Genomic DNA, 60,948 nt, shown 5'->3' on the forward strand with positions numbered 1-60,948 from the left:
CCACGGGAAAAAAGATTGTGAGGAGTCAATAGCATGCTTAGCAGAGGGCCTGGCGCACATGAAATTGGAGAAATGCTGGCCATTGGTGCTGTTGTTATGGCTTTATGCTCGTTTCTTCCCGTCTGCCCCCCCCTCCCCTCCCCCCGTTACCCCCACACCTGGCGTGGCGAGGAGCGTGGCTGTGCCCATGGCTCCTGTCTTGTTCCAGTTGCTTGAGGGAAGAGCAGAAAGGCCACATGGCCGCACACAGACATTGTATTTAATTTTACATTTTCATTCGTATATATGTAAACGTAACTTTAAAAAATTTTTGGAAGCACAAAGGAAAAATCCACCATAATCCCATGAACGCAACACAGTAACGATTCTCTTTCAGCTTTTTTTCTCCTTATGTAATGTTGATGTAGTTGTGTTTATCATATTTATACCAGATCTATGCCCAGGTTTTTTCTTGCCTTAAAATTATAGTCACGAATGATTTCTAGATTGATACTTAAACTTCATAATGGTCACTTTAATGACTGAATAATATTCTATTGTGTGCCTGTACTGTAATTTATTAAGATTTATGGTGAAAATGTTGGAATTTTTAAATTATTATTATTATTGACTTCAGAGAGAGAGGGAGGGAGAGAAGGAGGGGGAAAGAGAGAGAGAGAGAAATACCGATTTGTTGTTCCACTTATTTATGCATTCATCGGTTGCTTCCTGTTTGTGCCCTGACCGGGAATCAAACCCACAACCTTGGCGTATCAGGACAACACTCCAGCCAACTGAGCTACCCATTTAGGGTGGTTAGAGTTGCTTTATTTTTACAAATGTCTGTGGAATTTCTCAGGCACTGTTTAAATGCTCATTCCCTAAGACCTTTATGAAATATCTGAACAAGCTAAGAAGAATCACTATATAGTGCTAGGGAGTGTATGTACGGAGCGGGGTTTTGATTGGGAAGGGTGTGTGTGTAAATAGTGACAGAAGAGTCCTTGATTACTTACATGGAAAATTTGGAGGGAACCACAAGGACCTGCCAGTCTTCAAATATCTCCTCATCTGTCCCTTCCTTTGGTCCTTGAGAGGTTACCCAATAGATCACACCTTTATCTTTCCAGGGCCTATTAGAGGCTGGCATTACTAGATAGCATTTTGTCACCCAACAACACTGCAGGAAAAATGAGTTTCTCAGGTTAGCTGTGAATCACTGCTCAGAGTTACCATTTCCTGCACCATATTCTTAGGTAACTCTTCCTGTGGCTTGTTGCATAGCTTCCAATTCAAGAAGACCAGGAATCACATCCAAAGCATTTATTTATTCATTGGACAAATATTTACTGAGCTTCCACTGTGCACCTAGTGTTGTTGTAGGAGTGGGAGACAGAGCGCAGAGCAGGTCAGACAAGATCCATCTCTCCTGAAATTTACATTGTAATGGAGGAGACCTTCAACAAATAAATACAGAGACATTCAACAAGTAAATATATGGTCATTTCTGTGTCAAAGATATCAAAACAAAATAGGTGATAGAGAGTGACTGGCAACAGGGAGGAGACGTCAGGTAGGATGGCACAAGGTTGGTGTGTTCTAGAAACAGAGAAAAAAACAGCGTGACTGGGGAGCAAAGAGCAGGGGAAGAGAGGAAGAAGTCAGCGGTAGAAAATGAGGTTAGACCTTACACTGGCAGGTCCTGCAGGCAGCAGCTCTGGTGTTGCTCTGAAGCAGTGGGGAGCGATCAGAGGGCTTTAATCCCTTTGGCTGGTCTGGGGAGAATGGATTGCCTGGGGGGCGAGAGCATAACCGGGAGAGGCGGAGGCTTCTGCTGTAGTCTGGGAGTAAATGGCAGAGGCTTGGTGAGGATGGTAGGAATGGACAGTAGAAGTGGACAATAGATTCTGGAGTTTTCTGGAGGCAGCATTTACAGGACTTGCTGATAGACTGGATATGGAATGAGAAATCAAAGATCCTCCTAGGTTTTCGCCTTGATAACTGGGAGGTACCCCTTCCTCAGCTGGGTAACACCAACGTAAAAATGGGTTGGGGTGGAGGGGGTTGGGAGTTTCTGTCTTGGACATTTTAAATTTGAGGTGCCTCTTATATATCCAAGTGGAAATGTCCGGTGGGCAGTTGAAAATACAAGGCTGGAACTCAGAAGACGGGTTGGGAGGACAATCAGTTTGAGTGTATGAAGCAGAATGTAGATGGTTTTTAAAGCCCCAGAGCTGGATGAGCTCTCTGAAGGACGGGGTGCGGAGGCAGGAGAGAGACGAACAGTCCTCACCCTCCTGCTCGCCACCTGCTAGATGCCTGGTGGAGGCAGAAGAGCCGTGAAAAGGAATGAGACGGGCAGCCAGTGAGGTTGGAAGAAACCAGGGGAGAAGGTGGTGTCTTGAGGGCCTAGGGGCTTTTGCTATAAACGTCCACACTAGTATCAGAGTGGGTTGTCAGCAAATGTTTCCAGGAAGCACAAGCTTTGTGGCTGTTTATTCGTGTCTTTGCAGCCCCGGGCACAGACCTGGCACGTCGAGTGATGGATGGCTGCCTGGCTGCTGGCCTAAGAGCCCATGCAGCTTCCCATTATCTCTGACATCAAGGCTGATACCTCTGCGTGGCTTCAGAGGTCTGGAGTAATCAGGCCCCACCCCAGCTCCTTCCCCACTCCTGTCGCACACCCTGTGGCCCAGTGTCCACCCTTTCCTCATGGCAGGACTCACCCCACTCAGAGCCACCCACATGTGTGAGGCAAGCACATTCCCACCTTGTCACCTGGATTCGGCTGCTTCCCTCCTGGAATGGTCTCCCTTGCTTTCCTAACCTGGCCCACACTTCAGGCCCCACGAGTACTTGGGTACTTGATAGGTTTCCCTTCAGGACCACCCTATGGATTACATCTTTCCCCACCAGGTTACTGAAGCCCCCCATGCATCCCCTGTCCTCACATCTAATCCACCCTGCGGTGTAGGTTCTATCTCGAAATGCTTCTTGAATCCCATTACTTCTCTCCATCTCTGCCCCTCACCCTGTCCTGAGTCCCCGTGTGTTTCGCATCTGAACCACTACAACTCCAGTCTTGTCCCATCCGTGCCCTTCACAGCACCAAGAGTGATCTTATTCACGTCACTTCTCTGCTTAACCCTCGCCAGTGGCATCCGATCCCTTAAGATAAAATATCAAATCCTTACCCCGGTTTTCAAGGCCTCAGGTGATCCAGCCAACTGCCCACCTTCCCAGACATTTCTCACCTCATCCCTGCTTACTCACGAGGCCCCAGACACACAGGTTCAGTTGCTAAACCCACCAACTTTTGCCGCTTCTCAGTGCCTTGCACATCGGCCTGTCCCTGTAGCCATGTAGAGCTAACTCTAATCTTCTTTAATGTTTAGCGTAAAGGCTGCTTCCTCCAAGAAGTCATCTCTCACTCCTCCCCAAACTAAATCAGGTACCCTCCGTTAGTGTCTTTTATAGCACCTTGATAAGACATAATTCATGATTATACATTGCTTTTTATTGGCTCATTGCCTATCATCGCTTCTTCACTGGGAGGGCCACAAGCACGGGTGTGACATCCTTTCTGATACCCCGAGCCCACAGCAGTGCCCGCACTTAGTGGTGGTCATCAGTGAACAAAGCCTTCCCTGACGGGCTCACACTACTTTTAGGTTCTCTGCCTCCCAGGTTCACTTATAGTTAGTTCTTCCCAATTTATTGGGGTCCTGTAGCAAAAATAATAAAAATAATAAAAATAGCAACAGTGGCCTGACTGGAATGTCTCAGTGGTTGAGTGTCGACCTATGAACCAGGAGGTCACGGGTTCGATTCCAGTCCAGGGCACATGCCCAGGTTGTGGGCTCGATACCCAGTGTGGAGCATGCAGGAGGCAGCCGATCAATGATTCTCTCTCATTATTGATGTTTCTATCGCTCTCTCCCTCTCCCTTCCTCTCTGAAATCAATAAAAAAAGTTTTCCTTTAACTAAAAACAGCAATAGCTACAATTCATTAAGGTTTATTATGTGCCAGACTCTATGTGCCAACCACATAGGTATATAATCTCTAATCTTTACAACAATCCTGCAAAATAAGTACAGTTAATCCTATTTTACAGATTAGGTAACTGAGTCTCAGAGAGATGAACTAATTGCCTAATGCTACCACGCTAGTCAGTCCCACGGTGAAGATGTGAATTCAGGTCTCTGACTCCAAAACTCTCTTCTGTCCTCCGTGTTTTCTGTGTGGGTGTTGTCTCCAACGAGCCTGAGAACACGTGTTGTTGCAGTAAGCGTGTTGTTGGTGGCCTCTTTGGTTTACAGTCTGGTTGGTCTTTGTTTTGGTTGTTTTTCTGTGTGTGTGTGTTGGTTTGTTTCGGTGTCCTCCACCTCTTCGCTGAAGGTGTTTCCTAACTACCTGCCATGTGTCACTGGGCAGATAAGAACCAGGACCAAAGGTTCCCTGTTCCTGTCAGAGCTGCCCTGAGAGGTGAGCTCCAGGGCTGGGCCTAAGAAAGCTGGAGTGGATGGCGATCCACAACACCTTTCCCCAAATATCTACCTGGCCAGGCCAGGCAGGCCCTGCCCTCCCCCTCCTCGCTGCCTAGTGAAAATCCCACCCTTGGAGTCACTTATATACGCGGCAACAAAGGTCAGCCTGACCTTCAGAAGGCCTCCCCCACAGGTGCTTCAAGCTCAGGGTCAGCAACCTGTTCCTGGGAGGGGCATGGCTGCATAGAATAACAGAACCTCAAAGCTGAAGCAGGTCACCTGGATTCTAGAGCATTCTCCTGCCCAGAAGACTCTCCTCTATGCCTCGCAGGCAGGTACCCCTTGCATAATTCCAGCACTGGACACTTATTACCTCCCAAGTGCCCAAGTTCTTTCTTACACTAAGGTCACCCATTAATGATGTTTCTTCTCATCAATGTTTCTATCTCTTTCCCTTCCTCTCTCTCTAAAAAAATCAATAGAAAACATATTTTAAAAACACATTCTCAATAATCCCATCATCTAGACATAAATTATTGAACCCTTAATATTTTTCTTTTTCTTCTTTTTCAAGGCACATATATACATAGAAATAAGTTTTGTTTCTATATACATACTAGAGGCCTGGTGCACGAGATCGGTGCACTTGGGGGCAGGGAGGTTCCCTCAGCCCAGCCTGCGCCCTCTCACAGTCCAGGAGCCCTCATGGGGAGCAGACCTAAGCTGTCAGTTAGGAGGGAGAGGCTCCCACCACCACTGTGCTTGCCAGCCATGAACCCGGTTTCTGGCTGAGCAGCATGCCCCCTGTGGGAGCTGGGAGTACACTGACCACCAGGGGGCAGCTCCTGCATTGAACATCTGCCCCCTGGTGGTGAGTGTGCATCATAGCAACCGGTCATTCCGCAGTTTGGTTGATTTGCATATTAGCCTTTTATTATATAGGACTAGTGGCCCGGTGCACGAAATTTGTGCACATTAGAAAGGAATTAATTAAAGGAAATATTTTAATATTGCTATTTGCCCTTTCTCTATAAGAGAAGTGTCAGAGATGAAAGAAAATTAGTAAAATGTATATGAAAATCTCCCTCCTGTCAGAGTCTGGGGCACGCCACAGGACCCAGAGTCAAGTCCCCGCCTACCCACACACGCCTCAAAATCGCGCAAGACCCACACCCAGCTGGCCCCACCTCCGTCAAGCCCCACCGGGCAGAGGGCGCAGCCTCAGGTCCTGAGTCAAGCCCCACCAGGTCGGGGGGTGCAACCTCAGGTCCACTAGCCCGGTGCCCAGTGGGGGGCATGGCTTCAGGTCCCCCGGCCCAGCCTCAGTCCCCTGGCCCCTGCTAAAGGATGCAATGACCATTTGCATATTAGTTCTTTATTATATAGGATATTTAAACATGCAAAATTGAGTTCATATTGCAAAACTCATCCTTTCCACCTAACAGTAATTAGTGATCATTTTCTTCTGCCATTAAAAAAGACACACCTGAAAATTGCTACAGTATAACATTATATCACCTAGGTTGTTTCTAATGCTATGAATACTACCCCAAAGCCTAGAAAACATGTCACGGTTATTAACATCCAAATTGCAGTGATTTCCTCTCTCCTGCTTGCCAAGTTGGCAGAGAATTCAATATTTCCCAATGATTTTCCTTCAAGTAGGCCAGAGAACTCCCAGGGTTGGTGCCCTTGACCCTGAGGCAGTTCCCCCATCACTTGTCTGCTGACTCTAGACTTATCTCCAAAACATCTCTTCTGATGTGCTCAGCTAAGGAATGCACCTGCTCTATAAGGATCAATGAAGAGAGTCCCCCAGAAAAGTTACCTAGTTACCAGTAATGACACCACCCCCTCAATTCTCACACACAGGGAGCCAGTTCACCCAAAATAGACCCAGGGTAGCAAGATAAATAAGTGCAAAGGAGTTTCAGCATATCCTTGTGCCTTAGCTTCCAGTAAGCTAAGCCCTAGTACTGAGTCCAAGACACTGGTCCAACCTTCTCTCATCCTTATGGTGCATTTCCTCTCGGGGACTCCCATTGTCCTTCCTGGCCATCTGACCTCAGGGGTTCTCTTGAGGATCTCTTCATTCATCATCTACATTTCAGAGAGTTGAATTCCCAATGGAAAGATGTCAAGGTCCCAACCTCTTTTTTCCCTCAAGAGGCTGTTCTGCTCCTATATAAATTTATGGATGCAACTAGATTGTTTTCCTAAGAGAGAGTGTTATCCAGCTCCCCTCAGCAAGGTCCAGATGCCATTGTACTGAAATATATTAGGGAGAGGGATGACTGCTACCTCCACCCATCAACAACTTCAAAGCCATAGCCCTTGTTCCGGCAAATAAACAAACAACACCAACAAAAATAAAAAGCAGTTATAGGAATAATGCTAAATTGAACATCTTTGAGGATTTGTGCAAGAGTTTATGTAGAATAAATTTCTATAAATATTTTTATGTATTAGTAGAGATTATTAAATTGTCCTTCAAAAATTTTGTGCCAATTTGTATTTGATCAACAAAGTCTTGCTGACTCTTCCCCACACCCTGACCAGCACTGAGTCTTACCAACTTTCCATCCTTGCCAATCTGATAAATGAAAGATGACATCTCTTTGTTGTTTTAATTTACATTCTTATTGTTAGTGATAATCTTTTATAGGCCTACTAGAGGCCTGGTGCACAAAATTCATGCACGAAGAGGGGAGGAGTCCCTCAGACCAGCCTGCACCCTCTCCAATCCGGGACCCCTCGGGGGATGTCCAACTACTGGTTTAGTCGGACATCCCTCTCACAATCCAGGACCACTGGCTCCTAACCACTCACCTGCCTGCCTGCCTAATGCCCCCAACTGCCCTCCCCTGCCAGCCTGATCGCCCGTAACTGCCTCTGCCTTGGCCCCCACCACCATGGTTTTGTCTGGAAGGAAGTCAGACACCCAGAAGATGGCTGGTCGACCCGGTCTAATTAGCATATTGCCCTTTTATTAGTACAGATTGTATATGCCAGTGATTCAAACCTTCTAATGTTCTAGTTGAACATTAGAATCAGCAGGGGAGTTTTTAAAATTCTCAGTGCCCAAGTCACACATCACATCAATTATATCAGAATATCTGGAAGCCAGGCATCAATATTTGTTTTAGGATCAACAGATGATTATGATGATCTATATTTATCAATACAATTAAATTCTATAAATATAATGCAGCTGAAATGGTAGAAATATGCACTACTATCATGAATTGCCTATTTGTATCTTCGGTCAATTTTTCTATTGAGTTGTTGATTTTTTAGTATTTATTTGAAAGAGCTTTTTGTTTTTTTGGGAAAATTAGCCATTCATTATAAATTTGGCAAATATTTTTACAAATTAGTCTTTTATTATTATTTATAGTTGTTTTGATGTAGAGAAATTTTATATGTATATAGTCAGAATTATCCATTTGTTTTCCTTCATGCCTCTCAGTTTTGTATCTTACTTCTTCACTAATGATGATAAAAATAACCTGGTAGGTTATATTTACATCTGGAATTTATTTTAATATAAGGAGTGAGTTATGGATTATTCTGTCTCCAAATGTTAAAATGGTTCTTGCTTTTTTTCCAGAAAATGTTTAATTTTTCAACTTAATGTCAAATAATCCATCTTTCCCCTATTAATTTGTAATGCCATCATTTTCACATGTAAATTTCTTATTTATTACCCCCTTCCAAGGTTTATTTCTTTTATTTTTTTATTGCCTTTATGTTTGGGATCTTGTTTTTTATGGTGGTTATGATTCTAATAGGGCCCTTGACTGGAATCAAACCCAGGATCCTTCAGTCTGCAAGCCAATGCTCTATCCACTGAGCCAAACCAGCGAGGGCCAATAGGAAAATGTATAATTTTTCTTACTTAATTTTATAATCAGCCATCATTATTATATCCTAAATTTAGGTAGATTAATATTTACATTCTCTTTATAGTTCTTTTTAAAATGACTGCATAGAATTTAATCACAGGAATATGCCATAATTTATTAATGTATTTATTATAATAATAAGAGCATTTGGGTGATTTTCAATTATTAACTATCAAAATTTACATTCATTTAACACTTTCCAGCATGTAGCATTTTTTTCTCTCAGTGCAAGATTCCTAGAGTAAAATTACTTGGGCATCAGTAATTTTGTAACTTTTGATAACTACTGCTATAGAACTGTATATTGGTAAGTATTGATGGAAATTGGATTTGACTGTAGTAAAAGAGTCTAGAGAGGCCTAAGGGGAATTGATAAAGAGTCCCAAGAATATGTGTTAGAGAAAGTAAAAGATCTTGAAAAGATGCCCCAGATTATTAATAATTAGGGAAATATACATTAAAACCACAAGGAGATTCCATTTTATACTTACCAGATTAGCAAAAGTCAAAAGTCAGATGGTACCCCTTGGCATACCCCAACAGAAACTATTTTAGATAGTAGTGGGAGTATAAAGCAATAAAAATTACTTTGAGGAACAATTTGGCAATATCTAGTAAAATTAATGATAAAATATTCTATGACCCAGCAATTTATACACCCAGGGTATATACACTAAAGAAACATGACATGTACAAGAAAGCTCACAGTAGCATTGTTTGTATTATTCTTCATTGAATCTACTAAAGGAAAACACTGCCAATTAAAGTATTGCACATCATCACTTTTTAAAAAATATATATTTTATTGGTTTCAGAGAGGAAGGGAGAGGGAGAGAAAGATAGAAACATTAATGATGAGAGAGAATCATTGATCGGTTGCCTCCTGCACAGCTCCCACTGGGGATTGAGCCCACAACCTAGGCATGTGCCCTTGACTGGAATCGAACCCAGGACTTTCAGTCCACAGGCCAACGCTCTATCCACTGAGCCAAACCGGGTAGGGCGCACATCATCACTTTTAATAAGTATCCCTTAGTTCAGAGATTTTAAAATAGGAAGCGGGGAGAGAATGTGCCTTAAAATTGATGAAATATAGTAATAGCCAAAATTTGGAAGCTTAAATGTCCATCACGTGAAGGCGGATAAATAAATTGTGGTATAGTTCACAGCTAAGAAAATGAATGAGCCAGATCCATACTTATCAATACAGATGAATTCTATAAACATAATACCTAGTGGGGAGAAAAAGCTTACTGCAGAATACATATCCTTTATATGATGTCACTTATCCAAAGTTCAAACCATGCAAAATAAAATAAAACAAGCTTGGAAATACATACTTACGTAAAAAAATATAGAAAGAACGAAATGTATGGGAGCGATAGCTATGAATTCTGGTTCAGGATTATTCCTAGGAAGGGCGAGGGGAAGTGACTGGGTGAGGGGCACACAAGGGGACTTCAACTCTGTTACCAATGCTTTACTTTTTAAGCTGGGTAGTGGGTTCACGGATGTTCATTTTATTATCTTTTTATATTTTGCATATTATAAATATTGCGTAACACTTTTTAAAAAGGAGAATTTTAAATTAGGAGCTAAGCGGGGAAGGTGTGCTTTTCTGGGAGGATGTTTTATTTGGGCAGGAAAGCAATCTCTTGCCCCCACTCCTCTTCCCTCCTCCTGTCCTCTCCCTGCTGGATATCTTCCGGTTAGGAGATCATCCTGAAGGTTAGGTGTTGAGTTCATTTGTGAATTCTTATCCCGATTGCATAGGATATGGTTTACATTTCCTGGTGGTCTTTCTATTACCTGCTTTTTCTGCCGGGCGGCCCCATCCTAGCTGCCTTTTCCTTTCCTCCACTCAGCCTTCCTCGGTGGGGAGGATGGCTGCCTCTCTCCACCCCCAGCCTGGGAGCTGCCTCCCCTCTCCCGGCTCTAGACAGGGACAATAACCAGTGCTCTTTCTCCATCCCAGTTTACCAGGTGTTGAAATGGAATGACTGAGGCAATGGTTGGTCCTCCCATGTCTTTAACAGGCTTTACTATACTGGGACGTCACAAAAGCAGGAAGGTATGTGGGTGGGAGGTGGCTGCATTACAAGATTGACTTCCCGAGTTAGGGACCCCAGCACATCCAAAAGAGGTGTTGGGGCAGAGGAGAGAGAGGACCTGGAAGAGCTTTTGCCCCCTTATTCCCAAAAGAGGCTCCTGACACTTGCCTCCCACTCTAGATGTATCCTGGGAGAGATCCTGTTTCCCTAATCTCAAAGCGGAGAGGACACACCCAGGATGATCCTCCCCTCCCCTCTTCCTGCTGGAGGGCCACAAGTGGAGACCTGCCACAGATGTGGCCGGGTGTATTAGTCAGAGCTCCTTCCGCCACAAGTGAGAGAGTAACTAAAGCTGGATTCAAATAAATGTACGGGAGGGAAACGTGCCTTTAATGTCTCATAACTTGAAAGTCCAAGTGATATGTGGGCTTCGGACACAGCTGGATCTAGTGGTCCAGACCGTGTCTTCACAACGCTCTCTTTTTCTTCCCATCAACTTTGCTCTTCTCCATGTCAACTTTGTTTTTTAGGCCGTCCTTCCACCTGGCGACAAAGATGACCACCAGTATCCTTAGAGTTTATAATCCAAAGAAAAGAATAATTCCCCCCTCTCTTTCCACCCTTCTAAAAAGAGGAAGGAAGCAGAGATTGAATTGTTCCTGAATAAATCGGAGTCTAAAAGGATGGGAATGCTGATTGGCCAGACTGGTCAGGGGCTCTCTTTTGTCCGGAGCAGGGAGGAAGGAGGATTCCCCATGATTGACAGCTCTATAAGATCCCTGAGGGAAAGGGTGTTATCTTATCAGAGGAAAAGGAAAGGGATGCTGGGGGGTCATATGTCCACTGCATCAGGATCCCACACACAGACTCATTCACTCCTTAACCTCAGAATTGGCCTGAATACTTGAAGTTGTCCCATGTAGAGTTTGTTCATATACTCCAAAATAAGATCAGAAAACAACCAAATTATTTTTCCTCAAATCATTATAAAGCCTAGAAGTAATTACAAATGCATATAAATAATTATAAATCTCAGCCTGGCATACCAAGTATTTATGTCTCTGCTTCAAAAAACATTTTCAAGGAAAGTTAGAAATAGGGTAGCCAATCATTCTAGTTTGCCCAGGACTCTGGCTTTAGCTTTGAAAGTCCCTTGTTCTATGCAAACCCGGTTGGTTGGTCACCCTCAGATGAGTCTTCATTGTTTGCAGCAAATGGGAGCTGAGGGCTCCAGGCCAGATGCAAGGGAGGTGGGGTGGGGGGGGGGGGGGGGGGCCAGGTCTGCACTCTTGGAGCCTGGAAGATCTGCATCACCAGAGGAGGACCAAACCCCCTGTCCCCACTCACCATACCCTACAAACGCATGTTTATAGAAGGAGAAGGTGTCACTTGAACTTGGTAGGAGATGGCTGCCATCCCCTCTAGGGCCTACTCTGGACCGAGCTGGAGCTGGAGGACCCAGCAGGAGGCAGCTTTCCCAGACTGCTGGAGGCAGGCAGGGAGGGGGCTGCAGGCAGTGGCCCCTGCCCCTTCTGCCTGCTGTGCTTAGATAACCTGGCCTCACCTAGATTACAGCAACCTGACTCCAGTCAGCCCCACCCACCAACACCCCAGGTGCCCTTTGTCCCCTGTGTCCTCCTGGCATCTCTGCTTTCCAGGCCGTGGCCCTGATTCTCACCTGCCACCAACCGCACAGAACCTGTAAGGAGGCTGGGCAGGCAGCCGGGTGGGAGTGGGCCTCCCAGAAGTCACTGCTGTGTCTGAGCCAGCTCATCCACTCTCCACTTCCTCGGTGCGAAATTCCTCAACTCAAACCTGGGTCATCACCTAAGATCAACCAAATATGACTAAAAACCCTCAGGGCACTTTGCCTGAACCTGCTTCAAGGCTTACATGAATCCAGAGTCCAGCAGGGTCAGCAGGGCTGAGGCTTGTGGAGACAGTTGGAAATGCATCTTAAGGGTCATGGTCCAAGCCGCCAGGGGCTAACAACACTAACTGACTTTGGTGCAACAGGAGTTTAATCTACATTTGGGGCTCAGGGTCCTTCTTCCTCCCAAAGGTCTGTACCATAAGGTAGAGCACATGGGCCTCCCCTACACACACACACACACACACACACACACACACACACACACACACACACACTGTGGGGGTAGGGACTTAAGGGGAGTCCCAGGCCCTGGATCCTGCTGAGAAGAGGTCTTTAGCTCTGTTGACATCACCTTCCCAATATGTCCCTTATAAAATCTCCCATCCCCCTCACCAACTATCAGCCTACCTTAGTCACTTTTAGCTCTTTCCTGACCATATTCTTAGTCATTCTCCTTCCTGGCATCAAGCATCCTGTTTTTACACTTTGGTGTCAGTCATATATTATACAGGGGGGTCCTGAGAATCCTCTATTTATTCTCATTCTGAGCTGATGCCCAAGCATTGGGGCAGCCCCTGTGGGCAGCAGGGCAGGCCAGACCCCAGAAGTCAGCAGCAAGAAGGGACTCTGAGGTCACCTGGGTCAGTGGCCTCTCTGTGGTCGTGTCAGACTCACCTGACATGATAGAAAGATGCAGATGCCAGACCTGATGTACTGACCTGGTCCAACCTCCCGTTTTATAGAAGGGGAAAGGGAGGCCCAGACAGGGGAGCCACTCGTTTTCTATCATATGGCAGAGTTAGAACTGGAGCCCACGGCTCCTGGCTTCCAGTCCCGTGCTCGGCCCTCCACACCACAGTGCTTTTCTGAACACAAATGGTTGCTGACCTTGAAGCCAACACGGAGTCAGGGCATTCCTCAACTCTGCTGGGCCAACTCAAACCCGGGACTTGGTATGAAGGCATCCCAGGCCAACACTGCCTGGTCCCCATCTCCCCTGCCCTGCAGGATGGTGGGGAGGGGCTCTCAGGAAGGGACAGCAGAACCCTGGCTCAGCGGCTTGAACTAGATGGAACCAGTGGAGAGTTAGGTTCCTCTGTTAGAACTTGGCTAGAACCAAATTAAAAGACGGAGCACCAGTAAATGGGGGAAACTAGAACCATCAGCTACAGTTCTTGAAACAATGGCACTGGGAGCTGAGCTTGCTAGAAGACCTCCCCAGCCCGCTCCCTGTGGAGTCTGAGTGTCCCCCCCAGGCACCCCAGCTGAGGAGCTGTCAGGAGACCTGGCAGAGTTTGGTGGGGGTGCTTAGTAAGCCAGTCTTGGACCAAGAAAAGTGAGGGCTTCATTACCACTAGCCCACTGTGGGAGAAACCAGGAGCCCAGTCCCCCACCCACATCTGTCCTGTGGATTCCCTCAAGCTCATCCGGAGAGGCCTGTGGGATGGGAAGGCAAAAGGGAAGCCAGGAGAAAGAATCGAATGAATGGAGGGAAGAAAAAAAAGTGAGAGGAAGGAGGAAGAGTAGAGACGGGTCAAGAACAGAGCCTCTGTCCAGGGGACTGGGCTTGCCAGATGACTCCTGGTTTGACATCACTCTCAGCTCTGAGTGACTTTGTAAAAATCAATCGGACCTAGCAAGCCATTCTACTCACAGTATTTACCCAAGAGAAATGAAAACTTATATTTACACGAAAACCTATGTTTGAATGTTTATAGCAGCTTTATTGCTAAAACTTAGAAACAGCTTTATCCTTCAACTGATAATGGATAAACTGTAATATTTTTACAATGGACTATTACACAGCAGTGAGAAAGAACAAACTTAAACCAACATGGATAAATCTCAAAAACCCTACGTTAAACAAAAGAAGTCGGCCACCAAAGACTGAACACTATGATTTCATGTAAGAGAAACCCTAGAAAAGACACTTAATCCACAGCAACAGAAAACAGATCAGTGGTCCCCTGGGGCCCAGGAGAAAGGGGAAGGGTCCACTGCCAAGGGCTAAGAAGCAACTTTTGGGGTGATGGAAATGACCTGTGTCTTTATTGTGGTGATTACAGTTTTATGTATTTGTCACAACTCATCAACTAAGTGCATTTTATTATATTAAATTATACCTCAATAAAGTTGATTTTTAAAGTAAAAAAAAGTAGAAGTCAGTTCACCAAATGATCAGTTTACCAAAAATGCAAACATCCTAGCACAGTGGTTGGCAAACTCATTAGTCAACAGAGCCAAATATCAACAGTACAACGATGGAAATTTCTTTTGAGAGCCAAATTTTTTAAACTTAAACTTCTTCTAACGCCACTTCTTCAAAATAGACTCGCCCGGGCCATGGTATTTTGTGGAGGAGCCACACTCAAGGGGCCAAAGAGCCGCATGTGGCTCTCGAGCCGCAGTTTGCCGACCACGGAGCTAGGGGGCTGTCGGCCAACATCCCTTCATGTGGGGTTCACTGAGCCTCCAGTAACACCAGCTGAACGATTCTCACGGTTGGCTCAAACAGCCCTACCCCCTTTTGCATGCCCACTGCTGTCACCTGCCAGGACCCCTCAAGCAGCCTTGGAGAGTTTCCTAGTCATGAGTCTGCCCAGGCCTCTCCCTCTGCTCTCTGGGGGGCAAAGGGCACCTCTGAGGCCGCATCTCCCTGAGGCCAGCGGGCAGCAGAACACACGGACTCTCCAATAAGTGGTCCCAAGAGTCTCTATTAAACCGTTACCGTTGGATAGTGGAGGTGGGGGCACATAATAGGACAAATGACTAAGTAGTTTTTCATATCTATTACTTATAGGAAAACTGAGGCCTTGAGAAATTCAGAAGCTAAGATTTAAGTTCCGTTTCTCTTTGTATTTTAAAGATGGCCTCCTTCCTTGGGGCAGAGGCCAGGGGCCAGTTTGAGGGAAGAAAAGACTGTAGGGATTTCAGGGACCAAAACATAAGACAAAATTGCACAAGTTAAAATGTTTACATTTCATTGTTTTCTTTTTTAACTCCTTGGTAAATCTTTGATTCTCAGGGGAAGATACTTTCTAATCAAAGAATCCCTTACGTGGAAGAAATCTCTGTTCAGAACCAGTTTCTCCAGAATCAGAGCCCAGTGCTGGGACCTCATGAACACGCAGTGAATGTGCTCTGATGTAAAGTCAGCTGCTGCCACTTAGCAATGTTATCCGGGGCTGGCACTTGGCACCATGTGGACTCCATGGCCAGGTGACTCCTGTCCAACTTGGCCTCTGCCAACATCCAGTCTGCCCCTGTGAAGTAGCTGGAGGGAAAGGCAGTGTCTGCCTGTGTAGACTTAGCCTGACCCAAACAAACACAGGTGGACAGGACTCTGCTCCGGCCTGGCCCAGCCAACTGGAAGCAAAGTGAAGAAATGAATGGAGCCTGCAACCCTGCCTCTCACAATCTCCCTCTGATGCCACATTTCCCTCTAACACAGGCTTTGCTCTGAATTCCTTCTCCTCAGTTCTCCTCCTCTTACCCCTCTTCCTCCTTCTCCTCCGCCTCCACAAATATGCAGATTTATCTTTCTGAGCCTCTCCCCTGGGGCCCAGAGAGACAGCTAGTGAATCTGAGGCAGAGTCTGCATAGCACTGGGGGCCCGGGAAACTTGGAGAGGACAAGACCCAGGGGCCATTCTTCACAGGTGAAGAGGGAGAGACCTGTGTCAGGGGCCGCTTGCAGGCCACCGTTTGCCCCAAGGAGCCACAGGGGGCTAAGGGAAGTGCACCTCCATTCCAGCTAACCGAAACCACACGGTGCTGATTACCTGCAGGAGTGGCATTACCCGGCTTGATACTGGGTATTTCCTTAATCTCCTTCCTGAGTCTTCACACCTTTTCTCATGCTGTCTCACCTGACAAAAGTGCCCTTTCCTGCTTTTTCATTCATCAGGTCCCTAGCCCTCTTTCAAGGCCAAGTTCTTCCTCTCCAGGCAGCTTCAGCTGCCCTCCCCAGCCTGGGTGGCCATGCTCTCTGCGCAGCATGTTTTCACACCTCTCCTCGTATGGGACATGATCATCAAAAGACCATTTGAATGCCTTCCGGTCTCACCCAACTTAGGTGGTGAGCTCCTCGGGGCACGGATGACATTTTTGTGTCTCTGACGTTACTGTAGTGTGTATCACACCGCTTATGTGAGCCCATCACTAATTAAGGGTTGGCCATGTGCTAAGATCTTTTCTCTCATTTAGTCTTCACAACCAGCCTAGGAGGTAGGAACAATTATGCTGCACACAGGTGGGGGAAAAACTCAGGCTTAGAGAGATAAATTTACCCAAGTTTATGCAGCTAATAGGTAGCAGAACCAGTGTTCAAATCCAGGGCTGTGGAACTTCAAAGTCCAGACCCTTCATCAACTCTACCATACTCAGGTTTGAGACGACAACACCTTCATGCTCACAGAGGTGACAAGTGACAGAGTAAACTCAGTGTACAAAAGACCCCGGGCAGTCTTGCTATGTGAGAGAGACAGAGAGCGGACAGTAAAACCTACTATCAGATTGAAACCAGAGGCCACAAGTTTGAGCTAAGCACTGAGCCAGACCTTAACAACCTGTTGTAAAGATAAAGAAGAAAGACAGAAAATATTTGTGAGCCAGAACATTAATAACACTAAGAATATATATTTTTTTATATTTGTATTGATTTCAGAGAGGAAGGGAGAGGGAGAGAGAGAGAGAAACATCAATGATGAGAAAGAACCATTGACTGGCTGCCTCCTGCACACCCTACACTGGGAATTGAGCCTGCAGCCCAAGCATGTACCCTGACCAGGAATTGAACCATGACTCCTGATTCATAGGTCAATGCTCAACCACCGAGCCACACCAGCTGGGCAACACTAAGAATATTAATATGACCTATATTGAGATAAAAGTCCTTTCTTGTCACCTCTCTCTTTTCCGTATCTTGTCATCATAAAGTAGAGTCATGTCTAGCTTATTGGTCAGAGGTTCTGAGACATCTTGACATATTCAGTTCAATAGTTCATTTTTATTTCCCATTATCTGGAGAGTGATGTTTGTTTTACTTTATGTTGTGAAGTTTTATTTACTTATTGTATGTTTGTTTTAGGAAATTTAACTTTATTTGTCAAGGAACATAGGAGCATAAAAAAGCTTTTAAAAAACAATGGGGAACCTGATTTTCCAGGACAATGAAGAATACTGAGAGGCTGAGTGCATGGTGGTGTTAACGTAAAAAAACCATTGAAACCTGTAAAGAATTTTTGTGAGTTTATTTGAGCCAAACTGTCGACATATGCCGGGAAGCAGAACCTCAATGAATTGAGATAATGCTCCGGAGAATGGCGGGTTACATTTGTATTTATACATTACAATCAAAGGAGGGACATAGGTGGGTTACATGAAATTCATTGGTGGTAGATTAAGGAGGTGGGATAAAGCAAAGGGGGGGGGGAACCCCTGGGATTGGATAAAAAGTAAAATGATGGACACATACGTAGGTGGGTGCAGGAACAATTAACATGAAACTGAAAGAATTTGTGGTATCTGTCCTGGCGCCCAGCACAGTCGGTTGTGCCCCAGGGGCTCCAGAAAAAGGGAAGTTACAAGTTACCCAGACATTTCAAGGGTATGTTATCATAGATGCAAAAAGACAGATAGGCTCAGTTCAGGTCAAGGTTGACCTTGTCAGTGAAGATACCGGCCTAGGACATAACTGCCCACCATCACTGCTTTTAGTTAAAGTTTAATTTCAGACCATCCTTTGTGGTTCCTTTAGGTCTCTGAGTTTGCAAGACTGCCATGCAGGCCTCCCCTGAGCTTGTCAGGTCAGCATGTGGCCCCTTTCGTCCACAGTGGTTAAGCCAGAAGTTCTGGGGCCAGACTGGCTTTCGCCCCAGCCCTGTCACTTACCAGGGTGACTCTGAGCAAGTTACTTATCCTCTCCATGTCTCAATTCTTCTTTAAAAGGAGAATATTGGTATCTACTTCACAGGTGATAGAAAATATGTAGAACAGTCCCTGTCCCTTTGTAAACTTTTAATCTGTGAAGTAATCCAGGTGCGAATGTGTCATAACAAATCAACCACCCCCTGACTGATGGGCGTTAGGTGTTTCCAGTTAATGAATAAGACTAGCAATGTCCCTGCCCTGAAAAGGGTTACGGTCTGGTGGAAAGAGGCAAAAACGAATAAATGAGCAAGATAATTCAAGATATGATACATTAAATCACATTAATAGCAAGAGCGATACGGAAGCACACAGGTGAGGGAGAGGCACACCCGTTGCGGAAGGAGGCCAGGGAAGGGCTGCAGGAGAACATGGCATCTGAGCAGAGCCATGATGGAGCAGAAAGAGCCAGCTATGCATCGTGGGAGGTCAAGGACTTCAGAACCCCTGACGTGGCAACGGATTTGGCATGTTCAGGACATGGAGGGCCAGTGTAGCTGGAACTTGTGCATGAGGGAAGGATAGAACAGATGTGAGGGGCCAGACCACACAGGACCTTTCAGAGCCATGGCAAAAACAAGGCAGCAGAAGCTCTGGGAGAATTTTAATAAGGGCAGTCACACAGCCTAGCTGATGTTTCTAGAAGCCTTGTGCTCTTCTGTAGAGAAGGGCTTACAGGAAGGCAAAGGTGGAAGCAGTGTTTCCATCAACGAGTTAGGCCTGTGGTCGGCAAACTGCGGCTCGCGAGCCACATGCGGCTGTTTGGTCCCTTGAGTGTGGCTCTTCCACAAAATACCACCGCCTGGGCGAGTCTGTTTTGAAGAAGTGGTGTTAGAAGTTTAAGTTTAAAAAATTTGGCTCTCAAAAGAAATTCCAATCGTTGTACTGTTGATATTCGGCTCTGTTGACTAATGAGTTTGCCGACCACTGAGTTAGGCTAATGCAGTAGCTGAGGTGAGTGAAGATAATGGTCTGGACTGTAGCAGTGGCCACGAAGCTGGGGAAAGCTGGAGGGGAAATTTTCACCTGAGGACACGGCCCGTATCCCCCTTGGTCACAGTGAGGTCCCACACTTGCCTTCTTGATTGCTATGTCCCTGTACCCACACGTCCTTTCCTATTCTCTCCCCATAGAAAGGCAACTTTCCAACTTTCCACTATCCAACTTTCTCGAGTGTTTTCCAATGTAATAGCTGTAATAAAATCTCATTGTCATTGTCATTTCTCTGAGCATCAGTAATTTTGAGCATTTCCTCAAGAGCTTATTAGCCTTTTGGGGTTTCCCCTCCTATACATAGCAGGTTCAAATCTTTGGCCCATTTGTATGTTGGCATGACCATCGTTTTCTTGTGGCGTCTGTAAGAATTCTTTGTATTACTAGATATTACTCCTTTGGTGATTTGCAAATGCATTGTGAGTATCTTCTGTCATTCTGTCAACTATCAACATATTAACTTTTTCTGTGTGTTCTCAGCTGCTACAAATCATTAATTCTTATGTAATCAAATTTACAAGTATTTTTTTCCTTATGGTTCATGGTTTCAAAATGTTCTTTGAGAAATCCTCCTTGTATTCAGGTCGCAAATACATTATCTGACGTTGTCTTCTATTAACCTTATCGTTTTTCATGTCATGTGTTGATTTGTTTATAGCCCATCTTTTTATCTGAGGTTAAGTGGAGATGTTTTATTTTCCTCTATATAGGGAGTCCCTGGAGATCATATCATCTATTAAACAGTTTTCTCTTTTCCTGTTGAACTGCAGTGCCGATTTGATCATATAGTAAGTTCCCTTAAATATCAGGGCCTGTCTCTAACCCCTCTATTTTGTTCCATTGGTCCTATTCTTGCGTCAATAACCTATGGTTGGTGTTAGTGTGGCTTTGTAGTTGATCTTAGGATCTGGTAGGGCAAGACTCTCCTCTTCACTGTTACCTTTTCAGGTTGATTTTGTTACCCAGGGATATTTATTAAGAGGAGGAAATTTGGGATATATTTTGGAGCTGGAACTGTGTTTACCGCATCTCTGGCTTTACTGCAGTTTTACATTCCTGTATATTCACACCTGGCCATACTTTCCCCTCTTAGCTTCTAGGTTTTGTACTTTGTTTAGGGAGTTCTGCCTCATCCAATATTATATAAATATCCTCTAATAATTTATTTTAAATCTTCTATAGCGTTATTTTAATAGTTAGATATTTAATCTGTAGAATTTATTTTTGTATAGTTATGAAGTCAGGAGCTAACTTTATTTTATTCCAATGGTAAGCTAGTTTTTCTGATAATAACATCTGTTCTTTCTTCCCTGGCTTTAAATACTTCCTTCATCATAGACTAAAATTCGATATATACGTAGGGCTGTTTCTGGGCTCTCCTTGGTTTAAGGAAGTTTTGGAATCCAGAATGTGTTGGCGAGAACGGAAAAGCGTTGGATGCCTTGGAGCAGGGGAATAGCAGGTGGAAGGGAGTGGTCACACAGTTCACTGGCCACCAGCCAGGTGTGTGGGGATGAATCCGGGAGAGGCAGAGGTGCTGGGAGAAAGATGCTGCTGAAAGACAGGGTGGGAAGGAAGGGACAGGTACCGGAAGCATGTTGAAAAGGAAAGGAAAGAATTCATCCTTGCTCCGTTCATGGGGGAGTGATGTCAGCTGAGGCGCTGAGAGGAATGTACTTGTCAATGCTGGGTTACCTGAGGCCAGGAGGCTGTGGGCCAAAGGCAGGTCCTGGTCACCCCATCAATGGGAGCCAGTGAGCAAGTCCCCAGACACGCCCGAGGTAGAGGCCTCGACTCCCTGCTCCTCAGGGAGGAGGGGGTGCTGGGCGAAAGGAACTCGGTCCCTTCCACGTTGTGCAGAGACAGCTGCAGCTTCCACATGAAGGAACTCTGGGGCAGGGAGAGAGGGGCCTCGATTAGAGCACCAGGTGTGTACCAAGAACAGGGTTTTAGCTTAAATGTTATGTTCATTTGGAGACACATTGGGTTAGAGGAGATTAGGCACCCCTCATTTTGTCTGCGAACCTTGTCTCTGCCTGCAGCTCCTTACCTTCCCAGCCCAGTTCCCACTGACCCTGCACTGGAGTTCTCTCTCCCCTCCTGCCCCACACTGGAGTTCACACTGGACAATTTTGCACTCAATTTAGCCCTTTTCCCCCTCTCACTAGATCGTAAATTCTCTGTGTTTTCTTCCAGAACCTGCTCTGAGCCTTCAGCACCAGCTGGGCACACAGTAGGCACTCAGTAAGTGCCTGCTGGTAGAACGCCGACACTGTTGACTATTGTGCCTGGGTCAGAGGCTGTGTCAAAGGCGGGAAACCTCCACCCACCTCCTGTTCAATTTGATTTGATTTCACTAGAGAGAGACTCTGCTCTTGAGGAGTTGATGCACAATGAGCAAACACAGGGTGTGAGAGCGAGATCTCCCGTGCCCTGCCTAGGGCGGGGGGAGCAGAGTGGGCTCCTTCAGTGAGAAGAGTATCAAGTTCCAAGCTGTGAAGAATGCCCTGGAGTTCAGGGCTTGTCCTAGGCCTATTTCATGGGGAAAGGGTTGGGGAGTGGGGAGAATGCAGGGGATCCTCAGAGAGAAGGTCCCCTGGACCTCACCGTAGCCCTCACCCTGTCGCTTAGACACTGCTGTGCTGTGGGTTGGGTTGCCCACCCCACCCATCAGCATTGTCTTCTAGAAGTTCAGTTCTCCTGCTCAAACACTACTGATGGCTCCCCATTGCCTGGAGAACAAGTGTAAATGTAAAGTACGGCCTTTAAGGGTCACAGCTGTTGGGCCCTAATGTATAACTTTCCAGGTTTTTCCTTCACAAAGCCTCCTTGCTCTCTGCCCAATTCCCACCACCCGCTGTGTCGGACTCTCAATCCCCCCCCCCCACCCCTATCTCTTCCCATAAAACTCACTCCTGACACCAGACCACTTGTATACCTGAGCATACCCTGTTTCCTGGCCTCCCTATGCTTGCTCATGCTGTTCCTTGCTCTTGTCATGCCTTTCCCACCTCTCATTAGCTTCTGCAATCTTATCCATCCTCCAAGACCCAAGTCAGATGTCGCCTCCTCCATGAAGCCTTTTCAGACCCACCCTTTCCCTTCCCAGCTGACATCCACTTTCCATCTTCTGTGCTCTCTGGTCAATTGTTGGCTCTGTAAACCACAGGTGCCCACCCATGTGAAGGGTTATAGTGATCCTCTTAGGATATCCCTGTCAGCACCAGAGACTCGCACTCTGAGCCTCTGAGGGGTTGGGAGCATTTAGCTCCCTAGATGGACTGTCAACAATGTCAAGCCTGACATGTCCTCTCTTACAGTGTATGCAATAGCTGCTCACTGAGTGTGTAAACTAAGTTTAATTTAGTAGCATCCACTGAGGGGTGTGGGTGTGAAGTTTGTGGCCTTGGCAGTTGGACAGATGTCAGGGGCAGGGAAGGGCATGGGCTGGGTGGGGTCCAAGCCAAGGCCCATTTCCCCTCTGGAGGGCGTGGCGGGCAGCGGAGAACAGGGTGGGGACATCCTCTACCTGGCACGAGAAGAGGTCCCACAGATACCGCCAATCAGGTTCCATCCCATGCTTGGGCCCAGTCAGCTTTGTGTTCAGATCTCACCCTTGGTTTCATAAATGCACTTTAATCTGTGGGCCAGAAAAGCCGGTTGTGGGCCCCCAGGCGACAGCTCAGGCGGGAAACTCCCACTATGCCTCGCTGGGCAGCTGAGCAGGCGAAGCCAACTCACAGGCCCCCTAGTGAGCCAGCCACCACGCCAGAGATAGGATCAGCTGGGCGGGGCAGGAGCATCCTCTAAGCTGCCCTGAGACCAGGCAGGGCTGGGCACACCCTCTCTCTCCCCGGCCTCGCAGGGGGGACAGCTGGGGGCACCTGCCCTTGACCAACTCTCCTCACCAAGGATTTGGACAACGATTTTCTTTCTTTACCTTCTGACTTTAGGAGCCCTGGCCATGGTCCCTGCCTCCCATGAGGCCCCTTCCCGCAGCTCCTATGGTTCTGAGCCATGGGACTAAATAGAGTTAAAAAGGCAGGCATCATGCCCCCCAAGGGCAGGACTTCGATTAGCTGAAGAGAGCGGGCTTATCCTAAAGTTGTGAAGGTCAGCATCCTCTCCTTGCCACCCAATGTTCCCACAACTAGTTATTCTGAGCTTCTAGGGGCCGAAGATTGCTGACCCGAGGGCCAGACCCCCTGCTGGTCCCTGCAGTTCCAAGATCTGAAGACCAAGGATACCAAGAGGCCCAGGCCAGGGTTCCCTATTTGCTCACCCACCTTAACCCCTCCCCGGGCAATCCCAGCCAATGCTAAGAGGCATCCAGAGGGTGGAGCTCTGAGTCAGAGTATAAATTCCCAGTCTCACCACCCAGCTGGAGAGCCGCCACGATGCTCCAGAAGCAGATGCCCGCCTGGGTCTCCCACCACCTGCCAGACTCATGCCAAGCAGAAGATGGCAGACCCTCAGCCACCTGCGCCTTGGAGGTGAGGAAGCAGTGGTGGGCAGGTGGGGCCAGGAGCTGAAGGCCGGAGACAGGCTCAGGGAGGCTGGGGGCATTGTGGACTCCAGAGACAGGGGGCTCCTCTGCCGGGGCAGCCCCCACCTAGCACCCAGGGACATGGTCTGGCCCAGTTGGGGCTGGGGCTCTGGGGTGGTTGGCCCAGCTGTGGGTACCCACCGGCTTGACAAAATGCCATTGAGTGGCTCAGGGCCGTCCTGGGGCCAGGCCAGCAGCCAGGTAGACAGTGCTCAGCACGGGCAGGAGTGGGTCCACGTTTGGCCTATCCTAGCAGCGAGCAGGCATTAACCCTGTGGACATCCTAACCTGCCGTGCTGTGTGAGTGCGCGGTGTGACGTCTTGTGAGGATCGGTGACGTCGGCCAAGAGGCCTCCCACCTGGGTCTGTAGTCAAGACTCCTGGGTCTCTCCCACTCCTCTCAGCCTGGCAGGGAGACCCCAGGTTCATGGTCAGATCGCCAGGGCTCTGGAGCAGCTCTGCCTGGGCTTTCCTCTCTTATCTCACTCTGCTAATTTGCTTTAGACACGCCATGCCCAGGACTGTCCGCAGCAACTTATTTCTCATTACCTTCCCCCAGCCCACGCCAAATCACGGGATGAGATGAGTGATGCCCTGAAAGTGCCTTGTCCCTTGGGGGTGGGAGATGGGGACCCTGATCAGTCTCCAAGGAGCCCAGGAAGGGAGCTCAGGGCTGCATGATGTCCGTGCCCCGCTACCCTGGCCCGGTTAGACATGGCCTTCAGGAGTGTGCCCACATTTCTCCACAGCCCTCGGGGAAACTTTAGTTAGCAGCTAAATAGCCCTCACTGGCATCCTAGGAAGACCTGTATAAATCCTTCACATTGTAGCATCTGTGGTTTGCAGAGCTAATAACTGGCTAGAGAACTCCTCAGAAAATGAAAAGTGGATGTTAGCTGGGAAGGGAAAGAGTGAATCTGAGAAGGCTTCATGGAGGAGGAGGGCAGCACTTGCTCCTCCCTCTCCAGTCTTACTGAGCCTCCAAGAGCCTGGGCTGGGCTGTGGGGTCCCTCCACAGAAGGGACAGAGCTTACCCTGAAGCGGGGAGTGAAGCAACAGAGAACTGCGTCTGTCCTCGGGTCCTGGAGGGTCCATGACTCAGAGCTGGGACTCTTTGCCCTGACCCCTCGCTTAGCCTGGATGGTAAAAAAGAAAACAGGCTCCTTACGGGTGACCCCTGGTCTCAAACTAGCTGGGAAATGTCCTGAGGCCCCACAGAGTCCCCACCCCAATGGTCTCCTTTTAAGAAGGGCCTGTGCATCCTGGAAGCTATCTCCCGGCTGGTCAGAGCTCTGACATGGGTGTCGAAAGGGACTGCTGGATCCACCCAGCTCTCTGCAACAGAGGAGATGGCATCACCAGCCGGGCCTGCTCTGAGAAGCCCTGGGGAGAGGAGTTCCCACAGGCTCCATGGGAGCTGTCTTCCCTCTTTAGCACCCCAGACCTTGTGGGCTGGCTTGGTTAGGGTATGCCTGCCCCCAGGATGGGCATCGGACCTACCACTTCCTAATCCCACCTCACCTGGGAGAATGACCCTGAGTAACTATCTGTGACTACACATTCATCTAACTTGTAGTGGTAGCTATGTTCTTGGCATGTATCGACTGGGTTTTACTCCTGCCTCTGCTATGAACTCGTCTAGGGCAGTGGTCGGCAAACCGAAGCTCGCGAGCCACATGCGGCTCTTTGGCCCCTTGAGTGTGGCTCTTCCACAAAATACCACGTGCGGGCACGCACGTACAGTGCGATTGAAACTTCGTGGCCCATGCGCAGAAGTCGGTTTTCGGCTCTCAAAAGAAATTTCAATCGTTGTGCTGTTGATATTTGGCTCTGTTGACTAATGAGTTTGCTGACCACTGGTCTAGGGCCTGACGTGGAACAAGATTGGACTCACGGTGAGGGCCGGCGTCCGGGTGACTGGGAAGCACCTGCCCTGTAGTCAGGGAGACCTGCACCTGAGTCCTGTCCCTCCTGGGCTGTGTGGCCACGTGTGAGATGCAGCTTCTCTCACCCCAGTCTTCTCTGCAAAGCAGGCATCACAGCCCCTTCTCAGCACAGTGGGAGGGCTCCAGATGCATGCACCCCGTGTGCCGTCAGGGCCTCGCACACAGAGGGTAACGGAGCGTGTCCTCCAGCCTCCCCGCCAAAAGGTCCATCTACGGAGTGAGGGGTGGGAAGGAGTACTATTGGATTGCATGATAGCCTCTCCTGAGAGTCAAGGGGTTTCCATCTTCTCCCTGTGAGCCGGCAGATGCCCTCTGTCCTGAGGAGGCCTGGAGGGAAATGAAGTCCTGTTGAGATCAGCCCCAGGGACCAAGGCCGGGGAGGGGGGCAGAGGGATGTGTGTCTGCAGCCTGAGGAGTGGCGTCCAGGAAACAGCTCCCAGCTGTCCTCCCCACACAGCAGTTAAATGCACCTCTGCACTGTTTGCCAGAGTCCCTGCCTGGTGCTCCAGCGTGCCGAGTGCTCCCTAGTCCTCACCCCAGGACCCCCAGCGCCCCGTGACCCGCAGGATTCATGCCTGTCCCTGCTCCAGGGCTGCAGCCCAGCTGACACAGTGCCTGGCCAGGCCTGTTGTTAGGTATTTCAACTTTCACCCGGATAGCTAGCCAGGGCGTCCTGTCCTAGGGACCGGCTTGTCCAAGTCCCTGAAGTTCTCACCCTTAGCACCGTCGCTACCCATACATTTGGCTTTCTCAATCTCGCTGGCTTCTGGTTCCCATCTGCAGAGTCACAGACACTGTGCTTTGTGCTTTTGCATCGTCCTACTGTGTATCAGTTGCCTCTGGGGCCATGAATTTTGCTTATCTCTAGCACCACGCCAATTGAGCACATTACATCAGGATCGAAATACTGATTTTAAGACGAGAAGGTCATTTTTCACAGCCCTGGTTCCTGGAATCCTCTGGGCCCAAGACCTGAGTCCCCTGTTCCCTCTGCCTTCCTCCCTTGGCCCTCTGGGCTCTCTCTCCAACCCGCCGGGCTCCCTCTCCCTGCTGGGAGATGGGAAAGGGCTTTGTAGAGAGCTTTGAAGCTGGGTCTCTCCTGCAAATGCCTGGACTGGAAGGTGTGACCTGAGGCTCCAGGCAGACCACAAGGAGCCCTCTGTGGCTGCTAGAAAATGGAAACTTCTCCAGGAGCCCTTCCAGCTCCCATGTTCTCCGGCAGTTTAAAAAGGAGAGGCCCTGGGCTCTGTCTGTTGAGCACAACAATGGAAAAATGGTCAGAGTTGGGGGTTATTTGGGGGCTTTGGGGAAATTCAATGTACAAAGAAGAATCTGTCAGGAAAATAGATTTTAAGACCAAGGAAGGGAAGATGGGGGCAAGCAGCACCTGGCTTTGTGTTTGCCGAGGGCCACTTTCGGGTGAGATGACAGGAGAGTCATGGGTAGGAACATGGCCTTAAGAATTAGAACTGGATTCAAGCTAGGCTCCTCTGATTCTCGCTGAGTGCCTGGAGTCAAAGGACTCAGGCTCAGACCCTCCACCTGTGAAGTGAGGCTAAGAACTGCTTCATGGGGTGTTGTAAGGTGTGAGCAAGACAAACGTAGACGTTGTATACACAGCACTTAGCAGATGGCAGACCCTCAGCCGGTGGTCGCTGATGTGGTTATTGTTGCTGAGTGGTCAATGCCAATGGAAGTCCTCAGGGTAGATGACAGCTGAGACCTTTTCTTGGAAGGCAGGGAGATCCTGTGGGAAGCTACAAAGGCTCATTCCCTTCCAGAGAAGACACAAGAGAGCAGGGCAGGGCCCAGGACCGCACCTCCTGGAGGCAGGAGAAGGGTAGTGATGGCCAAGAGGACCATGGCCCTGAGTTCAGAGCCCTTCAACACGATGAAATGACCCTGAGGACTGACCGCTGCCTGGCTGAAGCCTTGGGCGGCTCCCCACTTGGAGCCCTCTAGTTGCCCTCTGAGAAAGTGGGCCAGTGGGAACAGGCTATGCCAGAACTGCTCTCCTGAGTGAAGGCTGACTCCTCCTTCCTTACCAGATCAGGCCATGATACCGCTCTGCCCAGGAGCGGAGTGAGAAGTAAGAAACCCACTGTGCCCAGAGGGGGGCTGGCCAAAGGCCACAGCCATATTTCTAGAACCAGAAGTGATCTGTGTGGCCCTAGTTACAAAGTCAAAACAAAACCCTGTTAGAGCATGTTATTGACCATAAAGATAGTCAATATTTCAGAGTTAATCTCACCAAAGGAATCTTTTTTAAAAATAGAAATCTTTATTGTTGAAAGTATTACATACATCCCTCTTTTTCCCCCACTGACTCCCTCCAGGCCCCCTCCCCTGCCCCAGGCCTTCACCACCCTATTGTCTGTGTTCACCAAAGGAATCTTTAAACTAACTGTCAGATTGGCCTTGATTCTGATTTTGAGTCAGCTGTTGGGGAGAGAGGAGAAAGAGACCCTCAAATTGGCTTACATCTCTCTCAGGGGCTAAGCAACAGCCTTCCCAGTCATCATTCTATTGTTGCTGGTTAAAATTAAGCCCCAGGAGAGGTTGGAAGGACAGACATCAAAATGATAGCAGTTCTCATGACAAGTAAAAAATATTGTAACTATGTGCAGTGATGGATGTTAACTAAACTTATTGTGGTGACCATATCAAATCATTATGTTGTACACCTAAAGCTAGTACAGTGTTATATGTAAATTATATTTCAAATTTTTAAAGTATATTAAAATACTCTATTACGAAGGTTTTATGATGATTAGAAACAAAGAAAAGTGTCTGACAAATAGTAAGTGTTTAATAGGTGGTAGCTATTATAAATATTATTATCCTATATAATAAAAGGCTAATATGCAAATTGTCCCCTTGGGAGTTCCACTGACTGGAAGTTTTGATAGCTCACTATGATGTGCAGTGACCACCAGTGGGCAGTGTGGAATGAAGGAAGCTCCAGCCAGCAGCTGGCAGCAGGGGGGGAAGGCCCCAATTGGCCCTGATCTCCGGCCAGGCCTAGGGACCCTACCTGTGCACGAATTTTGTGCACCAGGCCTCTAGTCTCTGATAATAGTCAAGGCAGATGAGCTATCAGTGGACAGTCTGGGTTGAACATACAAATAATTATTATAATGTTAATTTTTTAAAATGATTTAATGATGATTTTTGAGGGGTAAGATTATGGGGACTCTTTTTCTTCATACTTTTGTTTTTCCAAAACCCTAATATTATTTTAAATAGAGAAGAATTGTATCCTCTTAAAACGTATAAAGTGATTTTAGCCACACAGGGTGGACTATGTGGAGTGTAAAGGCTCCAGTTCAGAGGCCTCTATAAATATAGTCACTTGGTGAGTTGGAGGAGTTCAGTGGCATCTGCTGTGGACACAGGCTGGGCGTGGATTGGAAAAAAGACTCATCTAAGCCAAACTTTTATGGAAAGGGATTCAAATCCCTAGATTCAAACAGGAAAGACATGAACAGAACAGGCACAAAGCTGTCCCTCTTCCAGGTATGCTGGCTCAGAGTCGGGTTAAGAGGAAACCCCTTACCTCGATGCCTGGGATCCCCTGGGGACCAGAGAGCCCTCCGGGGCCCAGAAGTGTGGGTTGACTGGGGAGGCCTCTGGAGGCCAGGCAGTGGGAACCTAGGGCAGCTGGAGCTGCTCTCCATCAAGGCCACCTGCCATCACTGCCTTGATAGTGAGTCCACTGTCCTCTCAATCCACAGGAGGGGCTGTCTCCATGCTACCTGCTAACAGTGAGGGTCATCCGGATGAAAAATGTCCGGCAGGCTGACATGGGTGAGTATCTTCCTTTCACTTCCCTCCTCCTTCTCTGCCTGTGGGGTCTGGATGGAGAAATGGTCAGGGGTGTGTGTGTGTGTGTATATGTGCGTGCGTGCATGCGTGTGCATGCATGTGTGTGTGTGTTCTACACTCAGGTTGTATTTCAGACTTTGGGGATTACTAGTATATTGATTTTCATGCCTTTCCCATTAGCTGTGACCTTGGCCCTACCATGGTTCCCCTGTGTCCAAGAGCACTGTCACCTCACTCTCCTCCACTCCCTCTCCCTAGTATCCATTTCCGGGAGCGCCAGCTTCTCCCACACTGGGCACTTCTTGCTCTGCATGAGTTGAGGGACTGTTTGGGGTGAAGGGAAGGAGAGGCCCTTGGGCATCATGGGACCAGCTGCCAGCCTAGTCCCAGTGCTCCTCCTTAGGACCCAGCTACCATACGGGGTGCTAGGGTCCAATCCAGAAGCCCCACAGCCCCCAGTTCTGCAGGTCGGCCCTACGGTGTGGTTGACTCGCCAGGGCTGCTTATACAGCGTTTTCTTGCAGCCTTAACTTCCCCTTCCTCCCAGCCCCTGCAGCATGCCTAGGCCATGGGGGCCCAGGGAAGTCTCTAGCTTCAGCATTTGGGTAAGCAGGATGCTCCCCCATGCCTGGCTTTGGGTGGCATTTCAAGAGATAAGGCGAGCCAAAAGCCCCTTCCAATGCTTCCCTCATCTTCCCTCAAAGAGGAGAAAGCTTGGTGTCAAGGCCCCACTGCTGAGGGGGTGCCCCACTCACTGGTGACCCCACAGGAATGGCCCAACAGCCACCAGGATTCCCCAAAGCTTTGTTATACTCTCACTGCCCTGGGGTTCAACTCAGAGTGGCAGAGATTGCAAAGAGCCATGATACTTTTTTTAAAGTTTTTATTTATTGATTTGAGAGGGGGAGGGAGAGAGAGAGAGAGAGAGAGAGAGATCTATTTGTTGTTCCACTTATTTATGCATTCATTGGTTGATACTTGTATGCACTCTGACTGGGGATCAAACCCGTAACCCTGGTGTATTGGGGTGACACTCTAACCAACTGAGCTGCTAAGCCAGGGACATCTCTGCCCAAAGTGATTATAGAATAGTCATAGAATATGGCATTCTAACCTTGTCACTACATAATTAAGACCCAGAGGAGGACAATGAAAACTGCCAGTAGCTAAGGAAGGCTGCGCTGGGGACATGGGTCTGAGAGGGGCGGGCTGTGAGCATCCAGAGGCCCAGGGAGACCAGTCTGGAGAGGGGCCATCCTGAAGAAGAGAGAGGAACGTATCCCCAGGCACCTGCTGGGGGCCAGCCTAGGCAAGACATCCAAACACCATTGGATCTTCCCACAACCAGAGGGTCGTGCTGTGAGGCCCATTTTACACCTGAGGGTTAATGAAAGTGTTGGATCCCAGGTCTGGAGAGCTGAGGAGTGGAGGGGACGAGCCAGGAGAAGGAGGCCAGGGCCAGCGGTGGAGGGGGAGGACCGGGCAGAGGAGAGATCAGGATCTAGGTGATGTGGCACCCGAGTTCTTGAGGGGGGAATTGCATGACTTCCAGGGCTCCTGTGCCGCTTGGGCTGGAGCACAGGTGCAGAGGCTGAGACACCTGCTGGGAAGCTGTCGCTGTGGCTGTCGCTGCTGCTGCTGTGCAGGCCTGAGTGTAGAGGAGGGAGGGCCCTGGGGCCCTAGAGAAAGCAGAGGGATCAGACAGGATTCAGACCAAGTCCCCTGGATGGTGAGTGTCCAGAGCCCGTTCCAGCAGGAGCAGCTGGAGCCAGAGTCCAGCTTGGGCCTAGCGCTGTGGAAAGGGCCAGCCAAGGGCCAGGGATTTCTCCTCAGGCTTCTCAAGGCCTCCCGGCCCACCAGCAGTGACCCGAGGAGTCTGAAAGTGCCCCACGGGCTTGGGGCCTGGCTGCCTCTTTCACCTCTATTGCCCATGCCACACTTCACCCCGCTCCCCTCAAGGACAGCCTCGGCTTTCACACGCCCGCAGCTGCACACCGGCCTCCGCTCCTCTCTGGGTGTGTCTGTCCCAGCCCTGCCTGTACCCGCGTGCTCAGACCTTCCCGTTGTCCGGGGCCTTTCTGTCTTCTCCCTGTCACACCCCTGGCAGAGGGAGGGGGATGGAGGAGCAGGCAGCCAGAGAAACGGGCTGAGGCCTGGTTCCACCATCCGGTCTCCCCCTTCCCCACATGTGCCTTGGCACACAGGCTGCCTTTTGAGGGTACCTGGTCCCCTTTGAGCACCCCTAGTTGTTGATTTTTTTCTTCATTTCCCCTGAGGAGCAGGGTTGGGCCTGCACAGGGTCTGGGTGCCAGCCCGGAGACATTGTGTCTGGTCTCCACGGCTGGGCTCTGTTGCTGCCTGGCCGGGTGAGATTTGAGACTATCCTGAGGCCTTCCAGGTCCTGGGTTGCCCTTGCCCCAAACTGTTCCCTTCTGGCTTGTATCAAAAGCATGTTACTCTCTGGTTCCACCTCAAATGTGTGTCTGTGTTTGCAGGAGTTCAAGGAGCCTGAAACGGATGAGATTGAGGGATAAGATTCAGCGATGATCCCTCTACCCCCTCCTCCTGCATGTCAGGGAGCGTGCCGCTCAGACCTGGGCCAGAACTGGCTGGGAGTCTGCCCAGAAGCCTCCTAGCTATAAAATGTTTTTATTACCCTTGGAAAAATAAATTAAAACACAAACCAGCACCCCAAGGGATGTGAGGCAGGTATCTGTAGAGGTATTAGCGAGACAGTGTTCTCAGCATCTGTGGAGATCATTGCATCATTTTTGCCACCCACCTTCCAGGAAAGGATACGTGTCATCAGATGACCAAGCCCTCTGTCACTCCCAGAGGATTAGAACCAATCTATGTCTCGGAAATCCCCTGTAGTCCCTGAAACTCTCAGAATTGGGTCACCGTTGCTTAACCATTTTTCTTCATTGCAAACATGATGGTCCCTGTCCTTACAGTCAGCTAATGACACCTGTCATCTGGGCCCGACCGGATTTCCTCCATCACCCCCCTCTCCCCAGATTACCTCTTCTTTGGGCTGCATTCTCCTCCTTCCCAGCTTGTTGGGGTGGAGGTGGGAACAGCTCTCTGCACAAGGACTGAAAAACAAATTAACGCTTGAAGTGTGGGTGTCTGATCAGCCCTGTCTCTTCCAGGCCAAAAATGCTGAGATTTTATTTAATGGGGTTTAACGGGAGAATTTTAGGCATGGAATGAGATAGGAAAGGGATTTTAGGGGGAAAGGGGCCTTTACAGGGTCCATTATATGGTGCTAAGCAAATGGGTGTGCAGTTGGTGGGGTGGCTGCCTGTAGGCTTCTAGCGTACAGAAGGCAGACCAAGGAGGAGGTTACAGGCCCAAGAGGAGGGCCAGTATCCAGAAAAGGCTGCAGGAGGGGTCCTGGAGGCTGAGTAGGTCCTTGGGAGGCTCCCTGTGGGCAGAGGGATTAGGCACGCCAGCTTTCATACTTGTCTGCGGTGACTCAGCCTGGAAATCTGGGGTACTGGTTTAGCCCAATAGCAGGAAGCTGGGCTTTTACATGCATTCATTTACTCAGCAAATATCTCGTCCAAGCGCTGACACACGGTCTTCCGGCCTGCCAGTGTTCCGGGTGCCGTGTTAGCTAGTGCTCTGCCAGGAGAAGAGCAGCGGGCTCCAGGTGAAGAGCGGCACCTGGCCCACGTGGGGGCTCAGGGAAGGCTCCCAGAGGAGGTTCCTTCTGAAACCCAAAGGGGCTGGCCTAGGGAAGGGTGTTCCAGGCAGAAGGAAAGACAAAACGGCATGGCACCTTGTGAGACCTGCAAGTGATGGGGTTTTGCTAGAGTCTCAAGTGCAAGTGTGAGCACCTCTGTGTGTACATACATATGTATGTGTGTGCTTGTGTGTGTGCATGTGTATGTGTGTGTGTTTGGGGGCAGGGCACAGGCTGGGTTGGAGGGAGGGTGGATAAATGAGGCTGAAGCTGGGGAAGTTGGCAGGGCAGCCCTGTTGAGTGGTCGCGACTCCTTCCTGAGGGCAGGTGGGGGGTGACATGGTCCGGTCTAAAAAGATCCCTCTGGTTTCTCTTGAGAGAAAAGATCAGAGTAGAGGAAGACCGAAGACAGGGTACCTAGTGGGGAAGAGGCAGCAGAGATGAAGGTGGCCTGCAGCAAGGCAGTGGCAGTGGCAGTGCCAGTAAGGAGATGTCGATGGGCTGGAGAGATCAAAGGAGTTAAAACGACTCAATACAAGAGTCAAGGACAATCCTTGGTGTCTGGCCTGGACACCTGAGTTGTCGATGAGGAGTAAGCAGCAGATTGGCCACAGAGGGGATGATGGGGATGATGAAGTCATTATTTTTTTTATTCTGTTGGGTTTTAGTCATTCTTTGTGTCTGAATTAAATGATGAGTATGACATATAAAGGACAGTGTCGTCTCACCCTTATTCAATGGCAGGAGGTCTGCAAATTCCAATTCACTGAGTAGTAAGCCCTCAGAGATTAGCCAGACATTGGGGATAACATCAGAAGCTAGGGGTGCTTCCCCAATCCCTGGTGAAGAACTCTGGTAAAGTTCTCAGTGTGGTGGCATTTTAGGAATAAGTCAGTCCGGGGATACACACCTCTGGTTCCATTCTCACAGAACATCGTTGATAACAATTGGATCAGTCTTACCAGTACGGAACTCTCATACCCACACCATCTTTACTTCTAGAGGACTCTCTGACACTGGAAACTATTGCCTTTTACTTGTTTTCTGTGTATCTGGTGTGAGCCCTGGGAATTAGCCCAGCAGGTTGCTGGGAGAGTAACAAGGGCACCCATGGCGCCTCTTTCTCCCTCCTCCCAGGTAGAATGGCAAGAGAGAACCAGGCTGGGTTGCTCTTTTTCACCCTGTGCCTTCTGGTGCTCCAACCAGAAGACCTGGGAGCCTTCTTCCACTTTGGGAGGGCTTATTGGGGTCACAGCCCTTGTCCCTTCTTCAGAGCACATCCAGCATCAACACACTTGGGTTGTTCATTTCAAATGGGAAAAAAAGTATGTGGCTCCATGTGATGGTTTCTTGGGTCACACACCTCATGCTGGAAGACCAGTAAAGGTATGAAGAGCCCAGCAGGTGCTGTTGAGACATGTAGTTGTATGTAGATATGTAGATGGTGGCCCCTGCTCCTAGATCCTACTGAATAGCTTGTTCCCCCCCCAAGCCCTTTCCCACTGTGGTCCTCTGGGCTGACTCCCACTAGACTATACCCCTTCTAATCCCTGCTTCTCCTCAGCCCAGAGGAAGAGCTGAGCCCTGGTGTCCTGGGTTAATGCAAGAGGTAAAACTGCACCTTTTGGGGCTGGTCCTCCAGATCTTTCCCTAGCAGAGAGAAAGCCATGCCGCCATGCCTTGTCCCAAAGCAGAGAGGCAGGTGCTTCTGATAAAAGTCAGAGGCCATGTGTGTCCATGAGAACAGTCAGTGAGACCTGTGTCCACCTACGTGAAACATCTAGCCTGCAGTCTGTGGCTGTCTTAGGGTTCTGGAACAAAAATTTCTGCAGAGTCAGACTCATGAGTTAGGAGAAGACCTGAAGCTGAGACCAGGCCTTCTTGCTCTGGAAGTGACTTGCCTGAAGTTCCCTTCTGACTCTGCACTCTCTTCTCCGGACCTGGGTTGGCACCTCACCCCTCCTTCCCACCCTTGTCTTCATTGGACAGTGAGCCAGACAGACTGCTATGTGAGCCTCTGGCTGCCTACCGCCTCTCACGAGAAGATGAGGACTAGGACCATCTCCAACTGCCCAAACCCAGAGTGGAACGAAAGCTTCAACTTCCAGATCCAGAGCCAAGTGAAGGTGAGATGTGGAGGACTGCACCTGTCTGCCCTGCCTGCATTTCTACTCCCCTCTTTGCCTGCTTCTCCTTCTCGTTGGTTATGTGTCATTCTTACGCCCATTTGTCTTTCTTTCTATCTACTTCTGTCCTCCTATTGACTTGTCTTCCTACTCACTCATTCCTTTCAGCCTGTCTCATATTTGTCCTTCTCTGAGCCTGCTTATCTTTCCACCTTCTTTCTTGTCTCTCTTGTCCTTCTACCTAATTGTTTCTGGAACTGGGTGTCTCCTGTCCCCAAATAGAGTGTGTTTCCAGTACTTTCCAGAACATACTGCAAGCAGGAGAATACACAAAGAGAAAAGCCATTCTATTCATTAGGTCCAAGGCCAGTCTAATTCCATCTCTATCATAATTTTTTTTTTTAGGTTGCTTTATTCTTTCTAATTCCTTGTGTGTGCGTTCTTACATTTGTTGATTTATTTCATGTTGTTGGTCCTATTCAGATATATGGTGACTCTAAGTAGAGTTCCCATCTCCTTGCAGGAGAATTCTCTCTTGAGTGCCCTGAGTTGTGGCAGCCTCAGCAGAGTCTCCTTATGAGAAACTCCGCCTCTTCATGGAGGCATCAACCATCTGAACACTTAAGACCTGGGAGCTCTATCCAGCTTCCTGCTTTCATAGTTTAGGCATTTCTGGTTCATGACAAGTACTTTTTATATTTATTGTTTTAAAAATATCTATCATATATGTGGTTTTGGCAAAAGGAAGAGATTTCTATGTGGGCTCAATTGGCCATCTTGAAATTAGAATTTGGGCTTCCTTTGTCTAAAGATCTAGGGGGCTACTGGGTTGGTTCTGGACATACTTGGGTTTCTAGTAATTACAAGGTCACAGATCTCATTCAGTTGCAAAGCCCCAGAACCACCTCATGTCCACCAAACAGGGACCAAAGAGGCAAACCCAGTTCCTGCCCACATCTCCCAGGATCCTTAGAAAAAGAGGCCTCAGAAGTTAATCCATGTCACCTGAGACCATTGACCTCAGAGTTCAGTCAGATGATGGGGTAGGTGCTCAACTCTTGACATGCTGCCTTGGGGCCCTCCATGAGATCTCATTAGGAGCTGATGAGCCAAAGAATGGAGTTCCAACATCTCACCCCAACCCCATCAAGCATCGGAATGCCTATGATCTTTGGCACAACACTCCCTGGATGTTAACATGTTAGCTTTCCTCATCTGAGTTTTCTAACACCACAGGGGCTGTCTTCAGCTCCTGAGGCCCTGGTACTGAATACTAGTACATTCCATACCCTGCAGTGGTCCTTGCTCTGCCCTTCTGTTCTTCTTTCAGGTAAAATGAAATTCCTCACACTTCACAGGCTCTTGGCAAGCTTGCAAATCCTCCAATAGGGGAGTCAGAGCAGATGGGCAGGAAGGTTTTAGAGAGTTGGAAAGGGGTTGGAGTAGACACTTTCCTCTTTAAATTCATTTCCCTACAAATGTGTCTCACTTCTGAGCAAGGACCTTTGTGCTGATCCCTGTCCCTTAGACCCACCTCCTTTCTAGGACTGAGGTCAGGTCCCTTGTCCTGAGAATAGGTCAATGGGTCAGTGCAATCATAGTAACCAGACTTGTACCCTGCTTTCTCCCCTAGAATGTGCTAGAGCTGAGCGTCTGCGATGAAGATGCAGTGACACCAGATGACCATCTCTTGACAGTTCTCTATGACCTCACCAAGCTCTGCTTCAGGAAGAAAACCCATGTGAAGTTCCCACTCAACCCAGAGGTCGGTACAGCTGCCAAGCCCCTCAGCCTCCTGCTTCAAGAGCGGCAGCTGGTCGTTCCCATGATGCTTTTCCATGGGTTCCTCCCTGTGTAACAGCCAAGTCAGAGAAAGATAACTGCTGATCCAAGTCCCAGCGCTATTGCTTACTAGCTTTATGGCCTTGTGGAAATTATTGAATTCCTCTGAGTTCTTTTTCCTTGTCCATACAATGGTGATATTAGTACCTACCGCACAGGGTGACTGTGAGACTTAACTGGGAAAACGTGGCTAAGGCACCTAGCATTGGTCACAGTACAGAATAGAGATGCCATAGTGTTGATTCCCTTTCCTCTTTCCTTTCCCTCGGGGTCCTGCTGCTGGGAGAGCCCCAGGGGACAGAGGACAGAGGAGAGTAAAGGAGGGCGAATCTGCAAGTCAGAGCAAGTCTGAGCTAGAAAGGACCAGAATGTTATAGATTCACTCATTACAAATACTTGAATGCCCACTGTGGACTGGCAGGGAAGGGGCCCCTACCCTTCAGAGCTGAACTTTCTGGGGGCCGTATCACAGCTCTCCCTTGCCCCTGGCACAGCCCTTCGGGAAGGCAAGAGACCATTATGAAGTAGAATAATGGGGATAGAAGATGAAAGGGAAATGTTCTGGGTATAAGAGTTTCATGCTGGGGTTGGGGGTCATCTCTGTTCCCTGGCCCTCCCCTGCGTGGTCAGCAATGTGCTTGATGTTAAAGACTTGGGGACAGCAGAAGGTAGAGAGGACAAGAGCCAGGAGCAGCTGCCCCCACTCCATGTTAGCAGGACAGCTTCGTGGGAAGGAAGGGGCAGGTTCACAGAGGCTCCTGGGGCAGCTCGCAGCTCACAGCTCACAGCTGCCCTCCCTCCCGCCCCCACAGGGCATGGAGGAGCTGGAGGTGGAGTTCCTGTTGGAGGAGAGGTGAGTAGCTCACAGTCCTGACCCCCTATTGCATTTCAGTTGTATTTCATTTGCTGTCTTCCCCTCTTCCACTCTCTCCCTGGCACTCACCTCAGACTCTTCACTGTGTGTTAGAATCACTGAGAGCCTTTAAATACTGTAGGTGCCCGGGTCCCATTCCTACTCGTCCTGTTCTACTGACACCAGTATTGCTTTAAAGGCCTAATACTCTGGCCAACCCCCTGCCTTAGCTCCCCTGCCTTCCTGAGAGTGGCCTCTGGAAGAATTCCTGCCACCATAGTGATCAGGGCTTATTGAGGCCAGGCAGGGAAAGAGGTCAGGACCAAGGGGTCTCCTCCTTGACCCAGAGCTGTTAGAACAACTCCCCCAAACTTTGGCCTAGAGCATAGGCTGCCTCCTGTCCCCCTCTATGGTCTACTCTGGAACCAAATGAGGGGGAGGCTCTGACCCAACATGTGGGCTATTTCTCGTCATGTTCAATGAGAAGAATGATCCAGGGTTCTGGAGGCCTGACTATGCTGTGGCCTCCAGTGGAATTGGGGACACAGAGCTGAAGGATGGGAAGGACAAGAAGATAAAGAGAGAAGGAAGGGGAGGGGCAGTAAGGGAGGGCAGCAGGTTGCCTGCCCAGGGGGACAAGCCTGCCCAGGACGGCCATTTTCCTTGTGATGGGGCAGCTGGCTGCTCCCCTCTTCGTAGCCCTGGCAGAGCTGAGCCCCCTGGATTTATGATCAGCCAGGGACGGGGAGGACGAGAGGAATGAGCTAGAACAAGAGGGCTTGTCACAGAGGTCCTCTGCTGGGGGCTCTTGGATCTACGCAAGTCCTCGGATAATGTCTCAACGTCATTTGTCATTTCGCTATAATGATGAGATGATACAGAAACTTTACTCTTATTTATTTCCATTGGCCTATATTAAAATAGGTTTTGTTACACTGCAGTTCCAAGAACCTCTCGAGGACATTAAGTGAGGAATTACAGTATTTGAGGTGCTTCATTCCCCATCAAGAGCAGAATGACAACTTAAAATCAACTTCATTTCACATTAAAGAAAATCTGGGCTCTCTTCTCCAGGTCTTGATTGGACAGGAATTTTGGGGTGGGTCTCCTTGGCTGAATTAGAAAGTGGCTTGCAAAATGACACATGTCAAAATTGGTGCTTAGAGTTGATCTGGAGACAGTCACCTTGGGCTTAAGGGGACTGCTAAGTGGTACCGTGGAGACATACCCACTGGGCTCTATAACACCAGGGCATTTCTTGTACACCAGGCCCCTTTCTGCCAGGGTCAGAACTGTTTGTTAAACACATAAATGAAATAAAGCACAGAACGGAGAATGGGCCAGTTTCTCTACCAGAACTACTTACATCTGCTCTAGCTGGTGGTCTGGCCTTTTCTGTAGCCTGTTTATTCCCAAACTGCCTTTCATCTGGTTGGACATAAAGAACAGCCATCCCAGCAAAGTCACATATGCTCAAGGCTTAATCACCACTTGTATTTTTTCATTTTATTTTTTCCAGATTCCTGGCATTATTATAGTGTCTGTTACTGGTTTTTAAGAGCTTGTTTATGGCTAAAGATGTTAACCATCTCTCATGCATTGCAAATGAAATACCATGTTTTTTGTTACTATTTTACTCTGGTGTTTTACTTTTTGGTTGTATCAAACTTGTGTATTAAATATAATCGTGTTCTGTTAAAAAAAAAGAACAGCTATTCCTTGAGAGGGCATAAATGGAAACTCTTCTTCTATTCCTTCTAACTAGCAAATCTATATTTTTCTGGACATTCTATTTAAAACGTATGCCAGTTTTCTCCTTGACAATCTATGAATCTAAGGTTTCTTAAGCCAGTATTTTTCACAAGGAGCAGGAAGGCTCTGCTATCTCATACTGACCCTATTTCGGCTTTTGTCACCTTTGTGAGGAAGCAGTCAGGACGGATATAACTGACCAGGAGTTCTCATTTTGTTTTTCAGCCCCTCTCCACCTGAGACCCTCATCACCAACGGCGTGCTGGTGGTAATTGTCCTTCCAGGTTCCTGTAACTCCAGAGGCCACAAGTGGCTGCTGTTCTCAGGGGAACAGACTGTGGGAGCGCACACTGGGCCCAGCTGGGACCCTGTCCCCGAGCCCACTGGGAAGCAGCCTTCTCCCAGAATCAGCCTCAGTCCCATTTCCTCCCAGCCCCCATCTCTCTTCAGGCACAAGTTCATTATTAAAAAGGTTTCCGTAGGTCAGCTGTTGATACAGCCATTTTAATTAGATGCATCTAAAATCCCAGGATTCAAAATCTCTCCCCCAAAAATCAGTCTTTGGGAGTTTGTGGTGGAGACATTTGACCTGCCTCTGCCTCTTGAGAAGGCCCTTTCATTGGAAGTTACTCACTTTCAAAGCCCCAAGGAGGAAGGTTCCCTCGGGTCCCACCCTCCATCTGCACTGAGAATGTGACCCCCGGCAGAACGGAGCCCTGGGTTTCTCAGGAGGCTTCATTTTCCGATACTCAGTCTCTGAGTAAGGTGATAGGGTTTGGTTGGGTTCAGAAAATGCAATGACCAGGTGACCAGGCTTCCCAGGTCGGGTGACTCAGAGCAGGGATAGCCTGTGCTAGGGATGACCCCCGCTTCTTTGTTGCAGGCTCGGCAAGTCTCCCGCCTGGAGGTTCATGCAGAATCCAGAAGGCAGAGGAAGCGCGGGAGAAGTGGGTCCTGTGACTGCCTCTGCCTGCTGGGGGGAGGGCTGCTTCCCACCCCTGCCAGCCGCCCTGGGCTCAGCTGCAGAACCAAGAGCTTGGTGGGAGATGCCTCAGTATCACCTCACCCTCAGGGCTGTGAACCCCTGTATCCACATCCCCCACCCCTCTTTAAGGGGCATGCTCTTCCAGGCACCCACATAACCCTCAGAGCCTCCCGGCCTGCCCTGCACCAGGGGTCAGGGGTCAGTGGCACAGCACTGCTCACACTGGTCTGCACGATACCCCTGCCACACCAGGGGTTCGCTAGATCTGGTGCCGTGGTCAGCACCGGGGTGGGCGGACACTAACAGTGCCCAGGGCCCCTCTGGCTGTGCCCCTTCCTCTGGTGAGATGACAATTCATAGAGAGTCCTAGCACTTGGTAGCTGGCAGGGACCTAAGAGATCCATAAACACGAGACTCTCCTGTTCACTGCTCCACCCCATGACACCCATGCAAGGACTCCCAGCCCTGTCCCAAGAGCGGGGAGCAGCATGGCCCCACAGACATGGTGAGGAAGAGGCCACTGCCCCAGACGGGTGGGGTGGTGAGGGCTGCTTTCACTGCAGTGGGAGAAGCAGAACCTCAGAGGACTCAGCACCTCAGAGGGCTTTCTGGGGACCTCATCTGTCAGCATCACCTGCAAGCCTTGGGCTGGCCCTTCCTACAGAATGAGACTCTCTGGGGCATTTTAACCAGGGCCCCCGGTAGTTCTACACTACCTCCAGCTGGGCTTTTAACTGGGCCAAGGTAGGACGGGGGAGTGAGAGGCTTTTGGGGGTCTCAGCCCTCTTGTCCCCTCTTCCAGGGAAAGACCTCCTGGTCACAGTGACGGAGTCCTTCGAGCACACCCAGCGCATCCCGCAGTACATAGAGCCCTGCTGCCCAAGCCCCACCGGCTTCCACTACCCCAAGTATTTCCAGTCCCAGATGCAAGCGGACATGGCCAGAAGACAATGGAGCTGTGGGGTACAAGGAGGCATCAGGGGGTGGCATGGAGGACTGGGGCAGAGGGTCTCCAAAGGAGCCCCTCACCTCACTCACAGAACCACTCCTCCTCCCAGCTTTGCTGCTGTGGTGCGCACAAGAAGAAAGGCCCCGTCCACCAGCCCCTGGGCTGCCTCACCGATGGCCAGGAGGTGACTCTGCCTGTGGTGAGTGAGGCCTTGGGTCTGGGGAGGGGCCTGAGCAGCTTGGCCTGGAGACACATGGAGGAAGGTGACTCATGGGGTCCCTCAGGCAGGAGAGAGGAGTCTGGTGGGGTAGGAAATGCTGAACTGCAGTGTGGAGCCAAAGAGTGGGTATGGAGGCCAAATTAAGGCAGATAGGGCAGGGCAGGTCCGGAAGAGGGAGTGGGGATGGAGCATGTGTGTGCGTGCATGTGTGCATGTGAGCGTATGTGTGTGTGCACACATGTGAGCTGAGTCCAGTCAGGAAGTGGACAGTGTGGTGAGTCTGCACTTCTTTGACTGGGATCACTTGGCTTTGAATTGTCATCACTGACAAGTTTTCATGTTTCATGTCCCAGGGAGAGAACTGTGAATTGCACATGAAGTCTACACCCTGGTAAAGTACCCTCTTTCTGTCTGTCCCTCTGATCTGTTCAATCTAGGGCTGTGAAGTGGTATCTCGGTGCGGTTTTGATTCACATTTCCCTGATGGCTAATGATGTTAAACATCTTTTCACGAGCTTATTGGCTATTTGTACATGTTCTTTGAAGAAATGTCTACTCAAATCCTTTGCTCATTTTTAAAGTGAGTTATCTGCCTTCTAAAGTTGTAAGAGTCCTTTGTGTATTCTGAATACAAGCCCCTTGTCAGATATATGCTTTGCAAATATTTTCTCTTTTTCTGGTGGTTATCCTTTTATATTCTTTTTTTTAAAAAATCCTTTATTGTTGAAAGTATTACATATGTCCCCCTTTTCCCGCATTGACCCCTTCTAACCTGAACCCACCCTCCACCCCAGGCCTTCACTACCCTATTGTCTGTGTCCACGGGCAATGCATATATGCATGTAGGTTCTTTGGTTGATCTCTTCCCACCCTCCCATCCCTATCTTCCCTCTGAGATTCGACAGTCTGTTCCATGCTTCTATGTCCCTAGATCTATTTTGTTCATCAGTTTATTCTGCTCACTGGATTCCATATATGAGTGAGATCATGTGATACTTGTCTTTCTCTGACTGGCTTATTTTGCTTAGCATAATACTCTCCAGGTCCCTCCATGCTGTCTCAAAGGATTAAAAATCCTTCTTTTTTACTTCTGTGTAGTATTTCATGGTGTAAATGTGCCACAGCTTTTTTTATCAACTCATCTACTGATGGACACTTGGGCTGTTTGCAGATCTTAGCTATTGTAAATTGTGCTGCTATGAACATAGGGGTACATCCATTCCTTCTGAATAGTGTTTCTTGTTTCTTAGGATATATTCCTAGAAGTGGGATCACTGGGTCAAATGGCAGTTCCAAATTATTTTTTGAGGAAACTCCATACTGTTTTCCACAGTGGCTGCACCAGTCTGCATTCCCACCAGCAGTGTACTAGGGTTCCCTTTTCTCCACATCCTCACCAGCACTTGTAGTTTGTTGATTTGCTGATGATAGCCATTCTGGCAGGTATGAAGTGATACCTCATTGTCGTTTTAATTTGCATCTCTCTGATTATCAGTGACTTTGATCATTTTTTCATGTCTCCCCATCTGTATGTCCACTTTAGGGAACTATCAATTTAGGTCCTTTGTCCATTTTTTAATTGGATTGTTTGTCTTTATTTTGTTAAGTTGTATGAGTTCCTTTTATATCTTAGATATTAACCCTTTATCAGATATATCATTGATAAATATGTTCTCCCATACAGTGGGCTCCCTTTCTATTTTGTTGATGGTTTCTTTTGCTATGCAGAAGCTTTTTTAAAAATATATTTTTAATTGATTTTCAGAGAAGAAGGGAGAGAAAGAGAGAAATAGAAACATCAATGATGAGAAACAATCATTGATCAGCTGCCTCCTGCATGCCCCTCACTGGGGATCGAGCTCACAACCTGGGAATGTGCCCTGACTAGGAATCAAATCATTACCTCCTGGTTCATAGGTCACTGAGCCCTGTGGGCTGGGCCAGAAGCTTTTTATTTTGGTGTAGTCCCATTTGTTTATTTTCTCCTTAGTTTCCCATGCCCTAGGAAGTGTATCTACATATTATGAGAGATGTCTGAGACATTGCTGCCTATGGTTTCTTCTAAGATTTTTATGGTTTCATGACTTACATTTAAGTCTTTTACCCATTTTGAGTTTAACTTGTGTATAGTATAAGTTGGTGGTCTAGTTTCACTTTTTTGCATGTATCTGAACAATTTTTCCAACACCATTTATTGAAGAGACTATCTTGACTTCATTGTATGTTCTTGCCTCCTTTGTCAAATATTAATTGAGTATAATGGCTTGGGTCTATTTCTGGGGTCTTTGTTCTGTTCCATTGGTCTATATGTCTGTTCTTGTGCCAGTTCCAGGCTGTTTTTATTACAGTGGCTTTGTAGTATAACTTGATATCTGATATTGTGATCCCTCCAACTTTGTTCTTCTTTCTCAAGATTGCTGTGGCTATCTGAGATCTTTTTTGGTTTCAAACAAATTTTTGGAATCTTTGTTCTAGATGTGTGAAATATGCCATTAGTATTTTAATAGGGATTGCATTGAATCTATAGATTGCTTTGGGTGGTATGGACATTTTAATGGTGTTAATTCTACCAACCCATGAACACGGTATATTCTCCCACTTGTTTATATTTTCCTCTATCTCTTTTTTTCAATGTCCTGTAGTTTTCCAAGTACAAGTCTTTTACCTAAGTATCTTAATTTTTTTGTTGCAATGGTAAATGGGATTGTTTGTTTAGTTTCTCTTTCTGAAAATACATTATTGGTGTATTAAAAAAGCCATTGATTTCTGGGTGTGAATTTTTATCCTGCTATATTGCAAAATTCATTTATTAAATCTAGTAGTTTTTTGGTGGAGTCTTTAGAGTTTTCTATGTATAATATCATGTCATCTGTGAATAATGAAAGTTTTACTTCCTCCTTTCCAATTTGGATGCCTTTTATGTTTTCTTCTTGTCTGATCATTGTGTCTAGTACTTAAAGCACAGACATTTTAAATTTTGGTGACTTTCAATTTATCTCTATTTTTTTTTCTTTTATTGCTTGTTCTTTTGTTATTGTATTTAACTAATCCAAAGTCATGAAAATTTACTCACATGTTTTCTTCCAAAGGCTTTATGGCCTCTCTCATATTTAGATCTATGATTGATTTTGAGTTAGTTTTTATATACAATGTGCTATAGAGGCTCAACTTTATTCTTTTGCATGTGGCTATCCAGTTGTCTCAGTATTATTTGTTGACAAGATTGTCCTTTTTTTATTGAATTTTCCCACCCTTGTCAAAAATCAAGTGATCATAATTTTCATTTCCAATTTGATTAGCTCTCTGCTCTTCGACAGGTTATTTAAACTCTTTAAGTCTCAGTTTTTCTCCTCTGTGAATTGGAGCAATACCAAGAGTACTGACCATTGTTGGTTGCTTTGAGGATCCAGTGAGATAGATAACACATGTCAAGAACCCACTGATCTGTTGGCAAGTGGGACACTCAGCAAATATCAACTGATGTTATGATTATCATTGGTCTATTATCCATTCCTTGTTGAGGTCAAGGAAAGAGTTATTTCCTCACAGTTGTGTCTGCAGACCCATGGTAGCCATGGGAGAATGTGATGGAAGGGTTCCCAGGCCCTGCCATCAAGGAGGTGTGACCTTGTTAGTGACTCATATCTCAAAGTGTCAAAGTCCATCTGCCTGGAGTCACTGAGGGGCTGGGCCTTGGAGGATGCAGGGATGTAGGTAGGCAGAGGAAGGAAGCATCCAGTGAAGGCAAGGACCTGTGCAAAGGCTCAGAACCAAAAGGGCTCCTGAGCTTGGAAAGCCGATGGACCCTTCCAGGAAGTAACTGGAGGTGAGGTTGGACAGATCAGTGGGGTCTTGGATGCCAGGCCAGCAGCTGGACTTGTTCAGGGCAGGTCTGAGATGCATAGAGGACTGGCACTGGTCATGCCGCAGCAGCTCCTGCCCCTCCTGTCTTACAGACCTTGGGGGTGACATGGTGAGATCAGGGAGGTGAAGGGTTTTTGTCAACTGCACACACACACAGGACAATTATTATTCCAGGAACAGGAAGCGCTTAAGGAACAGTGTGAGCTCCATGAGAACTGGGCCATGTTTATCTGGCTCAGAAGAGCTCTTACTATAGAGCTTTGTCCCGAGAGAGTGCCAGAAGGACCTCAGAGACCCTTGTCCCCATGTCTGGCCTCGGTCTATAGAAGGTGCCGGGGGAAGCCTTTTTGGACTTTCCAGATCTTGCTGAGGAGGTAGAGGGCTCAATGAGTCCCTAATTTTGTCGAATCCCTGCTTTCAATGCACGAGCTAAGGCTTTGGTGCCTTTATATTTGTTATCTCATTAAGTCCTGACGACAGTGCTAGAAGTTAAGCACAATTAGCCCCATGTGACAGATGAAAAAGCAGAGACCCTAAAGCTGTGTCTTCTCCATGGAGGTGGAGCCTATAGGCCTGCTCAGCCAAGTCCTCTGTCCCCACAGCCCCCAGATGTTGGACGTGCGGCTGGGCTACAGCCTATGCCCGGAAGAGCTGGAGTTCCTGCAGAAGCGGAATGTGGTGGTGGCTGAGGCGCTGAAGCAGGTGCTGCAGCTGGAGGAGGACCTGCAGATGGACGAGGTGGGTAAGCAGAGGTCAGCCGGCTGGGATCAGTGCCTGCTCTGAACTTGTCCTTCCGATGACTCCGTGCCCTGATGTCCCCCCCCTCCACCCTGCCCCCGGCCTCTCCCTGCCCAGGCTGCCTCGGCACTGCCTGTCCTGGTTGCTCTTGGTGCTAAGGTCCAGGTAAGGGCTGTGTTGGGTATGATTCAGTTGTGTCACAAGGGGAGGGGAGATCGGAGTGGAGAGAGAAAGGAGGGAGCACTAAAAGATCCTGAGGTGACAAATGGCCTCCTCTCCCAGCCAGGAAAACATGTGACAGTCCTCCTCCCACAGCCCACACCGCCACCCAGAAGGCCCTAGGACCTTCATTCTTCAATTTTCCCTTCCCCAAAGCATGCACATACACACACCCAGAAAGAACAGCAGGCAGAAGCTGGAGAGAAGCAGCTTCCACTCCCATGGCTAGCTTCTTCCCATGGCGCAGACAATGGTGCCTTTGTTGGAGCTCTCTGTCACCTCCCGGGTAGGACTGAGGCCCACAGTCCCCTCTGCAGCAGGGCAGCCCTCTGAATGTCGCCTTCTGAGGCCGACCATCGGTGTGAATGGAGACCTCGTGCCTGAGGAGGGCTGCGCCGGGGCTTAGCCAACAATGAAATGAAACAGTTAGAGAAGTCTTGGCAGAGAGCCCCCTTCCATCGTTAGGGAAGCACACCAGGGCATATGTAGTGAACCTGTGTCAACCCAGAGGTGACAACCCTGCCCCATCAACACGACAGACATTCGCTTCCTCCTGCTCTTACACACATGGTATATACTAGGCGCATACCATGCACCGGGCTGATGCCCTCACATCAAATCTCTCTATAGGAGATCATCAATTTGCAATCATTACGGAATCGTGTACAAGCTGGGTTATTGAGCAAGCCGCCCAGCCCCCTGTTCCTCTGTTTCAGCATCTGTTACCTCAGGGCTAGACTAACAGTGCTAAGGACTCTTCCAGACCAGACCTGATTTACCACGCCCGTGTGAGGCTTTGGAGCCCTTTACTGACACCAACTATTGGGTGTGAGCTTAGGTCTAATCCTAGACCTCCTGGCTGGCCGGCCACTCTGTGAAAGACAATTTTCAAGTCACTCAGTACCCCCACTCTCTGCTCTGTGTACCAGCTCTCCCTCCTCCATTGTCCTCAGCTCCCGTCTGTCACTCCCAGGCTTCTCCACCCAGCGTTGCCTGAACAGTCTGCCTCTCTGTGCCCCCAGGTACCGCTCATAGCCATCATGGCCACTGGGGGTGGAACAAGATCCATGACCGCCATGTATGGCCACCTGCTGGGGCTGCAGAAGCTGAACCTCCTGAACTGTGCCAGCTACATCACTGGCCTGTCAGGGGCCACCTGGTAAGGAGCCGGGGGCTACTGTCTGGCGGAGCCCAGAACTAACAGCTGAAGGGCCAGCCTGGGGTCTCGGGTGAAGCCCCCACATCCCATGTAAGAGGGACTCAGGAAGCCGGGGCAGCCCTCCCACTTACAGCTGTGTGAGCTCAACCTCTCTGAGTCTCAGTTTCCATATCTATAAAGTGGGGATAATGATAGTACTGACCTCATGGGGTTGTTGGAGAGGCTCTCCCCGTACTGGGTACACGAGAGACACTACACACATCACACACGTTGGTCATTGCTGACGGTACTGTTACCCTGGGGCTGTGCGGAGACCTGGGGGCATGGTGGCCAACCAGGAGTGAACTCCTGGTACCACTGATCCCGTCCTGCTGGGGAGAGGCAGCTGCCCTCTGTCCCGAGGGAGTGGGTGTCAAGTCTCCCAGGGCCGTGGAGCTGGCCCAGCTGCCCTGGCTGCCCACAGTCCAGCCCATCACCCACCCCTGCCCACTCCCTCCGCGCTGCAGGTGTCCCCAGGCTCCCACCTCCTCACTCTGCTGATGAGCCAGGAGAGTGAGAACTTGGCTCCCCCAGGTGAGACCAGCACGAGGTGGCTTCTCCACAGGAGACACCAGGCCTAGGTCCCACGGTCCTTGTAGGAGCCACAAAAACGTTTTCTTTTCAGATCAGAAGAAAAAAAAAATGAACTTCTAGATTGGAGAAGATATTTTAATAAAGAATATTCCTATATTTGTCTTTATACAACAGTCCTAAAACAACATTTTTAAGCATTTATGGTGAAGGGGGCCACCAAAGTCATAATGCAGCCCTAGCCCGGTGTGACCGGGGCCTCTGACCACCAGAGGCCTCTCTCTCAGCCAGGCCTGTGTCTTAATCTGCCTGGGGCTGGTGGGCCTCCGAGCCTTCCAGGTCTGTGGCCCTCATCCTGGAGGCGCTCTGGGTGGGTGACTTCCATTTGGGCGAGTGGATGTGAACTTTCCTAGGAAAACCAAGGGCTCCTGGGCGTGAGGGGCCCTGAGGCTGCAGCCCAGATGGGCTATAGAAGGAACAGCTGACAGTTATCAGCGTGGCTTCTGCGCCAAGCACTGGGGTGACTGTTTCCAAAGAATCATCTCATTTCTTCTTCATCAGAAAACTCTGAGGGAGATGCTGTCTTCTGCTTACTGTACAGCTGGAGAAACAGAGGAGTTGCCCTGAGCCGCTCAGCTAATGAGCGGTATTGCTGGGATCTGAACCCAGGCTGTCAGAGGCCAGGGCCCAGGTTCTTAAGCTCCCTGTCAAATGGCTGCTTTTGCTCCCTGTCAAATGGTGGTAGGTTGGGGACAGAGCCTGCTTCTATGGGGGAAAAGGGATACCTGCCCCAGGAAAGCACCGGAAAGGATTCTTTTAAAACCAGTTATTTGTAACTGTTTTTGAAAGCTTTTTAAAAGCGATTGAGTGAAACTTGTAGAGAGCAGGGTGCTTTTTGTTGAAGAAATCTCCTGACCAACCTCCACCCTCCCTGATTAGAAACAAGTGCTGTGACGGACGAGGCCACTGTGCAGACAACCACGCAGCTGCAGACATTTCCACTGTGGGGGTCCCAGTGCTGTCCTGACATAGGCGAAAGCTGGGTCCAGGCCAAGACGAGGCGGACAGGGACAAAGACCAGGGCTAGGGGGGCCTCCATCTTTATTTTTCTCCTCCCCACGGCCCACGTGTGAGTTAAGAAGAAGGGGGAACAAACCTTTAGCCAGCCTCATAATTATGGGGAGTGTTAGTGTGGCAGAGTGGAAACAGGCCGGGACGTGGAATCAGCCGAGCCTGGTTCCAGCGATGGCTCCACCACCCCAGGGCCCAGGACTCACTCTGTGCCAGGTGCTCTTCCTACCACATTACATGGCATTAACTGATGTAATCTTCACAACAACCTGGTGAGATAAGCACAATTATCATAACTCTCCCCTTTCCACAGATGGGGAAACTGAGGTGAAGGGAGGTGAAGTAAGTTGCCCCAGATGACATAGCTAGTGAGTGGTAGGGTCTGGGTTAGAACAGGAAGATCTGGGTCCTGAGTCCTCCCTCTGAAGCAACATGCTGTACCTGGCGCACAACAGGCAGTCCAGAAATGGGAGCGTTGTGACTGTATGCAACCATGTTCACTGCCTCTCCTCCAGGCTCCTCTCCAGGCAGGCTGGGCTTTCCCCTGAGCTGCCACCTTCTCTCCGGCCAGGGTCTGGGGCTGATTGGCCCAGGGCTGGCTCAGCTCTATCAGCCATGCCTGTCTTTCTCCAGGACCATGGCTACCTTGTACCGTGACCCTGACTGGTCCTCCAAAAACCTGGAGTCGGCCATCTTGGAGGCCCGGAGGCACGTGGTCAAGGACAAGATGCCCGCCCTGTTCCCGGACCAGCTCCGCAAATTCCGGGAGGAGCTCCGGCAGCGCAGCCAGGAAGGCTACAAGGTCAACTTTACCGACTTCTGGGGCCTGCTGATCGAGGCCTGCCTGGGGGATGAGGTAGGTACCAGCTTCTCCTGGGCCGCACCCTGCCTTGGCTGAGGCCCGGCTCTCTTCCTTCATCGGGGGGTCTGGGCGCATTATCGCAGCAGGAGCGAGTTCGGTGGGACCTGCAGCGGCATCCTTGCATGTCAAAGGTGTGAGGTGCCCGGATGTGCGATGGAGGAAGATGGCGGGACTGTCTTCCCACATCCCCTTAGAGTATGACTGAGACCCACTGACTGGGGGTGGCTTCGATGCAGCCCTGCGGAGAGGTAGCTTATGCTCTGAGAGCCTAACCAAGACACCCGTGAGAGGAAACAGGGAGGGGCTGGGAAAGGCTGGAGAGCATTCAGACTGTGACGCAAGTCTGACCCCTAGTGGCGGAGAGAGAAGAAAGGCTGGGTGGAAGCATCCTGAACAGCTTTGTGTAACTTAGAAGGTTCAGCAAGACTTTTGAGAGTCCTACCGCCACGTTGGCTGTCAGAGGAGCCCGACACCCCCAGAGTGGGCCTGCCTCCAAATCCCTGCCCCACTCAGTAATGGGCCGGGAGCCACCCATGGGATGCATAGCCTCAGCACAAACTCAGCATGGATTTCAGAGCACAGTAGCTGGGACCCTCACTCAGCGATTCTCCAGCCCCTGGAGGTCTGCAGGGCTCCTTCTCAAGGTCACCACACAGAGGATGGGCCCGATGAGGCTCCCTCCTGCTCTGAGAGCCAATGACCTGAGCAATATGTGCCCAAGAAGAGGAGCCGCCTGTGCTGAGACCCGGCTGCTGTGGAAGCCATGAGGGACATGCTGGAGGGGTGGGACCGTGGGGTGCTGTGGTCCTGGACATCGGGGTGAGCTCAGCTAACACCTGGTCCTTCGGGCTGCACAGGCCCCAGGGAGGACCAACTTTGGCCCGGCCCCAAAGCAGAGCTTCCCACCTCACTTCTCTTCGGACCTGTGGCTACCTGCCCCACTCCCCAATGTGTCTTAATAGTTCTGATTTCAAATCAGAATGTTCCAGAAGGAGGAGAAACAGTAAATTATTTTCTAGTAGCTCCCCTCTCCCAGAAAACCCAGACAGTTAGACCAACCAAGGACGGGCCAAATCACATCTTCAACATTCATTCATTCCCTCACTCAATCTTTCTACAAATTAAGTACCTCCTGCGTGCCAGGAACTATGCGAGGCCATGGGGATTTGGACGTGAAGCACGCACAGCTCGTGATAGATCCGACCCCACCCTGCCCCCTTTGGTGACCCACCATGTGACCTGTCCTCAGGATGAAGCAGGGCAGGCAGAGACGGAGGGTGTTGGCTTTGGACTGAGGCAGGATGGGGCTTAACCTCTGGCCCTCTTCTGTGCTATTCCTGAAATGGGAGTTGCATCAGTAAGTGGTAGCTGATATTTCTAAAGAGTTGGTACCCCCATGACTGAGAAGGAGAGCACCGAAGCGTCAACATCGGAAGCCTGAGCACTGCCTCCTGGGTTTGGTGTGGGGAGGAGCCGGGGTTCCCAGGAAAGCAAGTCTAGGATTAATGTTAGGAGGCCTCTACTCTTCCAAAAGTAGGAGCCCCTTCCCCGCGGGCCCCCTCGACAATGAGTAGAGACTGGCTCTTCTGTGAGTCTGCAACTCTGGGCCCAGTTTCAATAGGTTATTCTGGTTGCCTTTCAAGGGAGGCCCAGGAGTCATTTGGCCTGCACACATGTTTACCACCCCACACGGGTTCCGTGGCCTTCACAAGCTTGGGCGACCGTGGACGGTCACTTGGTAGGCAGCTGCTAGGCCTGGGATCAGCACCTGCGCCTCTAAGGCCTCAGTTGGCCTTGTCTATACTGGCTGATTCTCTTTGGAGGGTGGCCTGTGGCCCCAGCTGATCTGCAGGACCCCCACTCTGGTTATACAGCACAGTGCTCTGGGAACTTAGGGACCTTGGCTGCCATCTGGTGCCCAAGTTTCCAAGCTTTAGGTTAAAAAACAAAAGAGAAGAAGGAAAAGGAAAAGAAAAGGAAGGAAGGAAGGAAGGAAGGAAGGAAGGAAGGAAGGAAGGGAGAGAGGGAGGGAGGGAGAGAAAGAGAGAGAGAAGAAGCTTTTTCCCCTTCCCAAGCCCATTTTATGCAACATGCAAAGCAGATAAGAAAAATGGAGGAGAAAGATAAGTATCACATGAACTCACTCATTTGGGGAATATAATGAACAACATAAACTGATGAACAAAAATAGATCCAGAGGCTAGTAGAAGCATCGAACAGACCGTCAAACCTCAGAGGGAAGGCAAGGGAGGGTATGGGGTGGTGGGGAGAGACCAACCAAAAGACTTGTATGCATGCGTATGAACATAACCAATGCACACAGACAGTAGCAGGGTGCAGGCCTGTGCTGGGAGGCAGGAGAGGGCTGGGAGAGGTCAACGGAGGGAAAAGGAGAGACATATGTAATACTTTCAACAATAAAAAACTTTTAAAAAATGAGAGAATATTAGTAGTAACAAGACAAACAGAAGTAAACAGCAATTCCTCAGATTAAAAAAATGGAGCTGCTCCAGTCTGAGTGGGTGGAAGATGATGGGGAGGGGAGGGGCAGTGGTTGCCTCTTCCACCCCTACCTCTTCCTTCTCTGGTTCCCGAGACACCAGGAGAAAGAACCCTGGGGCTCTGAGGGACAGCCCTAAACTGCAGACCCCGTCCCACACCATCCACACGTCTGGGGTGGTGAACAGCCCAAGGATGAGTGTACCTTCTGCCGGGCATTTTCAAAGCAGGGTTGACCAGTGTCAGGCAGGGCCGACAAAGCAGCCTGGTGGGCTCGGGAGGCCAGACGGTGCCCTTATCCCGTGGCGCCCGGATCTGTCCGCTTCTTTTCCTGAACCATGTTGTTCCCCCACAGAGAAATGACAGCAAACTGTCAGAGCAGCGTGCTGCTCTGAGCCATGGCCAGAACCCCCTGCCCATCTACCTCACCATCAATGTCAAGGACGATGTAAGCAACCAGGATTTCAGAGGTAACACTGCTGACTAGCAATTTACCAGGGGGGCCCTTTTCAGCAGGCAGAGGCACCCTGCACCCAGCACACACAGGCCCCCGCATCTTTGCCAGCCTCCGCATCAAAAGGTGCTCCTGACAACGGAAGAATCGACTTTGCTACCCCTTTCTGCCCTGGGGTATGGATGGTGGGGGAGCCGAGACAGGTACCGAGTCCCCTGCCTGGGTGGCAGTTTGATGCGACAGGAGGAAATAAAGGTCATGAGGGAAAGGATCCTAGATATTTCTTAAGCTGCATAGGGGGAGCTCTTTTAGAGACGTGCCCTGCTTTGGGGTCAGTCCTGCTTTTGGGGTCAGTTTGGGTCCCTATTACCCGGTTTTGAGGAGCAAATGTGCAGTGCAGGTTGCAAAACTGTCTTGCCTGGCCATGGCGCCCCCATGTGTCCTGTGAGGGAACTGTGGCCTCACTGTCCATCAGGGGTCCTCAAACTTTTTAAACGGGGGGCCAGTTCACTGTCCCTCAGACCATTGGAGGGCCGAACTATAGTTTAAAAAAAACTATGAACAAATTCCTATGCACACTGCACATATCTTATTTTGAAGTAAAAAAACAAAACGGCAAAAACAGCCGCATGTGGCCCGCGGGCCGTAGTTTGAGGACGCCTGGTCCAGGTCTTCCCAAGGGGGGGTGGGCTCAGTTTCAGACAGCCAGGACGGAAGGCGTGGCTGTCCCACCTACGACTGACACCGTGTCCTGCTGTTTGTGCAGAGTGGTGCGAGTTTTCCCCGTACGAGGTGGGCATGCAGAAGTACGGGGCCTTCATCCCCACCGAGCTCTTCGGCTCCGAGTTCTTCATGGGACGGCTGATGCGGAGGATCCCCGAGTCTCGGATGTGCTACTTGCTAGGTGACTCCTGCCAGGGAGGCGCCTGGGAACCCTGCCCCATGCTGAGCGGGGCCCTGCCTTTGAGTTAGAGAAAGACAGGGAGGCATGCTCTATCCCCCCAGGAACGGTCCCCGGTGAGACTGGGAATGGCAGGCTGAGATGGGAGCTTTTGGAACTCCCCACCCTTCCCCCTCTGGCTCCAGGCAGCAACATGCCTGCTTCCAAGGGCTAGCCTAGCTCCTGGGACCCAAGGGGGCAGCGGGGATCATAGGGTGAAGTCGAAGTCATCGGCGAAGCCTGGCCCAGCTCCCAGCCTGTGCTCCCAGCTCCTCCAGAGCCAGGTGAGCGGAGGGCGGGGGCCTGACTATGATGTCCACTCGCTTAGTGCACCCCTCCAGAGTCTGAACTTCACCTACCAGAGGGCGACCTAAAAGAACAGACGCATCTTCACATCCTCACCAGAGTTAGGCCCTTATTTCAACTAGTCTGCAGCCCCTCTCTTCCATCTGTCTCCGTGCAGCCCAGCCCAGAAGGTCCAAACCCAGCCCCATAGCTTTTGTGAAGCCTGCCCAGGAGCCCCCAGCCTGGGGCGGCCCCTCCTTCCTCGAAACACCCAGGCTGTTGGGCGTGTGGTTCAGAGATCTGTAGTTAAGACACTTGAGCTTGAACTCTCTGAGCCGGTTGAGCCTGTTTTCTCATTTGTAAATTGGGCTTAAGCATAAAAAAACCTATCTTATAGATCCAAATGGGTCAATGTATGTGAAAGATTTCATGTGAGTATTATTATTATTAATGTGTTGCATCTTTAAATTATGATAACAAAAGATAGCACTACGCTTATCAAGTGCTCCTCATGTGCCAGGTACTATCAATTACAAAATAATGCAAGAGTGGGCATTTGCACTTGAAGTCTGCACCTGTCAGCGTTAAGTCACTGCTGGGGCGGTGCCTTATATACCTTCGTACCCTCTCCCAGCTCTGAGAGGAGGGCAGAGGAGAGCTGCAAGCTGGGGGCCATCAGTCGTCTGGGTTGAGCTACAGTGTGGGCAGAGGGACATCAAAGTCTGCCCCAGCCTCCGAGCAGCCTGGCTTGGCGTGGGGATCAAGGCCAAGGCGGAACTAGCCAGTGTTTGGGTGAGGCCGGGCGCTCTCGGACTCAGCTGCTCACAGCTGGCCCTGCTCCCTAGGTTTGTGGAGCAGCATCTTCTCCGTGAACTTGCTCGATGCCTGGAATTTTGCCCGATCTTCTGAAGAGTTTTTCCACAGGTGGACAAGGGAGAAAGTGCAAGACATCGGTGGGTGACCTCTTGGTTGGATAATAGGAGGGGGCGGTGGAGGGCAGTGGGTCACAAACTGAGGACTGGTCGACCTGCCGCATGTTTTAACACCATCTCTGTGGTCCACAAACCTCGGAAGGCAGCTAGGGCTAGAGGGGCTTCCCTGCCTGGAAGGGAGGGTAATTGTAGGTGAAGACATATGCACTGAGGCCCAGCCACAAGCCCCCGGGGGCCAGCTCTAGGCGGTCTAGGAAATGGATCCACTGTGTGGTGTGTGGCACTCAGGAGAGCTGAAGGGGAAAGGGATCTGTGCGCACAGTTAAGGGTTACTCACCTAGACCATCCTCTCTGGAACCCCTTCTTACCTGTCACCCTCCTCCCCCACCCCTATTCTGTCTCACCTGGGTGCTCCAGCTCTGATGCCAGGGCCTCGCGAGCTAGGCAAGAAGGTGTGAACAGCACTTACAGCGGCTCACCCCTGCGTGCTGGGCCACCATGCAGGACTCCACCCGGGGACCCCAACTCTTGTGACCTGCTCTCCATCCCCCCTTTCCCCTGCAGAAGATGAGCCGCTCCTTCCCGAAATCCCGAAATGTGACGCCAACGCCCTGGACACGTCGGTAGTGATCCCAGGGTCCTGGCTCTCCAACACTTTCCGCCACATCCTCACCTATCGGTCCTTTGTGTCTGAGTTCCACAACTTCCTGTTGGGGCTGCAGCTGCACACCGACTACCTCCAGAATGGCCAGTTCTCCAAGTGGAAAGGTACCCCCGCCCTGCCACGTGAGGCCTGCCTCTGTTTGGAGGAAGGAAAAGTGGATGTTGAGGCTGCCATAGAGAGAAGGTGCAAAAACTCCTCAGAGCCGCGTGTTCATGAGAGCGTGTGGCAGGCTCCACCCCAGTGTATTCCTGGGTGAAGTCTTGAACAGTGGGCAGAGTGGTATGCGTAGTTAGTTCATTGACTTGTACAACAGCCCCAGCAAGCAGAAGTTGGCCCATTTCACAGATGGGAAAATGTGGGCCCTGACTTCCTGTAGCTGTGCTCTGCGGGCACCTTTTCCCGTGAATGGTGCCATCTTGAGTTGGGCAGGGATGGCCCAGCTCAGGAACCCCCAAGTGGGAAGTAGCAGAGCCAGGCCTTAGACTTTGGTCTCGCATCTTCAGCTCAGTGCCTCCTCCCCACCGCAGTAAGGCTCCGAGGTAGATGTCCCACCACCGTTAGTATCTTATCTGGCCATGGCCGCTTGGGCCTGGCCCAATAATCCTTGTCCTCACTGGGCAGAAAGGGGCACTGGCTCAGGGCCCCGAGTTTGTACCAAATTATAGGATCGTCTTATGCCCCTGCTGCCCCACAAGCCCGGTGGCTGAGTCGCAGTGGGTGTTCTGTGCATTTGCCATAAAAGACTTGCTAAAATCCCAAGATAATGCTGTTCTTCATCAGCTCACCCAGAGGGTCACCCACTCAGCTGGGCACCCTGGACAGGCTGGTAGGGCTGAAAGTCCAGGCGGAGGTGAACGAGCTCTGGGCAGGGCCCTCCATCCCTCCCAGGGACCTCTGCCCACCTGCTGAGCTCAGGGTGGCAGGTGTGATGGTAACTGGAAGCCTTGGGTTTCAGACACTGTGCTTGACAGCTTCCCAAACCAGCTGACGGAGACCGTGAACCACTTGTGTCTGCTGGACACTGCGTTCTTTGTCAACTCCAGCTACCCACCCCTCCTCAGGCCGGAGAGAAAAGCCGACCTCATCATCCACCTCAATTATTGTGCCGGGTCCCAGACAAAGGCAAGTGTGGCAATGAAAGGCTCTCCTCTTCGGAGACAGGCCAGAGCGTGAGCCAAGATTTAGCTTCACAGAAACTCAAGCTGCAATGCATGCTGTGAAGGGAGCCATCCAAACCTCAGGGGGCAGCCACCTGCTTTCACACGCAGTGCCCACCCACCCCCTGCCCAGGGTTTCGGGAAGACTCACTGAGCTAATTCCAATTCTTGCATCTGAGTGTTTGCCGTATTTGGCAATTCTTCAGCTGCAAAAAAAAAAATAAAAAAATAAAAAAAAAGTTTTAAAAAATAACTTTAATAGCCCTGGTTGGTTTGCTCAGTGGTTAGAGCATCAACTCACAGACCCAAGGGTCTTGGGTTTGATTCCTGGTCAAGGGCATATACCTCAGTTGCAGGTTCAATCCCTGGCTCCAGTTGGGGCTCAAGTGGGAGGTAGCCAATCAATGTGTCTCTCTCAGTCTCTCTCACGTTGATCTTTCTCTCTCTCTCTCTCTCTCTTCTCTCTCTCTCTCTCTCTCTCTCCCCTTCTTCCTTTCCCCCTCCCTGCTCCCTTCCACTCTCTCTAAAAGTCAGTGGAGCCTGGCTGGTGTGACTCAGTGGTTGAGCATCAACCCATTAACCAGAAGGTCACTGTTCCACTCCCTGGTCTGGGCACATGCCTGGGTTTTGGGCCTGATCCCCAATAAGGGAGAGAGGGAGGGTGCGGGAAGCAGCTGATCGACGATTCTCTCTTATCATTGATGTTTCTATCTCTCCCTCGTTCTTCCTCTCTCTCTCTCTGAAATCCATTTTTTTTAATTGAAAATTATTTTAATCAATGGAAAAAATGTCCTCAGTCCTCACCTTAATAGAGCCCAGTCAGTTCTAAAGTTTTATACCACTTCAAGAGCTTGTAACATCCTTCTCCCAGGGAATAAGACCCTCATGTAATTATACTAAAGAACTAGGACCAGAGGAGGTTTTTACTTATTTACTTTTTTAAATGTTCTGGCCTTCTTTTAAGGGAAAGAAGCTGATTTGGGGTCTACTTTAATATAGTCCTATCCTAAAGCCAGGAAAGGGGGAGTGTAAATACGTTTATGACGGTGATAATGACCTAAGTTTGTACATGAGTGGCAACGCCCTTTCCTACACACGCTCTCACTTGATCCTTACACCAGCTCTTTATTTTTTTAAATATATTTTATTGATTTTTTACAGAGAGGAAGGGATAGGGGTAGAGAGTTAGAAACATCGATGAGAGAGAAACTTCTATCAGCTGCCTCCTGCACACCCCTCACTGGGGATGTGCCCGCAACCAAGGTACATGCCCTTGACCGGAATCGAACCTGGGACCCTTCAGTCCGCAGGCCGACTCTCTATCCACTCAGCCAAACCGGTTAGGGCTACACCAGCTCTTTGAGTAGATGGCACAGCTGCTGTTGTTCCCATGTTGTAGCCGAGCAAACGAGGCACAGAGAGGGGAAGTGGCTTGCTTAGGATGGAAGAGGGGGGCACACTAAGGGGATTCTGATGCTCTACGTCCACTGCTCTTCCTGTTACACTCCATTCACAAAGATGCCCTCTCAGAGTCCTTGGCAGCCCTGCGACACTCATGCTGTCGGCTCAAAAGCCCATACTGTCCCCCAGGAGCCTGCCAGCCATGGCTGTCCGTGGCTCAGCTCGTCACCCTCAGGCTGCCACCCACGTCTACCCGGGTCTGTGTTTGGGTGAAGCAGCATGGAAAGGGCTTCCGTCCATGTTACGTGGGGAAGGAGCTTGCAGTTAGACACACACCAACCTATTGCCTCGGGCCCTTTGTTCTGACCTGGCTTTGTTCTAAAAATAGCACAAATAGGCCAAGCAGTTGGAGACCGGAGTTGTTAGCGGGAAATCAGGAGGATGGATCTAAGAGCTCTGTGTTTTTTTATCTATCTCCATCCCCTCCTAACACTCCAACATGTCCTCCTGTGATATCCCAGCCGATGAAACAAACCTGTGAGTACTGCACCGTGCAGAACATCCCCTTCCCCGAATATGACATCCAGGAGGAGGGGAATAGTAACCTCAAGGAATGCTACCTGATGGAGAACTCCCAGGAGCCTGACGCCCCCATCGTGCTTTTCTTCCCACTCATCAGTGACACCTTCCAGAAGTACAAGGCCCCGGGTAAGCTGCCGGGGAGCTCTGGTCCCACCACCCACGGGCCTGGGACTAGAGCTCCTGTCTTCAGACGTATGCCGTCTTCTAATAGCACTAACGGGAAGCCAGGCTTAGCTCCAGTCTGAGCCGATCTTGGTTTGGCAAGAAAGAAAAGACACCTACCTCCATGCGCTGGCAGTGTCAAACTTTACTCTCAAACTCAGTCACTCAGCATTTATTGAGGTCCCGCTATGCTTGTGGCACCGTGTTCATGCTAGGGCAATCCTCCTGTGTCCCTGCCCAGGAGCTTGGAGGTGTGTGTGCATGTGTGTGTGTGCATGTGTGTGTGCGTGTGCGTGTGTGTGTGTGCCCGTGCGTGCAGAGATGGGCTGGGGGAGAGGTAGGACACAAGTCATTGCAACCTAACAGAGTAAGAGTCTATAGCGAGTCCTTCTGCTGCCTCCAGGTGTGGAGCGAAGCCCCGAGGAGCTGGAGAAGGGCCAGGTTGACATTTACGGCCCCAAAACTCCCTACGCCACCAAGGAGCTGACATACACGGAGGCCGCCTTCGACAAGTTGGTGAATCTCAGCGAGTACAACATCCTGAATAACAAAGACCAGCTCCTCCAGGCCTTGCGGATGGCAGTGGAGAAGAAGAAACTCCTGAAGAGCCAGCGTCCCTCGGTCCCAGGTTGCCGCGCGGACCCTATGTCTGCTTCCACCATCCCAGGCGCGGGTCCCAGCAGGGCTGACCGGCCCGCACAGCCAGCTGGGCTCCCTGGCAAGGGCTGCAGGCAGGCTGGCCTGGACCTTCTATCAAAAAAATAAAAATTTGGAAAAGTGGAGAGAGACAGAGGGAGAGAGAAAGAGAGCGAGAGAGACCACAGGAAAATAACAAGGCATGTATTGGGGGTTTATACCCACTGGAATTTTTTCAGGGTCCAGTAGCCAGAGGCTCCCACACATGCCTAGAGTGTGGAGAATAGAAGCAATGTCTGAGGAGGAGGCTGGTTCCCCAGAAACCTCAGACTGGGCTGGAGCTCAGAGCCCACCCCCATACACACACTCCTTTTGCTCCTCCCCACCTCCTGGCATGGAGGACCGTGGGGATCCACAGAGGACCTAAGAAGCACTCTGGGTTCTCTGGAAAGCACTTTTTAAAATTTAAGGCAACTACATTCTTGTGAGTTTTGTAGGTAACTATATTTTATTTTTATTAATCAGGGTATTAATAGGGAGGGTGATGCTGGAAGATCTAGAAGGGTCACTAGAGACATCCCGGTCTGTTCAACAACAAAGCCAAACAGGTGACAGGTTCCAGCAGCCCCTCTGGAGCCACTCCGAGCCCCAGGACTGGTGACTCCCGTGATCCCGACCGGACAGCCCTCTCTGAGCGTGCAGCTCCAATGAAATGCCAGGCGAAGCCCAAGTCTGCAATGCAGATTCATGGCACAAGAGCTGGGGTGCGGCTCAGGGGTGCTGAGGCAGGTGAACGGAGCCAGG

The 60,948-nt window shown here is 49.7% G+C and overlaps 1 protein-coding gene across 1 annotated transcript; it reads left to right on the forward strand.

Moving 5' to 3' along the window:
* Window positions 1-23,614: 23,614 nt before the first annotated feature.
* PLA2G4E (phospholipase A2 group IVE) lies at window positions 23,615-60,439 on the forward strand. The gene is made up of 20 exons (XM_028147529.2): window positions 23,615-23,710; window positions 29,444-29,516; window positions 35,212-35,348; window positions 36,982-37,113; window positions 38,003-38,043; window positions 40,021-40,063; window positions 40,679-40,742; window positions 41,583-41,743; window positions 41,839-41,928; window positions 42,303-42,340; window positions 46,416-46,551; window positions 47,793-47,929; window positions 50,204-50,426; window positions 53,287-53,401; window positions 54,152-54,289; window positions 55,456-55,563; window positions 56,107-56,310; window positions 57,162-57,328; window positions 59,286-59,472; window positions 59,912-60,439. Exons 1-20 carry the CDS (start codon window positions 23,615-23,617, stop codon window positions 60,271-60,273), a joined length of 2,652 nt encoding a protein of 883 aa, XP_028003330.2. The 3' UTR covers window positions 60,274-60,439.
* Window positions 60,440-60,948: the final 509 nt, after the last annotated feature.

Source organism: Eptesicus fuscus, chromosome 5 (genome assembly GCF_027574615.1).
Source record: "Eptesicus fuscus isolate TK198812 chromosome 5, DD_ASM_mEF_20220401, whole genome shotgun sequence".
Classification (NCBI taxonomy): Eukaryota; Metazoa; Chordata; class Mammalia; order Chiroptera; family Vespertilionidae; genus Eptesicus; species Eptesicus fuscus.

What these genes read in the sequence shown, in the direction of transcription:
- PLA2G4E (XM_028147529.2), top strand. Translation starts at nt 23,615, where the DNA reads ATGCTCCAGAAGCAGATGCCCGCCTGGGTCTCCCACCACCTGCCAGAC. An exon ending in TCACCAACGGCGTGCTGGTG is followed by an intron (nt 40,064 to 40,678) that starts GTAATTGTCCTT and finishes TCTTTGTTGCAG; the next exon opens with GCTCGGCAAGTCTCCCGCCT. An exon ending in TCGGATGTGCTACTTGCTAG is followed by an intron (nt 54,290 to 55,455) that starts GTGACTCCTGCC and finishes CCTGCTCCCTAG; the next exon opens with GTTTGTGGAGCAGCATCTTC.